The sequence below is a fragment of the Diceros bicornis genome, chromosome 25, assembly GCF_020826845.1.
Source record: "Diceros bicornis minor isolate mBicDic1 chromosome 25, mDicBic1.mat.cur, whole genome shotgun sequence".
NCBI classification, from domain to species: Eukaryota; Metazoa; Chordata; class Mammalia; order Perissodactyla; family Rhinocerotidae; genus Diceros; species Diceros bicornis.
Window position 1 is genome coordinate 42,549,921 of NC_080764.1, and position 72,089 is coordinate 42,622,009.

General features: G+C 42.1%; 1 protein-coding gene across 3 annotated transcripts; it reads left to right on the top strand.

Moving 5' to 3' along the window:
• The first annotated feature begins 12,750 nt into the window (after nt 1-12,750).
• On the top strand, nt 12,751-52,354 carry E2F7 (E2F transcription factor 7). Of its 3 annotated transcripts, none has more exons than XM_058568739.1 (13): nt 12,751-12,817; nt 13,952-14,044; nt 21,251-21,526; nt 24,910-25,078; nt 29,242-29,532; nt 30,773-30,931; nt 32,385-32,519; nt 41,125-41,310; nt 41,779-41,851; nt 43,989-44,493; nt 45,909-46,164; nt 47,723-48,141; nt 49,479-52,354. In XM_058568739.1, exons 2-13 carry the CDS (start codon nt 13,952-13,954, stop codon nt 49,647-49,649), a joined length of 2,733 nt encoding a protein of 910 aa, XP_058424722.1. In that variant the 5' UTR covers nt 12,751-12,817; the 3' UTR covers nt 49,650-52,354. The 3 variants fall into 3 exon arrangements, with proteins under 3 accessions (XP_058424722.1, XP_058424724.1, XP_058424723.1); XM_058568740.1 differs by lacking the exon at nt 12,751-12,817 and adding an exon at nt 13,065-13,247; XM_058568741.1 differs by lacking the exon at nt 32,385-32,519.
• The last annotated feature ends 19,735 nt before the right edge of the window (nt 52,355-72,089 follow it).

Here is a 72,089-nt window from a genome sequence, read left to right on the forward strand (position 1 = left end):
TGAATATACAGACAAAAATGAAGGCCTTCAGACTTCAATAGACATTTCTCCAAAGACGTGCAAATGACCAAGAAGCACATGATAAAATGCTCAATATCACTAATCATTAAGGAAACGCAAATCAAAACCACAATGAGATACCACCTCATCCATTAGGATGGCTACTATAAAAAAAAAAACAAAGAAAATAACAAATGTTGGCAAGGAGGTGGAGAAATTGGCACCTTGTGCATTGTTGGTGGGCATGTAAAATGACGCAGCTGCTGTGGAAAACAGATTAGGGATTCCCCCCAAAATTAAAAATAGAATTAACATATGATTCAGCAATTCCATTTTTGGGTACATACTCAAAAGAATTGAAATCAGTGTCTCAAGGGGATATTTGTATACCCATGTTCATAGCAGCATTATTCACAATAGCTAAGCTGTGGAAGCAACTCAAGCGTCTAGACAGATGAATGGAAAAGCAAAATGTGATATATATGTAACGGAATATTATTCAGCCTTAAAAAGGAAGGAAATGCTGACAAACAGTACTACATGGATGAAGCTTGAGGACATTACGTTAAGTAAAATAAGCCAGTCACAAAAAGACCAATATTGTATGATTCCCCTTACATGAGGTACTTTGAGTAGTCAAAATCATAGAGACAAAAAGTAGAACAGTAATTGCCAGGGACTGGGGGGAGAAGGGGGAGGGGGAATTATTGTTTAATGGGTATAGAGTTTCAGTTTTCAAGATGAAAAGAGTTCTGGAGATGGATGTTGTCAATGGTTGCACAATACGAATGTTCTTAATACCACTGAACGGTACACTTAAAAATGGTTAAGATAGTAAATTTTATGTGTATTTTACCACAGCAAAAAAATTGGAAAAAAAAAATGCCTTCAAAGAGTTTATGTATTATGAGAAAGAAAGAAAATGAACAAACAAACAAAACATATGATATGCCAAATGGTGGAAGTGTTCTAGAGAAAAACAAAACAGGGAAGGACAAGAGGGAACGCTGGCGCTGGGGCTGGGGTGCCACGGTGGTCAGGGAAGACTTCCCAAGGAGGTGTTGTTTGAGCGAAGACCTCGTGCACAGAAGGCTAGCTGTCCACAAACATTCATGCTCCCTTCTTAGAGGAGAACCGTTGCTAAGAGGCGGCCTCCGAGCCAGGACTACATTTCCCAGCCCCTCTTGCACGTAGATAACTAATTCTCACAACGGAATTTGAGTAAATGTGCTTTATCTTGCTTCTAAGCCGGCGTTGTTATGAACCTGATATGGCTCCTCCACTGCCTCTTTCCCTTCTGCCAACCGAAGCAGAAGACTCTGAGGCTTTAGAACAGTGCTGTCCAAGAGAAACATAACGTGAGCCATATATGTCATTTCAAATTTTCTAGTAGCCACATTAACAGAAGCAAAAAGAAATTGGTAAAATTCATTTTAATAATGCATTTTTGAACCCAATATTTCCAAAAAGTATTTCAAAGTGTATTCAACATAAAAAATATTAATGAGATACTTTATATTCTTTTTTTCAAAATCCAGTATGTATTTTCCACTTACAGCAGATTTCTACTACCTCTTTTCAAGTACTCAATAGCCACGTGTCACCACATCAGACAGCACAGGTCTCGAATACAGTGGACCCATGAGACGAAATGAGGTGGGTCCCTGAACCTCCATACGGGGGACAGCCACCATTAGCCAGGAACACCCACATTTTATTACTATGTGAGAGATGAATAAACGTCTTTTGTATTAATCTTCCAAAGTTTTGAGATCCATTTGTTACAGAAATTGATTCCTTGAAGTGGTGCATTAAAAACAAAAATATAGAGGGGCCGGCCCGGTGGCGCAAGCGGTTGGGTGCGCGCGATCCGCTGCGGCGGCCCGGGGTTCGCTGGTTCGGATCCCGGGCGCGCACCGACGCACTGCTTTGGTAAGCCATGCTGTGGCGGCGTCCCATATAAAGTGGAGGAGGATGGGCACGGATGTTAGCCCAGGGCCGTCTTCCTCGGCAAAAAAAGAGGAGGATTGGCGGATGTTAGCACAGGGCTGATCTCCTCACAAAAAAAAAAAAAAACAACAAAAAACAAAAATATAGAGTATTGGCTTAGCGATCAGATAACAGGTAGCACAAAATAGACATCAGAAGCTGGAAATCAGAGACCCATGTTATGTAGTGGTAAAACTATTACCTGTGCATTCTTGTAAGACAGAACAAGTACCCTAGTAGTGATCCTGTAGCATGAAAGTAGTTTGAAAGATCCAGAATGCCAATAGATGCTGTATTAGTCCACTAGGGCTGCCATAACAAAATACCACAGACTGGGGGGATTACACAACAGAAATTTATTTTCTCACAGTTCTGAAGGCTGGAATTCCAAGATTAAGGTGTCAGCAAGGTTGGTTTCTGGGGAGACCTCTCTCCTTGGCTTTCAGATGGCCTTTTCTCTGTGCACACGTCCTCCTGGTATCTCTTCCTCTTCTTACAAGGACTCCAGTCCTTTTGGATTAAGGTCCCACCATTACTGCCTTGTTTAATCTTAATTACCTCCTTAAAAGCCCTATCTCCAAATACAGTCACATTGTGGGTTAGGCCTTCCACATATGAATTTAGGGGGACATAATTCAGTCCATAAAAGATACTGAATGCTCCTCTCAGCACTGAACAAAGATTGCAAGCAAGCAATGTGTTCAGGGAAGAACTGGCTGGTTTGCAAGCAGAAATGAGAGAGAATAAAGAGAATCTAGAAATCAAGGTGAGTGTGCGGCCTTGCAGGTTTGGAAAGCTAGCTGCTTCTAGACACCAAGCAGTAAGAGAGGAGACCTGAAATTCTTTGAGCAAAAGCACCCATTAAATTGTTTTGGTTAAGCAGAGATTTGCAAGGCTGAAACACAGACTGTGGTAACTTATTCTCTTCCCATCAAGCCTATTGCTTCAAGGGGGGTCAAGTTAGCCCCATTAAATCAAGAGAGAGAAGTATAGGGGCAAGGAGAGAAAGAAATAGAGCAGGCTTAAGAATCATTTCTAAGAAAGAACTTTGGATATGGTGACTGGCACATGGAACTGACTAGAAATCAAGGAATAATGTTTCCAAAGAAATCAAGGGAATACTGTTTCTGAAGAATAGTGATCTGGGCCTGTAAAATATCCTCCCAGGGACCTCAAATATCCAGCAGAAAGCAGGTTATGAAAGCCGTGCATGCTCCAAGGAGGTCATATTCCTTAATGCTGATCTCAGATATCGCCAGAAAGGGTAATGGACAGGAAGGAACAACCCAGAGGGCAGAGCCAAGGACCACAGAGAACACTGAACAAGCAAGTTCCAACCATCAAGCAAGACCACAGTCTAATGAAGGAATCTCCTCCACCTCCAGGGTAGGGAGCTTTCATAATGCCTGCCCAGTCAGATTCCTCATTGCTGTGGACCAGTTAATATGAGCGATCTTCCAGCCTGCCCCTTTCCAAATAGGAGTTTCTATTGTGGTTAACCTGTTCCTGGTCTATATTTTTTATATGAGGTTTACTGGGGGGAGGTGGGCAGACAGTTTGTCTTTGAATTCATAGGTCTCCAAACCAAAGGAATGCCTTACCCAGAGTGCCTGGACTTTGTCATGGATGAGGCACCTGGGTGGAAGTTTGGGTTGTCTCCTTTAGGGAGGAGGCCACCCAGATATTTGGTGGCCAGAGGGCAGTCTATGGCAGAAATGGTTAGCTGTCCCATGAGTTCTTACTCCCTGTCCAGAGTGTTAGGTTCTTGCTGGGATGTGCTACGGAGCCAGTGACTATGATCAGAGCTCCCCTTGATTCAAGTGTGGCCCTGTGACTAGTTGTTCTCTCAAGAGAATGTGGGTAGCAGTGATGTGTGCCATGTCCACTGTCTGTTTCCCCTTCCACTAGCTAGAAACAGGGGACTCAAGGGCCTGCCCAAAGAGATTGCAGAGCCACAAAAGGAAGAAGCCTGGGTCCCAGAGTTGCATATACAGGAAAGCCACCTGCCATCCAGAAGCACCGTTATCAGACTGCTACATGAATGAGAGGTAAACTTGTTTTGTTCAAGCCCTGAAAATTTGAGGTTTCTTTGCTATAGAAGCTAACATTACCCTGTTTAATATGCTCCCTGAAAGAAGTGAAGGAGAGAGCTATGCAGCTCTCTGAATGAAAAGCATTCCAGGCAGAGGGAACAGTAAATGCATGGCCTTCGGGCAGGAGACTGAGTATGTCCAAGGATTAGCATGAAGCCTAGCATGGCTGAAGCAAAGCCAACAAGGGGAAAATTTGAAGGCGATAAGATCAGAGATGTAAAGAGGCCAGATCCTTAAGAGCTTGAAGGCCGTTATAAGGACTCCAGCTTTTACTCTGAATGAGTTGGGGAGCCACTGGAGTGTCTGTAGAAGGAGGGCATGATCAGACATTTTAAATTGGATCACTGTAGCTAGTGCTTAGGAACAAAGTACAGATGGACAACAAATAGAGAGATTGGTTTATTAAAACAATCCAGGGGAGAGATGAAGGTGGCTTGGAATTGGGTGGTTGTGGTGGAGGTGGTAAGCAATGTGTGGATTCTACATATATCTTTAAGGTAGTGCCAAAGGCTCCTTGTCTAAAATTCAGACATATGTGAAATTTATGCTTCTGGCCGGGTCAAGTCAGAGAACTATATATGCAGAAATTGGCTCCCAGCAGCTCATAAAGTGCTTGGTGTCTTCTGCAGCAAAAAGGGCTCTGCCAATGCATAAGAGAATTATTGTTTCATTACAGGTATTAATAATTAATGTGTAAAGAGTAAATGAAACTAACCGAAGGTCTTATGAATGCTTTCTGAGTTACCCGACCCATAAAAACTTTTCATTGAGATTTAATGCCATTAAAATACATTCATCTTCAGTGTCACCTTAAATATTAACTACGAGACTGCCACTGACCTGAGAGACAAGATTGCTCTGTGTTCTTTTAAACAGCCAACTGTGGTTGTTCCAAAACAAACAAAAACATTAGCCTGCCACTTTAAACAGGAAAACTATCAAGATGTCAGTTTTACGGCCATGAAATTCAGGGACGCTTGCCTCCCAGACTATACAGATTTTCCTTCTCTTACTTGCTAATTGCATATTTAACAAGAGAATCGTTAGACAATGGTGAAAGCAAAATGATTTTCCTACTATTGTGCAAATTTTAATTCATCTCTTGCTTTTACTTCTTAAATTTTAGTCCTATAGTCACAACATGTGGTCTATCCCACGGGCAGTGCTGTCTGCTTTCCTCTCTTTATAATATATTCTCAGTTACGCTTTAGGAGAGTTTAGGAAAAGAGTAGACACAAATTACCCTAAGTGGGTACTTTAGCATCATGTCACTGTAATTGCAAACATCAATAAAATATTTAACAACCGTGAGAAAAGTAATCAGTAAAATGGAAAAACAAATTTCCAGAGTAAATTTCAGCAAGGTTAGGAAAATAGTAGAAGTGGCCACATGGGAACATAATTAAACAATAAGAGATCCAGTAAAATTGGGCATTGAAAACAGAAAGAAATCCTCCTGGAGTGAAAAGGATAGGCAGAGTTTAACCTTCATCAGCTAAAAGTTGAATAGCGGAAATAAAGAGGAATTAGACAAACACACACACACATAGGATATTAGGCCAGTTTAACTAAATAGGTGTAGGCCTAGGAGGGGAGAAATAAATGTGACAAAATATTAGATATTATTTGCAAAAAAACCCAAAAAAACAAACATATAAGGAATAGGAAAGTATTCTTACTTTACTTAAACTACATAAAGTATAAGATAAAATAAAGGAAACTATGCTTTCTTATGGATAAGGACCTATAACTTTTAAAAATAATATTCAACAGAAGAAACATAATTTTTTGGTACTCCTTTGGCCAAAATCCAATCACTTTTGATGGGATTTTTATATTTTATAACAGACAACATCTGGAGAAGAGAGAAGGAAAACTTAAAGTAAGTATGTCATTAAAATGCAGACCAGGGGCCGGCCCTGTGGTGTAGTAGTTAGGCGCATGCGCTGCGCTGCTCGCAGCCCGGGTTTGGATCCTGGGCACACACCGAAGCCCCGCTTGTCAAGCCATGCCGTGGCAGCGTCCCATTTAAAGTAGAGGAAGATGGGCACAGATGTTAGGCCAGGGCCAGTCTTCCTCAGCAAAAAGAGGAAGATGGGCATGGATGTTAGCTTAGGGCTGATCTTCCTCACACACACACACAAAATGCAGACCAAAAGAATACGTCCTAATTTGTAGGGTCCTGTAGGTCCCTGTACTAGATAGTATTGTTCTTTATATATGTGTGCAGCTGAACATAGGAACAAAACAAAGGTCTCTGTCCTACTCTCATGGAAGTGGCAGTTTATTTGATAGGCATGCTCCATCTAGAGATTTTATCCACTGCAGATTTTATTCATATCTTCTAAATCTTTGACAAGAATAATAATCCAGGGATCCCAAACAATTCTGTTAAGTTGGTCATGCAAGCCTCCATTTTCCACACTCCTTTCTGAATCTTCCTCCTTTTATCAGGAGATCATTCTCATCCTACCCCTTCAGGAACGTAGAGTCACTCCATTCAAGCCTTCCTCCTGGAGGAAGGAACAACTCTTGCCCCCAGTCTTACCTGATTCCACTCCCATCTGCCCCACTCAACTAAGCCTGCCCTGAGCTCTCTCTTCTCGAGGCCTTGTTCCTTTGGGGTCCTGTTCTCTACAGCCACACTGATAAACCTATCTGAGTGTAGTGAGGCCATTAGTGAATGCCCAAGAAATGGCCATCTTAGTTTGCAACTAGAGGAATAGAGAGGAGCATTTTGGGAAATAATTCATCCAAAGAGACCAAAATTTGGTCCAATGACAATGTCTCAGCCACTGCGGGAGGAGAGCAATTATAAGCACAACTTAGTGTCTACTACCCAGATTTGGTCCCAGTCCAGGCCCCATGATGAACGCTTAGGAAAAGGTATAAGTGAAAAATAACCACCAACAGCAAGAGACTGTTCTCTGACTCCCTATTTCAGCACAGAGATGCACTGGCCTGACAAGACTTTTGTTGGGGGGTGGGAGGAGGGCGTGAGATGGGGGCCAGGCCATCTCCCACACTCTGTGGCAGCAGCACCTCACAGAACCAGCAGCCACAGCAACATCAGTCCTACATGCAGCAAAGACCCAGGTCTGGCTTCGCGTGATGGCAGCAGCAACTGGCAGCCTTGATGGAGAGCACGATGGGCTCCCAGAGCACCCCTGACCTCTGAGTGCCGACGGCTTTGCTGGCAGGAGGGAGCCATGCTATGTGGAGATACCTGATGTCACGCATCACGGGGCGGGGGTGGGGCACAGAAAGAAACCAACATATGGCGGTGGAGGCCTCAGCTGCCAGGGAAGGTTGAAGGGACTTGTTTGAGAGTAAGTGCGACTGGCGACACCCCGAATTCACTGGGGAAGTGGGGGGAGTCTGTGAACAACGCTAGAAAGTCCAGTATTTATAGAAGGTACTTTAAGGTTAACCCCATTTTCAGCCCCGGGAGGCAAGATGTCTTAATGGGTGATGTTGGTTAAATGATTACTCTTTCCAGGAACAGTCTGCATTTTAACAGGAACTTCTTGTAGACAATACCTCACCCTTCGTACACGAACATTTCCCCAATTGTTTAGTGAAGGTCTGGGCTAGTGTAGGGTCTCCATTTGGGCTCAATGCTCTACTGCTCGTTTTTCCAAGGTGGGAGGCCCTGCATATGATGAGGTGGCTCTGGGTTAGGAAAAGGTAATATTTGCAGTATGTAAACTTAGGTTTCCAGCCCCTGAGCTGCTAACCCCAAACTCTCCTTTCCACTGACAATGAAAGAATGTAAGAAGTTACACTCAGCCATTTAATTCTAAGCTTAGAAAAATGAAGGTGACAGAGGTCAGTCTTTTGCCTGATATTTTCTTCACATTCTCATTATTAATGTCTGTATGCACAGACATGCATCTACATAACATAATGTAACCAGTAGAGATGTATTCAGTTTCATCAAATATGGAAATAAAAAAGTGATTTCAGCAATTTTCTTACATATCTACACTAACTTATTAGGAGTCAATAGCAAATAGTTTTAAGAGGATTTCTTAGGCGTCCAATAAATATTTAGAAAGACAGAATTGGCGGGTTCTTATGGAGTCTTCCAAATCAGCACCACCACTTTCAAGAGAAAACTGAGGTCTTGGTAGGTCACCCAGCAAGTTCATGGCCAACCTTGATCTAGAGACTATGTCTCTCTACTCCTCAAAGTGAATTCCTTCCCTTCTGGATAAGGCTCTGGAGATTAAGGGGAAGCTTGTCCCCATTTTCTCCAGAATCTCAGTTCCAGGTCAGTTCCTATTTTTACTTTCTCACCCATTGTGGGCCTTCCAAACAACCTCACCCAAACCTGCAGCATAAATGTGGCTCCACGTAAATAATGGGTGCCCCATTATACACTCTCCACTATCATCATTCCCAGAAACTCCCAGCCCAGCTCAAAATCCATCCTAGCTGTTGTGGTCTGGAATGTTTGTTACAGCACAAGTCCCTCCCTGCATCTTCACCTTCAACATGTACACACAAGTACACACATGCACATATACACACATATGCACACAAAATACGCTATCTTTTCATTTAGTAAGAATGCAAATCACATGATCATTAAGGAAACTGATCTTGCGCCATAGAGCTAATGATGACTAGGAGTGTGTAAAGATAAAGAATGAATTCCCTCTGCTCCCTAAGGGACATGTAATCACAGCTTAGGCACCTCCCTCCTCCCTTTGAACAGCTGGACATCTGGATGTCATTTGATATGGGAGCCATAACTGCCCTTTGGTATTAATATGATTTTTTTTTATTGTTGCTAAGGCCATGAGCAGGGACCAATCATGGACTCATTCTCCTTCTGACATCGCTAGCGGTCAGCCAGGAATAAATTTTCTGTCTTCTCTGAACTTGCTAGCAGTTAGAGAAGCAAATGTACCACATTCCCAGACCAGTGAACCTCTGAAGACATAGGCCATTTTAATTGGTAGCCTTCAGTTTAAGAAGAACTGTGAAACTGATCCACTCAGAGAGACCTAAGAATTGCCAGTCTGTGAAGCCAAGGTTCCTCTGTTACCCATGTGGTGAAAAATCAGTTTCTAATTTCCTTCTGTGACTGCACTTTTGAGAACAGATGCTACACCAAGATGACTGTGCTTACAGTGGTGGAAGAAAATGAAAATACCAGAGGAAGCTGAAACATGAACTGGACAACTAGACTGCCTGACTGACATGAATTACATTTCACTACGGTGCATTCTTTCTGTAAAGTGTGATAAATCTTGGGATTTGGAGCCCCAGAATAGTAAAAGACTATTTGCAAGTCTGAGAAGCTGTGGAATAAGTCTTTTGCACAGAGGAATGTCAGACATCATCTGTGTATATTCTCCTGATCATAGCCTAGCTCCTCATTCTTCTGTTACAGCTCCACCCCACCCATCAGATTTCTCATTTACAACCCAAACTCCTTCCAAAAACCAGTGACATAGCAATAAACTAGTAAGACCCAGCTCTTGGAACCTCTGCTCCTACTCCAGAGGATAACACATCTGTCCAACTCTTCCTGTCTTCATTGATGGGACCTGAGGATCCACTTCTGAAACCACTGAGTCAGAAGTAGCCAAAGGAATCAACGAATAAGCATACAACTAGCATGATGCTAAGAATAAGATAGTAAGCATTGAAAAAATATGTAATACCCAAATCCAATTCCAGATTAAGTAAACTAGAAATCTCTGGATTGGGGTTCAGGTATTGGTATTTTAAAAAATCTCCCCCGGTGATTCTAAAGCATAGACAGAGTTGAAAACCACAGGCCTAGCACAATACAGATCCCTAGGAACTGTTACCATATAGGTAATACTATACTACTGCAAAGTCAATGATCCTTCAGGCAGAGATTATTGAGGCAGAACTGTGGAATACTTCAATTAGCACGAAGCCCAGCGTGGCAGTTTTAAAACATAGCCCCAGGGCTGGCCCTGTGGCTTAGCGGTTAAGTGCGCGCGCTCCGCTGCTGGTGGCCCAGGTTCAGATCCCGGGCGCGCACCCACGCACCGCTTCTCCGGCCTCGCCGCGTCCCACATACAGCAACTAGAAGGATGTGCAACTATGACATACAACTATCTACTGGGGCTTTGGGGGAAAAAATAAATAAAAAAATAAAATTAAAAAAAAAAAAAACATAGCCCCAAATTCTTGGACACTTCTCTCATTGAGAGGTAGGACGTACGTCCTCCCCTCTTGAATGGGGGTGGGTCTTTGACTGCTTCATCCAAAAATATAGCAGAACTGATGTTATCGTAGTTCTGAGGCTACATCACACACAGCAATGCAATTTCCACTCGGTGGTCTGGGACACTCACTCTGGAGCCCCAAGCCGTCGTGTAAGCCCAACCACCTTAGCAATCCGGCTGTAAGGAAGATCAGGCCACATGGAGAAGCCACATGCAGGGACTCTTCTTGATGCCCCACCTGAGTTCCCAGCCACAATCAGTGTCCACTGAATAACTGAGAGATTGACAAGATTATTTACAAATTCTGGAACTTGAAAGCATCAATATAAATAAGTGTGTTGGAGTAATGTCTCTGAACTTGCCCCAAACATTCATTTTCCAGTGTTCCTCCAAATCTAAGATCACTCTTACTTTAAACAATCAATGAAATTACAAGCGTCTACAGCTACATATTGAGTTTTTCTTGTTTTGAATAGTGGCTACAATTGATTTGAAACAGATAGAAAAAATACTCTGAAAATGCCAGGAAAAGGTCTGTAACATAAAACTACCTAACCTCAATGAAACAACCACTATTATTTATTACATATCAGAGAAATGAATGGACTATAATAATTTGAATGTGGGTCTAGAGGGCTGAATGGAGGTCCCAAAAAAGGTATATGCACATCCTAATCCCTGGAACCCATGTGACCTTATGTGGAAAAAGGGTCTTTGCAGAGGTAATTAAGTTAAGGATCTTGAGATGAAATCATCCTGGATTATACAGGTGGGACCTAAATTCAATGATGTGTCCTTATAAGAGACACACAGGAGAGATTTAACAGGCAGAATCGGAGGAGGCAATGTGACCCTCAAGGCAGAGGTCTGAATGAGCTAGCCACGTCAAGGATTGCTTACAGCCACCAGAAGCTGGAAGAGGCAAAGAACAGATTCTCCTCTAGAGGATGGCCTTATCAACACCTTGATTTTGGACTTCTGGCCTCCAGAACTGTGAAAGAATAAATCTCTGTTGTTCTAAACCAACCCGTTTGTGGTAATTTGTTACAGTAGCCACAGGAAATTAATACAGTTGGGAAAAAAAATTACCTCATCAAAATTTTCTGCTTCCATGTAAGTGCAAAATTTAATAAATTGCAATTTTATTCTCTATTCTTGTCTCCTTATGCTTCTACTTGTAAGATAGATTTCAGTTCAAAATATCATTTCTAATATAAAAATGTCAAATTTCTATTGCTATTGTTATTTTTCATGTTAAATGTTTCCATGCTTTTATGTCTTTTTAACATATGACCATAGTGGTGATTTTTAGGTTGTATTTATCAGTAATCTACACAGAGCACAAAGTGAAGGACTTGACTGAGCATTCTGAATTCTGCAGACAGTTCGTATAAAAATATATATATTTGGGAGATGAGGGGTGAAGAGTGGAGCACCTGGTACAGAAAGGATAATAAGGAGAGTGGTATCCTTGCTATAAAGGATATGGCTTGTAGGGAAACGTCTCCAATTCCAATAGCTGGACATCCTACAAAATGACTTCCCAGTCAAAACTGTCAAGGTCATCAAAAAATGAGGAAAAGGTGAGAAATTGTCGCAGCCAAGAGGAGCCTAAGGAGACAAGAAGACAAAATGTAATGTGGTATCCTGGAACAGAAAAAGGACATTAAGGAAATTAAAGAAATCTGAATGACTTTAGCTAAGAATAATGTATCAACACTGGTTCATTAATTTTAACAAAAGTACTATACAAATGTAAGATGTTAATAAACTGGTGAAACTGGGTGCCAGATATACAGGAACCCTCCGTCCTATCTTCTCAATTTTTCTGTAAATTTCAAAGTGTTCTAAACAATAATGTCTATTAAAACACACACACACAGACTCGGCTGTCTCTATCAATATTCATATTTTAAATAAGAAACTAAAGTTGAAGGAAATGAAACATTTAATACAAATCAGTAATGTTGAGGAAATTTTCTCGACTGTTTCTCAAAATGCTAGTCCATATTGCAAATAATTATTTAATAAAGCTTTTTTCCCTCAATTATTGGCGATGTTCTGAAAAGGGAACAACACCCGGAAACTTTTCCGGACTTGAAAAAAACAGGTGGCTCTGCTCGCAGTCTAGTTTCCAGGTCTAACCGGCGTGCCATCTGCTCGCAGAGTGGTAACCACGGTTCACGTGTCACCCCAGCGCTCGGTGTTAGGAAGTCTGCCCCGACAAGCCTGGACAACTTCGCTTCCGCGCAGGTTGCTGGGGCAGTGGGGGCCGGCAGCAGCATCCAGAGTGTGTATATCGTTTTTCCAAAGTCCATCTGCTTTCCCCTCCCCTGGCTGTGCCCGCGGTCTCCGGGCGCGGCAAGCCGAGGGGACGGGAGCGGCTCTTGCATGCATAACAAAAGAGCCCCCCCCCGCCCGCTCCCGCCGCCCGCGCCGCCCGCGCGCCCCCACCTTGGCTTCCCGCGGCCGCCCGAGCCCGCGTCCCCGGCAGGAATTGGCTCCCGGGCCCGAGGTTTCCAGGTACCCGGAAGGGGGAGGGGGCGAGGCGGCAACAATTGGGCGGGTGAGGGCGAAACGCGCGGCCAGGAGCGCCAAGACTCCGAGGGGCGGCGAGCCCGGGCCGTGCCGCCGCGCGATTGGCCGGGGCCGCCCCGCCGGCCGCCGCTGATTGGTGGATTCTCAAATTCGGTCTCAAGGCGCCAGAGGAGGTGTTTTAGCGGGGTCTGCGAGCCGGGGCTGCAGTCGCGCTCGGCGGGTCGGAGCGCTGGCGCTGTCCGGACGCCGCGCGGGCCCCGCCAGCGCAGGGCACTCGGAGCGGGGGCCTGCGCGCCTCGCTGTCCCCGCCCGATGTCGCCGCCCGGCTGCTGATCGCGTCGCCCCGCTGATCCCGCGCGGGTGTGGGACAGTGGTGGTCCCGGCAGAGGCAGGAAGCCTCCTTCGCAAAGCGGGAGTAAGTAGCATGCGGCCCCACCGCCGGCGAGGAGGCGGGAACTGGGGGGAAAGGGACCCTTCCGCCCCTGCTGCCAGCTTGCCACCCCTCCCCTCCCGGGCTGGCGGGGAGTCGAGGCATTTCTGCCGCCGGACCTGGCGCGCGTGGGGTGTCCTGGCTCCAGCTCTCCCTCCGGCCAGGCAGTAGAGGGGACTTGCCCTTCCTCACGATTTGGGGTCTCGTTGGAGAAGCTTATCCTTGGGGTCTGCTTGGAGGCCGGGGAGGGGGCTGCGCTAAGCGTTCAGTGGGTTTGGTCTAGCGATCAGGTTTCCTTCTCCCCTGATTCAAAACCCCCTCAAAGCCGAATTCCTCCCGGTTCTTTGCGCCAAAATTAACTGACCTGGGAGACCCTGTACTTTCTGACAGATTTGCCCTACACTCTCCTGACTTGGTAACTTTATTTTGTCCTGTTGCTTTTCATTAAAAAATTACTATTTTTGTCGATTGTGTTTCTTCCTAGGTTTTCAGTCATTACTAAGCACACTTGAAGCGTTTGCGTTCGTTCATGTGCTTTTTAGAGAGTTGGGTGGCTACACTCCTGGAAATTCCCAGAACGAATTTAGGGAGGGGAAGTTCATGTTCACAAGCAAGTAATAAATAGATATTTTTGTTGGAGGAGAACACATCCGATTGTAAAATCATTTTCTAATGTAATTGTGTTACAGATGGAGGTAAATTGTTTAACACTAAAAGACTTGATCAACCCCAGGCAGCCTGGACTAGATTTTGCAATTGAAGATGGGGAAAATGCACAGAAGGTAAGCCCACTGAAACTCCTTAAGCTCCAACAGATATGTGATGTCTAATTCAATTAAGTATTCAACGTACCACTTGTATTTGTCTTAAGAAACATAACAGTTAATTTTGATGAACGTTATAGAAATATACGTTTTTTTAATGGAGGCATCCCAACCATTATTGTTGAGTTTCTCAGTCATTGTGCAGTGGAAAGAGGCTAAATTAGATGTAATGTTGGAACAATTTATATGAATCAAAGATATGCTGGACACTGCAATCAAAAGTTTGTAATACTTGTAGTTGTTCAAGAGTGGAATTAGTTAATGCTGTGCAGGAATGCTAAGCCTCACTTCCCAAGAAAATAGACTCTTTTTGCTATAAATGCTGGATTATTAAAGTGTTGTGAAACGTTCGTCATACCAATGAACCAGCTCGTAGAGACTGTTCCGTTCACCTGAGTGTGACTGTTGCCTCCCGTATAGGGAGATAAAAAGTGACTGAACCACTAACATACTCTTTGAATATTTTACAATGCTACTGCTAGTTTTGCACATTCCCTCCCTTTTTGCACCCCTTGTGATTTGTAAGAGCGTAGTGTCTTTAAGAAACATAACGAAGTACACTGGCCATCACAATGTCTAAACTATCACCGTACCCACATCAGCGCAGCTGCCCGCACCAGCCAGTGCCCTACCGAAATGGTGTAATAGCTTGTCAGTTGTGAATGTCTAAGAGTTTTTGGGCAGAGGCAAATAGATAGAACAAACCCAGATTTAGAAACTTTGACTATAAATCTGAGCATAGCAGCTTCCTTGGGCATTGCACTTCACCAGGTTCCTGGTCCGGTTTTTAGGCTTAGTGTCAGCAGTGAAACTGCCTGGTGGCAAAACACGTATTATGTGGGCCTTTGAGGAATACTTGACAACTGTTAGTTTTGTATAAGTGTGAAATTGCATGCTTTTCCATGTCCGTTTTTTTTTCCCTAGCATTCAAAATTTTTTTTTGTTAGGGAAAGAAGTATGCCAAATCATTATTGTTTTAAAGAGGACTTTTTAAAAATTTACCTAAGCCATATGAGAATGGAAATGCCCAGACTTTAAAATGTATATTCAGAGTTTTGGCTTTGAGAGTTTCAGAGCAAAACTTTTTGTTTTCCTTCATAATTTGGATGAGACAGCCTTGACAGAACGTGTACACTTTCATATAAAGCCTAAGTCAACGTCCATTTCTTTCCTCCTGGGTCAGTGACTTTTTATCAGATGCCATCAGCAAGGGCGCTTTTACTCTAGTTGGCAGCCATAAGTGCTATGTCCAGTTGGGCTTTCATATTTTAGTGGGTGTGGAGAAAAATTCAAACTACTCAAAAGAGATTGGGAAAGTGGTTAACATATTTGAAATAGAATGTATGAGCAGGGATTGTTTCATCCCTCAAAGAGAAGGCAAGGGATGAGAACAGAGTGCTTCTGCCCAGGTCCTAGGAGGGGCTTTTGTCTCTCTTTTTCCCGTTGCTCTGAAGTGAAAGAAAGATTTCTAGGGATGGTAAGAACATGGGATGTGGAGTCAGAGAGATCTGGGTGTGATTTCCTGCTCTGACATTTATTAGCTATGTAACCTTGAACTAATAATATCTGTATTCAGTCTTTCAACAAATATTTATGTCCCAGGTGCTAGGGATAAAGTGGTTTAATAAGTCTCCTAACCTCTCTAAGCCTGTTTTTTTTCTTCCATAAATTGGAGCTAATAAATAGCACCTCCCTCTCTGGGTGTTGGTGAAACAACATATACTGTTCACACTGTGCTCAGCTGACCTGACAGTCCACAGATGAACATGATGCAGGCCCTGCCCTCGGCTGCCCCAGAGACTTTCAGGGACTCAGATATAAAAGTAACTAACTATACCATGATTTGGTAAGTGCCTTAATAGTAGTGGGAACAAAATGCCCGGCAGAATAGAGAAAGAAATAAATTCAAGGGGAGTCTGGGGAGAGTTGGAGGTAACAGAGGAGGTAACATCTGGGCTAAACCTCAGTGGCTGAGGTTCAACCTTCAAGAAAACAAGAGCAAGGAAGATGGACGTGGTAGGCAGAAGAATCAACATGAGATGTGGGCGTTCAGGAATGTTCAGGATACCCAGAGTGGCCAGAAGCTAGGGGTGCTGAGTTGTTGCTTCTCGAAACCCTCTGAGTGATGCCTGGTACAGTGTCCTGTGGACCAGTTGGCATTTAGAGGATTTATCTTTTTGGCTGTCTGCACATTGGTCAAGAACTATAAGTATTGTATTATGCATGCATCTTCTTACTACTCATGGAGAAAGTTTCTTTAAAGAAACAAAAGAGTTTTCAACTTTATTACCCAAATTTACTGTGCCCAGCTGTAGGATTATAAGCGAGACTCTCCTATTAAGTTGTTTACAGTGCATTTGGGGACAACAAAAGTAGAAAATGAATGGTTTGGGACAAAGAGGTGAACAGTAAGGATTGAGCTGTTGGGAGGGCTTTGTGAAGGAGATAACACTTGAGCTAGGGCTTCAAGGAAGGAATGCTAAGACTTAGGCAAGTAGAGGAGCAGGGAGCTAGTAAAGAAGTAGAAATGAACATGGTATACTTGGGGACAATGCCTAGACTTAGTGGACACAGGTTTTCTTTGAAAGTCACTCATCTCTTTTGGGAGTGGTTAAGAAAGAAGTGAGTTCAATTTGAAATATGTATTGTACCTGTGTGATTACAGATAAATAAATATATCCAGGAGGCAGCTGGTTGCCTGATTTTGGAGTTTATGGAAGGTCTTTGCCAGGTACAAACTTGGGAATGATCAACGTAGATGTTGGTTTTAAAGCCATGTACATGAGAGTGGGTGAACTGCCCCAGAGAGAGCAAACAGAGAGGGGTGCAGGGCTGCAGTTTGTAAGAGTGGAAAGAGGAACCAATGAAGGAGACTGAGAAGGAACAGTCAAGAGAAGTGGAAAGAGACCCAAGAGAGAACGAGTGATATCTCAGAAGGACTGAGAGTTTTATAGAGCAAAGAAGAGTCAACAGTCTTAACCGTTGCCGTGAGGTCAAGTGAGAAATTTTGCCATTGATTTGACAACTGAGAGGTGACCTAAGTGAGAACAGTGGGTCTGAACAGACTGTGGTGGTTTGAGGAACCCCTGCGACATGGGCAGGGGGAGCCCTCAGTGTGGATTACTCATTCTAGAAAGTGTGCCCTGAAGGGAAGGAGAGTTGTTAGTCAATAACTAGAAGGGGATACTTCCTAACAGGTCATCTTTGCAATGATCCTTAACCACTAGGTGGGCTTTCAGTGGGCAGAGCTTAGCTGATGACATTAAAGGCAGAGGGATGGCAGGAACAACAGCTCAGATGTGATAAAGTGCCAGGCAAAAAGCAGGTGGACTTTTTGGGCTGAATGTGGAATGTGCACGAGACGGAACTGGAAAAGCGGTTGGCAGAATATCGCCAAGGGCCTTGACAAGGCTGATGACTGTCTACATTATTTGAGGTAAGATGATCACAGCTGCATCTGAGACAGAAGCAAGACTAGAACCAAGATCTTTTAACTATGAAGCTCTGTCTGTGGCAGCATGTAACGTAGTCGTAATGCTGGTGTAATTAATAATGATGAACATTTGCATAGCATTCACAGACTAGACCTTCACCGTCATTAGCTGATCTGATCCTCATAGCAGCTCCATGGCAGGTAAGCCGAGGTGTATTACCACCTTTTACAAGAACTGGAGAACCTGTCTCATAGGTTACTTTCCCCAGGCTCTCTCTAATCGAGGAAGTGATTTCCAGGGTGTTGCAGCTTAGATTTCGTGCCCAGCAGGTCTGACACAGAGTTTAGTGTATAGGAGATTGATAGGGAGTGCTCTGGGGATCAGTGCCTGTGGAAGGGAAGGGAGGCCACAGACATGGACAGAGGGAGAAGCTGATTTGCAGTATGGTCTCGGTGGAAGTCCAAGTTTCCACTACAGAAAGTTCTAGGATGACCCCTCGGAGCAGTCCTGAGTCAGGGCAAGGGGGCCAGGCTTTCACATGTCTGTGCCACTCCTACCAGCCGTTGAGGACAGTCAGGCCTCCCAGGAAGGGGCGTGGTTCTGGACGACTCAGCCTTCTTCAGCCAAGGCAAGATGAGGCTTCCTGTTGGCATTACTTCCAGCAGATGGGGGAATGAGTCATTCATTCCTAAAGAGATCTGGGTGCAGCCCAGTGTCTACCTCACAGCCGGGCAGCCTTGCTGGAAAGCCTTGGAGATAGACTTTAGTCTGAACCCCTTGTTTTATGGATTGAGAAACTTGGGCCCAGACAGAATGAACAATTCGTCCAGTATCAAAAAGATACAGAGCTGAGACAAACGCCAGGTTCCTGGATTCTGGTTCCAGTCCTCTTTCCACTGCCTTATACAATGTCAGGATCGCAGGCTAGACAGACGGATGCAGCAGAGCATGATTACATTGCGGTTGACTTTCTGCCCGAGGTCTTTCTGAGACCTTGGAAAATGATTTGCTTGACATTTTTTCTTTTGATATAGAGGTGTGATACAGTCATAACCTACCAGGTAAGCTAACTCCCCTCCTACTTTAAGTATGACTTAAAGCGTAGTGAAAGTATATCAAAGTGTTGGAGGAAATAATCCATCTGAATTGCTCCTCAGCAGGGAAAAGGTAGGAGCTCATCCTTCCTATGAGTACGGGTACCATGGAGGCAGAAGAGCAGGAGAGTGAATCTCTGTCCACCTCAGCAAGCCTGGGCCACACCCTCCACCATGGGGACACCTTTGGAATAACTAGATCAAGGCACAGTGTTTTTTGAGCACCCGTGAGGGGCAAGCCATTGTGCCAAAAATTGTGAGGAATGAGACATGTGGAACTTGCTCCCTGACCTCCAGAGGTGCAGAGGCTGGTTAATGAGGAAAGACACACACCCAGGAAATTCAGTAGCAATACCCTGTGCTATATCATATTAGCTCTAAGTGCCAGAATGAATGGTAATGAAGAATGGGGCAGAGGGGAAAAGATAATAGCTGAGTTTTATTGAGTGCTCACTATATGGCAGGAACTATTCTTGTAACCCTTAAGGTTGGTATTTTTAAGAACTTCATTTTCAGTTGAGGGAATTAAAGGCTAATGAGAAGGAACGTGCCCACACTCACCCTGCTGATAAGTTATCAGTTTACCCCTAGAGCCTACGTGTAGAACGACCCCCCATACCACCTCTCCACAGGTGCTAGTGGGGATCAGTAGCCTGCTGGGTACCTTTTGCTGGAGCTGTGAAAAATATAACTTCCTCCCAGTTGGTACCCAGGACAAGCTCATTTCTAGATGCAAATTTCAGAAACTTCTGCTTTTAGCTATCTTTTGCACACCAATGACTTTTGTACTGAATGATGTTGTGTGTGACCTCGGGCAAGTTATTTAACCTCTCTGTACCTCAGTTTCTTCATTTGTAGACTGGAAAAATAGTAGTACCCAGGTCATAGGATTGAATGAGGAGTTGATACAGTTACGTGTTGCTTAACGACAGGGATACATTCTTAGAAATGCATCATTAAGCGATTTTGTTGGTGTGCGAACATCATAGAGTGTACTTATACAAAGCTAGATGGTATAGTCTGCTACACACCTAGGCTATATGGTACTAATCTCATGGGACCACCATCGCATATGCGGTCCATCATTGATTGAAACATCGTTATGCGGCTCATGACTATATATAAGTGGGTGAAACAAGGTGTGGCCCGCAGTAAACAGTCGGTACTTTCCCTCGAGTTCCCTTGGAGAAGACTTCATCAGCACTGCACTCTGGCAGGGACTTGTTAAGAGATGTGGGTAGAGGCGGTGCTCCAGGCTGGATGCTGACTGCTGCTGTGGCGTGAGAAGTCGCCCCCCCTGTCCTCACCGCCTTTCTTCCCGTTCCGCTCTGATGGAACCTCGCCATGGCCAGCCGCAGCTTCTGCTGATCCAGGGATCAAGAGGAGGCCTGCTAACACAAATTCCACTTTCTCCCAGTCTTTTCCCTCTTCACATGTTGCTCATTTATAGGAAAATGAATTATTTTTAAACCACTGCTCAGCCAAAATCCAAGCAGACAGTAGCTATAGAGTGATACGTGTGCAGGAAAGGAAGGGACAAATATTTAAGTCAGCCACCTTCGTAGTTCTGGAAGACACTGATTGCCTGGAGGGGACTTCTGCTGCAGGAAGAGCAGAAGCCTCCTGGTTTGAATGGCAAAACTGTAGAGGAAAGAAATTACTTGGTAATTTCTTGGTACTTAATCTGGTAATTACTTGGTACTTCCAAATGTAGGTTCTATGGACTCAGTCCTTTTTCATAATGGTCACACTGGAGCCATCGTTAATCTTTTCCTGTGATTATCTAAGACATTCTACACAAAGTGTGGTCTGTGGGCAGGTGCTAGTCCACAGACTATTACCAAGCTGCAAACATTTAAGAAGAGAACTCGCGAGTTAAGCACTTAGAAACCTCTATAGCAGTTTGATGTTGTCCCCACAACGTCTAAGCCTGTGATCAGTGGTCTCCTCCTGTTGAACAAGCTGTAGATCAGCTTGAGTGGCGGACTCAAGTGAGAGTCACGTGTGGTGGGAGCTGTGTATGAGTCCTATAAAGTAAGATCACATATCAGTGTGCGGGAGTTTGGAAGTAAAAATACCCTAGTCCTTAGCCATGGCTAGTTTGAGAAGCCCTGATCTGGGAGAATAGCATTAGACAGCTCTCCAGCTGGGCTTGAAAGGTGGCATTTTGTTGGACGCTCTTCCGTTAATTGCTCCTGCGACTCGTTGCTATATTAGCACTGGTGAACACTGAACTACGAGAGCATAATTGCTCTCCACTAGTTAGTACAAACTTGCAAATGGTGGTTAAAAAAATCTGCCACTTAGAAGCGATAGGGACTCAACCCACATTTACCCTTATTATCATCCCCAACAGTACCAGCATCCACCAGAGACAGATACACTCATGACTTCTTTCACTGAGGCCATGAAAAATATGTTTTCAAAGAGTAGAAAAATTAAAATCAGTTTCTCATTGGAGCCACTCTTCAATTCCCATGAATCCTTCAGTCTTTTTCATTAGTCCCTTCTTGATATTTCTGAACATATGGTCTGTTTGTATTTTCATGTCTTAATGAATGGTGGGAACAAAGTGTACTCTTAGCTGATACTTGCCCTTTCTCATTCTTGCTAAAAGGTCTCTGTTTTTTAAATAGGAAAATATATTTGTTGATCGGTCAAGAATGGCCCCGAAGACTCCAATAAAAAGTGAACCAATTGATTTATCAAAGCAAAAAATCTTCACTCCAGAAAGAAATCCCATAACTCCAGTGAAGCTTGTCGACAGACAGCAGGCAGAACCATGGACACCCACAGCTAACCTGAAGATACTCATTAGTGCTGCCAGCCCCGACATAAGAGACCGGGAGAAGAAAAAGGGACTGTTCAGACCCATTGAGAACAAGGACGATGCATTTACAGACTCTCTGCAGGTAAACAGGCTGTGCTGCTAAGGGCTTTTGTAGAAATTTAAAATTTTTACTTGTATTAAAAAGTCACCGAATTCTCAGTTTTTCAGTTACTATTGAGACGACAAAAGCAGTATTAAACTTAGTATCTTTACTTATAGCTGAGGTGGCATTCTCACTCTATCTCATTTTTCATAATGAGTATCATACAGCTTTCTTCTCTTTTGTATGACACTCGCTTGACCAGTGCACATTTTAAAATGATAAATTTGTTTAAGCAATGATGTTTAATAATTTTTGTTTAATGAAGGAATTTAGATTTTTTTTAACGATGCTGTGAATTGTAATTTTGCGCCAATTAAGGGTAATATTAATCTAAATATTTTTGACTTGGGAAATTTCATTCGTCTCATGTATGGTCAGTTCATTGGTTTTGGGCTTTAAAGTTATCTTGAAGTTACTTGTCCTGTGAGGAACCAGAGCTATTGAATAAGCAGCATATCTATACTTTTTTAAAAAAAATCAATGGTCAATAGCTTTCACTCTCCCATCAAACTTTTCCCCAGACTTGCTAAGAAAAGTTACTTACAGATTTGAGTGTTATTTCTCTGTCGTTTTTCCTCTTTTTGGTGGACTTTTTAAGCTATAAAAATTACCAAAATGAAGAAATTGGGAAGAGAGAAGAAAAAAAGATGTCCCAAATTACAATGTGAAATTAATAGAACAAAACGAATTGAATCTGCTGTACACTTCATTGCAGTGATAGAACTAACAGATTCTTTCATGTAACTAAATCAAAATCAGATCACACTTTGAGAACCACTGCCCTAGAGAAACTCCTGTATATGTACACCAGGAGACATAAATAAGAATGTCGTAGCAGTATAGTTCCTGGTAGCCTAAACTGGAAACAACCTAAATGGTTATAAACAGGAATATGGATAAATAAATTGTGGTATATTTATTCAATGGAATATCATACAGCAATGAAAATGAGAGAACTACAGCTATATGCAAGAACATGGATGAATCTTAAGAATGTATGTTGATTGAAAAAAGCAAGTTCCAGAAGACTAAAAACAAAACAAAAAAACCCTAAGCAATATATTATATGGGAATATACACATATGTGATAGAGTGCTTTAAAAGTGGCAAGGAAATAATAAATACAAATTTAGGAGAGAGGTTACCCTGTGGAGTAGGCAAATGTAAATTAATAGTATTGTTCTGGTTTTTGGATTGGGAGGTAGATTCATGGGTATTAAAGATATTACATACATGATAAGTGTATTTGATATGACCAAATATCTATCAAAAGGTAATAAAGAACCAGTTTTTAAAAAGTGTATTACTCAGTGATTTTCAAGAATATAAAGGGATCCTGTGACCAAAAATTTTGAGAACTACTGTTCTAGGGTCTACACCAAGTAGTGGAATTGCTAGGTTGTTGAATGTGCAGATATTCACAAGATAATGCCAAATTGTTTTCCTAAGTGCTCTTTGCTTTCATCAGTAATGTGTAAACATTTATTGATCCAGAGATCCTCTCTGACACTTGAAATTTTCAAATTTATTAATTTCTGCCAATCTAGTGGGTGTACAGTTGTGTAGTATTGTGGTATTCGTTTGCTTTTCCTTGCTTACTACTGAGGTTAAGCTTCTTACCACATATTTACTGGCCACTGTGTTGTTTCCTCTTCCGTGAAATGGCTCTTCCCTGATTTTTATTGGGTTGTTTTTCTTTTTCATACTGATTTGTAAGAGCTCTTTATCAGTCATACGTGTTACATTTCAGTTTGGTGCTTGCCCCTTCCCTTTATGTTGCTTCTCACGGTCAGTTGTCCCTGTTCTGTTTATTCAGTCCTTCCCCTTCCCCCAAGTTGACAGTGCTACCTCTGCCATGTGTCAGAGTTCCATTTGTGTATGCATCTGTTTCTGGGCTCTTTTCTGTTCCATTGGCCAATTTTTCTATCCCTGCACCAAAACCATATTGTAATAAGCCTTGATATCAGGTAAAGCAAGAACCTCAACTTATTTTCCTTCACAGTGTGTGGCTCTTCTTCACCCTTTGTTCTTCCATATACACATTAGATTGGATTTTAATTGAAATTGCATTGCATGTAGATTAATTTGAGAAGAATTAACCTCTTTATGATACTGAGTCCTTCTATCCATGAATATAGTATATTTGTCTAAGTTTTAAGTATATTTCTCTAAGATCTATGCTTTAGTATTTTATGCAATTAGATTTTTGCTAGATTTCTTCCTAAAAACTTTATCCTTCTTGTTGCTATTGTAAATAATGATTTTTGACTTCATTTTTGTTGCTATTGTATAGCAATGCAGCTGATTTTTTTAACATATTGTCTCTTCAGCTACCTTGCTAAATTAAATTCTCTTATTTTTAATAATTTATCTGAGATTTTTTTTGTTTTTTATGTAAACAATCATGTCTTCTGTAGAATGAAAGTTTTACTTATTCCTTCCAATTCCTGTGCCTCAGTTTCTTTTTCTTCTCCCTATCCACTGGTTAGGATTTCCAATATGGTGTAGAAGAGCAATGATAGTGGGCATCCTTATCATTTTCCTGATTTTAAGGGAATGCTTCCAAGGTTTTCCCATTAAGACAGATGTTTGCTGTTGAGTTTTTATGCATACATTTCATTAAAGAAGTTCTCCATTTCTGTTTTTCTAAGGACATTTTTGAAATCATGAATGGGTGTTAAATTTATCAAATGCTTTTTCTGAAGCTATTGAGATAATCATATCACTTTTCTCCTTGAATATGATCATTGAAAAGCCTTTTACTTTCTCGGGGCTTGAATTGAGCCCTTTCCAAATGTGGGTTGATGAGACAAGGATATATTAGTTTAGTGTACTGACAATAAGAAAGAATATGAAAGAATAAAATTTAGCTGCCCTTGTTTAGTTCCATCAACCCTTGGTCAATTGTAAAAAATAAAACAGATTGATGACACAGTGCAGGCCAGTGCATCTCAAACTTTCCTGTCAATAGGAATCACCCCAGATCTTATGCAAAGACAGATTCTGATGCATCAGGTCTGGGATGAAGCCTGAGATTCTATATCTCCAATGAGCTCTTGGTGATGCTGATCTACAGTCAAATGAGCACACGAGTAGCAAGGGTATAGCAATCTATAGATGACTACATTTTTTAAGCTTTTAACCAGTAGACTCAGCCTCAAATTGCAAAAGAGAAAAAGTTCAGTCGAGTGAAAGCAATAGGTAAAACATTAAGAGAATTAGGTTAGGAAATGTATTTTAATCAGATTCTAGGATGGTATGGATTGGGATGTCCCCCCAACTTGCCAATACCACCCATTGCAATTTCTCCTTTAGAATGTTAACCTGACATCTCCACCCTCCCTTCTGTCTGCCCTCTGTAGCTTGATGTTGTTGGGGACAGTGCTGTGGACGAATTTGAAAAGCAAAGGCCAAGCAGAAAACAGAAAAGTTTAGGACTCCTGTGCCAGAAGTTTCTAGCTCGCTATCCAAGTTATCCCTTGTCAACTGAGAAAACTACCATCTCCCTAGATGAAGTTGCTGTCAGTCTTGGTATGTATCATCAGGTTACCTGGAGGCCTGTCTCCAGTTACAGTGGGAAACTGGTTTCCTTGGGCAGGCTGAAGGCTTCAGATAGCCTCTTGTATTAAGTAAAGAGTGGGCCCTCCCGAAGAGTGAGGACAGAGGAGCCGGTAGAGCTTCCTTCTGTCATCAAGTTTCTCGTCATTATGCATAGAATTCCAGGGAGCCTTCTAGGCCTGAGGGGCAAACAAAAATTTGGCTTTCTTAACCTTAAAAAATATTTTTACAAAAGACTCACATTACAAATTAATATCTAATATTTTAATTCCATATTATTTCAGACAGACTCAAAAGATATTTAGAAATATCCTGCTGTTCATTTTTAATAATGCTTCTAAGAGTTCAGAGCTGGTGTTATTTCTGTTATAAAGCAAGATTTGAAAGCAAGAGCATTAGGTTTGAAGCCCTATACTGTGATATTCACAGCAAGCCTGCCAAACTAGAAAAAAGCACATCTGGACATAACTCACACAGCTAAACCTTGTAGCAAAGAGGAACGCATGTGTTCTCATGGCGTGGGCGTGTATAATGTCCTGGGGTGTGTGGGCTATAAATACGTATACAGCTGCTTCAGAATAGAGACCCCTAGTGGACATGGATTGCAGTTGGTTTCAGGATGAACATATTGTTGACAATCAATAAATAAGCAGAAATCCCAATGATTTGAAGACAGTTGTCCCCTTAAAAAATTAAGAGTGGGGAGCCAGCCCCGCGGCTGAGTGGTTCAAGTTCCGCAGGCTCCGCTTCGGCAGCCAGGGGTTTGTGGGTTCCGATCCCGGGGGTGGACCTGCTCCACTTGTCAGCCATGCTGTGGAGGCATCCCACATACAAAATAGAGGAAGATTGGCAGAGGTGTTAGCTCAGGGTGAATCTTCCTCAGGAAAAAAAAATTAAGAGATTTACATACAGAAAAAAAAAAAGTCCCAAAGAAATCAGCTAAATAGGCTTTATGGTGGGCTGTATTTTCAGTTGGTTAGTTCTGTCTCTTCCCGTAGCCCAGAGAAATGTGACCCAGTAGATAGCTGTCAATCTGAGTTATTCAAACTGACAGCTAAAAAGATTTTATTTGCTGGAAACGGAGATAACGAGGAGGCAATGGGTTGTGATGGGAAGACCATTCTGGGCTTTGGGTCAGATAGGGCTGGATTTGAAGCCCAGCTCTCCAGTTTACAGGCTGTGAGAGCTTTAAAAAGTTAATTAACCTTTTTTCGTCTCTGACATAGGGACCATAGTACCTACCTTGCAGAAACTTAGCAAAGTTGGGGATAATGTCAGCAACATGCCTAACTCCGGGCCTGGCATGCATAACTCTTAATGTTACGTGGAACAAATTCTACTCAGCTCTTACTCCAGGAACCCCCCCTTCCCCAAGCTGTCCTGTCAACCTCTACAGCTAGGAAGAGGAAGTGGAGTGCTTTGATTAGGGAGCCATTTTGGAACTCAGAAGCAGAATGCAGTATTCTGGCATTGGTGGCAATGAAACAGGAAGGAGAAAGTAACCTAGCTGGACAAAAGCTTAGTGTGGACCTAGTTGAGGCCCAGGGTCCTGGAAACTAGTCCTCCGAAGGATGAGGGTAAAACGATAGATCATGCAGTGTCTTCTCATTGGGTTCAGGAAGAGTTTCCATCAAGGGGCCTTGCACTGATGTCAATGAGGAAGACATAAAATTAGATATTGGAAGGCTATGTTACAGGTCCCGGGAAGGACAAAAAAGTGGACTCATACTTTGATGTGGGCTGCAGATCGTTCTGCAGCTCTCCGTGTTATGACTGCCTGGAGCAGAACTCCACAGATTTCTGCAACAGCTTCCTAATGCCTCGTGATCACCCAGACCTGCCAAATGAACTTGCCATCTCTCTTCATGTGAGATCAAGAAATGGGATCACTTCCTAGAAGCTATTTCAGTGGTGACCATCCCTTGGGATTGAGTCTAAACTCCCTGCCACATCCCATGTCACAAGCTGTAAGACCATATTTTAACCATGGATGTGCAGAGCATTCAAATGACATTGTGTCCCAGATTCTGGTCCCATGTAGATGTGATATTAATATTATAGGTAAGAAGTTAAAGAACTGGGAGTGGCTTTAGTAAATGGAAAATCTTTGGCACAGCCTAGGAAACTATCTTACTTGGCTGAGATGTTCTTGATAAGTTCCACTGGGGACCAAGGGAAGCATGGTAACAATTGATGACTCCTTGAGGGCATAACTAATGCCATGACTAAGATTAATGGGATTGCCTAGATACAAAGAAAAAGAAGGCTGAGTGCCAGGGAAAAACCTTCCTGACAAAGCAAGCGCCAGAGTACCCTGCACATCTTGAAACCTGTGAAGTGGAACTGTTTAAGGCACCAGCATAAACTCGGTGCAGATTGAGAAGGGGGGTGATTATCCAGCCAAGCAGCAGCTCGTGGGCTTTGGCTCGCCCAACTGCTAAACACCCGTTGTTCATATTAAGCATCATCTTACTCTCCAAGTGGTCAGAATCTTCCTGTATTTTCCCTTCTTGGGAAGTCTAGCCACTAGATGGAGACTTAACAGCTTGTATCTAATACAAAACAACAAAACAGCCGGGCATATGGCTGGCCCTGGGGTGTCTCAGCTGCATTCACATGACGTTTCTAATGGGAAGGTTTATAGAATGTTACACGCTAAAACAAGATGTGTTAATGTATGAAAACAGTCTGGAATGAGGCCCCAGGCAGATCTGGACGTGGCTGCTGACTGCTGCCAGCACCTTCCAGCAGGCATCTGGCACCGGCGCCTCTGCTTCTGAGGGTGAAGAGCCTTTCAGGGTCATGAAATGTTCTGATTGACTATAAAATGCCTCTTCGTGCATGTGATAGAACTTCCTCTCAGCTCCAAATTTGTCATTGTAATTTGGTCTATTTCTCATCTTAAATCTTTGAGGGGCCAAAAGCTACATTCACTGAGTCTGCCTTGATTATATAACAGCTCCTAGCAAGTGAACAGAAAGAGGGCATTTTTGTAGCTGGGCCGGTTTTCTGGGAGCTGCCTGGAGGCTTTTGTTACAGATACTCAAATGAGAGCAAAGTGGGCTAGGGGGTTCCAAAGCCAGAAGGCCTGTTGCACAACAGGATGAGTCATAGACAGGAGACTGTTTAAATCTGTTTCTGCTGTGACCTCTTATGCTCGCTGAGACTTTAGGTATCTCCAGTGCCATGTGGGAAGTATTTACAAAATAGGATACAAACAGTAGATAAAATTAACACCTATGGGAGACCCCTTATGTTCACGGTCGCATTTAACCCTCATCATCTTATGAGATAAATACTAAGACACAGAAAGGTTAAGTAACTTCCCGGGATCACCCAACCAGTAAGGGACAGTGCAGGGATTCAAATCCAGGCAGTCTGAGCCCAAAGCCCCCAGTTGGGAGAGTGGGTAGGGAATTGATGAACTTGATGGTCTGTGCTTTCCTGTTGGGCTGTTTGGCAGGATATGGTGAATGGGAGCACAGGGAGAATTGTCAATAGCTATTGCAGGCCTGGCAATAGCTTCCTCCAGCAACTTGAGAAGGGTACCCAAGCTCTTGAGTCCTAAGGTTGCAGTGCAAAATAGGAAACAAAATATTTACCATCTCTTTTCCTTACTGGGCCATTAAGAGAGCCAACAAGGTAATTTTTTCACATTATTCAAACTCCAGAAAAGGATAGTATTGTCCAATAACAAGGTATCAGTTACTAGACACAGTTTATTTTATAGTCTGTATAGTTAGGAATACAAGTCAAAATCAACCACCCAGCATTCATCAAATGTCCATTACTACAACGTGTGTTGCTCAATCCCACCAGCTGAAATCTGTGGTTTGCCTATCAGGTCTAAAGAAAAGTGGCTCTACTGTTTGTGTAATACGGGGTGGAACTCTCATCCGTGTCTAGCTGGATGTTTATCCTAGATCTTATTGAGGGTTGGATCTCAAGAAGAAGAAAGAAAAATAATTTCTGTTGCTTACATCCTTACAGGCTGAATTTGTTGAGCATCCACACTTGCTGGGCATTACACTGGGCATCGTATAAAGTAGTTAACAGACATGGCCGAGGCCCTCAAGAAATTTATACCAAAAAATGTTCATCTGCATGATGATGGTTGTCTTCTGTTTTTCAAACAGGAGTTGAAAGGAGACGCATCTATGACATCGTAAACGTGCTGGAGTCTCTGCATCTGGTCAGTCGGGTGGCCAAAAATCAATATGGCTGGCATGGACGGCACAGCCTGCCCAAAACCTTGAGGAACCTCCAGAGACTAGGAGAGGAGCAGAAATATGAAGAGCAGATGGCACACTTCCAACAGAAAGAGCTCGACCTGATGGATTATAAATTTGGAGAACGTAAAAAAGATGGCTATTCAGATTCCCAAGATCAACAGTTATTGGATTTCTCTGAACCCGACTATCCCTCTTGTGAGTCCACTGTAACCCCTTGAGTAATGGCGGAGAGAAAGTGATGGTCCCTTCTGAAGAGATTCACTGCTGAGATGGGAAGTGCCAGATTGACACCCTGGAGGGAGGTGTCCTCTTATTCTCTCTACTGAAGAAAGGGAGGCAGATGGCTCCCCAACTGGGCTGCCCACTCGGCCTCACTGAAAGCCTGTCTGGTGGCAGTCCACTTGGAGTTTGGTGTGTGTGGACTGTAAATCACTAACTGCTCCTGTTGCAGATTGACAGCCCCATGCTGATTTCTATTTGTGAGCCTTTAAGGAAAATTTACTTGAAAGAAGTTATCTTTTCAAAGAATTCAATTTTTTAAATTATATGTTGGAGTAGATTACTTAGAAAAGAACCCCATTAGCAGAAAATGTTGATTAGGAAGGTAGACAACCCTGCTTTCATTTGATGCAGGATTTTTTTACTTATATCCACAGTGTTCTTCCCTCCCAAGAATATTTTCCTCTTCCTGTTTTAATCATTGATCTTCATCCTTCTTACCCTATTCCTAGTTGCTAAGACAATCAAGTGCAAGTTTCATTCCCATTTCGCTTGCAAATATAGGAAATAGAAAGGGAAAGGTGGGCCTGGTTTTCATTCTGTTTACTGCCCCATGCCTTTCAGTTTCACCCCATGAGCCAGTTTTTCACCCCATGAACCAGAGGAGACAGCCACCTGTCAGGGGTGGTTTGCCTGCCATCTATGGAAACACACATCTAATCAGTGTCTCCTGTTTATTTATAGTTTATTTCTTCATCTATTTCTCAAAAGAAATGGAAGAGGTGGGCGCCTACTATGTTTAGGGTATATTCTAGATAGCGTGGGCGCAGGGAAATAAAAATGGAGTCCTTGCCTTTGAGGAGAGAGTTGATGTTCTGAAAATGACCCCTGATCCCTACCCTAGCTTTTTATCCTTCTAAGTCAATCTTTCCAAAAAGTTGCTTCAGAAGGAAAACCACCTCATGATTCTGTTCTATGAAGTATGATGTAAAGCATTAAGAGAAGTTTAAAATGCGCATTTCAGAGTTTATGCCTACTGTAGAGTAATTTTATGAGCCAAAAGAAAATCCATCTTATTTCTTTATGAGCCAGCCAAAGATCACAAGAGTGATCTTTCCATCTGCTGGTAGACTGGGATACTTCTGGCAAACTATAAGTACAATCTTTTTTGTGGTAAATTACATGTTTTGATATGTTTGTTTCATTCCCTTCGTAGCATCTGCAAACAGTAGAAAAGACAAGTCTCTGAGAATTATGAGCCAGAAGTTTGTCATGCTGTTCCTCGTCTCCAAAACTAAGATTGTTACTCTTGATGTGGCTGCCAAAATACTGATAGAAGAAAGCCAAGACACCCCGGACCATAGTAAATTTAAAAGTAAGCATCTTCACCTACATCTTGCACAAAAAGGGTGAGATTTCATATGTTGATATTTCTGTCTCTGAGATTAAAAGAAGGATGTTTTTTGAGAAGTGCATTCTTTCCTGCACTCATAAAGGTCCTTGGTGCCATGAGAACTAAGTTAGTCACATACTAGAATTCCCATGAAAGTTCTGTTGGATGCCTTTTCTTTGTCAGTAAGAGTGGACGGTGGAAGCAGAATGCCGTCCTGCGTATTCAGGTCAGGGAGGGTGTGAATACTTTGCGTTGCTCTTTAGTATCACTGCTTCCAAGACGGAATGTCTGAGTGTTCTTTCCCCTTCTTTCCTCACCCCTGTGTACTCTTCTGATGGGTGGAGATGAAAGTTGCCTGCAGGTAAGAACCAGAGGATGAGCAGGGCAGGGTAGGGGTGGTGGGACACGGCTGCCAGGCAAGGACTGGGTTTCTGAGTTTCACACCCAGCGCATCTTCCTTTTCTGTTAAGCACGGGTCCTGAGCCAAATGCCCTATGCTGCCCATAGACCTTTCAAGCCCTGGGAAGCCAAGAGCTCAACATTCTAGCCTTTTTTGTTTCCAGCTGGAATGATAGCCACCCTGTGGGAGAAATGACTAGATAAAATCCAGCTCTATCAGGATTGGGAAGAAAATTGCACCTGGGGTGAATAGTTGATGTTTCTGGATGAGAAATAAAGTTCCTTTGCTTGATCTTAGGCCTGAGGTCAAGTGGATTTCCTACCTGTAAAACGATTTCTTGAATAGAAAGTACTTTGTGGGCGTTGACCTGCCTGTTTAATGTGTTACCACCCCCTCTGAATTTCTCCTCCAGTACATGCATTTTCAAACATCTCTCCCAAAACCTTTTAAGACTCAGGTAATGCCCATCCCAGCCCTCCCCTACTGGGTGGCAGGAACACCAGGATGTCAGGTGAGGAGCTGCCTGTCTTGAGCACAGCCTCATCACCTGGAGCCTGGACTCCCTGCGCCCAGGAGTGCAGCCTTGCAGGAAGCTCTGGGGAATCCCTGTCATTTTCACTGCCCAGCTGCCTGGTGGAGCTAGTGCCACCACCTCCTGCTGGGAGAAACTCAGGGCAAGCTTTTGACATGCCACAGATCACAATTGCATTTCCTAAGCCCTTAATTACAGCTCCTTTCTTTCCCTTGGTGTTTTTGCCATCATGGTGCTCCCTGCTTGTCTCCAGGTGCCTCTTGTAAGAGGTGTGAATTTGGGGACATGGAAGGAGACACTGACCTTCCCTCAGTGTGTGTCTTCAGATACATGAGACACATAAGTCCTGGGTGACTTCATGACAGAGCCGCTGGCTCTTCATCCCACTGCACTGCTATCCCTGTGAGGTTTATATGTTGGCTGAGGAAAGGGACCTGTCACAGAAGCTACCATGTAATGGTGTCACAGATGGCGTAACTGTAATTATGTTTTATATCTTTAAGCAAAGGTACGCCGCCTCTATGACATAGCCAATGTTCTGACCAGCTTGGCTCTGATAAAGAAAGTGCATGTAACAGAAGAGCGGGGCCGTAAGCCAGCCTTCAAATGGATTGGGCCTGTGGACTTCAGTTCTGGTGGTAAGGCAGCATGATTGTGCTGGGGCCCTGTTCTATTTATAACCCTGATACCTTTTCCACATCACACATCTACTGAGTAGTGAGACTGATCTTCATTTCCCGTAACCATAACCCGTGTCACATCCATAATTAGACTAGTGACGTCACTCTTGGAACAAGGAGTGTTAGTCTACAAATGCTGTGTGCTGGTCGGCTCACATAGTAGGAAGGGAAGTCCTGAGAGCTTATAACCCAGGAGTTTCCATAATATTAAATTACAGCTCTGTAGCATTTTTTCTTTTATTCCAAAGTTCCCGGAAGTTTAGGACTGAGAATTAAAAATGACACTTCATATGAACTCTGGTTGTTTCTTCATTAGCAGAATAAAACATTGTTTTTCTTTGAAATTCCAGATAATGTAAAAATTATATCAATTACTATCACAAAACTAATATGTGGTAAGATGGCTTCTAAATATAGTGTGGATGTAATGAACACCTTTTTTGTAATTTATTTAAAAGGTTACAGACGTCATAATTTTACTAAACTACAACAAAAGAGGGTATTATCCTCTACTTTTTCACAGGTAATATCTGAGCAATCAGGCACTGGATCCTCCTGCACCAGCTACTTTACATGTAGCTCTGCTGCCTGGAAAAAAGCCATTAAAGTTATTTTTAAATTACCCTTCCAATTTTGGCATTAGTGGTATAAATTCCTGCCACTTAACCCAGGCGTATAAAAGATGTAGCTCTCTGCCTCACTTGTAACACATTATTCGCTTAGGATCTAGATGAAACCACTTAAAATCGAGTATAACTAATTCAACCAGCATGTGGACTGTGCGCGATTACTGTGCTAAACGCCATGGGATATTGAAAACATATATGACGCAGCCACTTCTGCAGGAAATATACAGCTTTGCCATTTTCTACTCTTCTGCCTTGGCTTCTAGTCTTGTCACCTGTGAGGGCCTCTTCTTTTACTACATAAAAATGTTCTACTCAGTCTTCAAGATCTGGCTCAAATGTCAACTCCTCCATAAAGTGTTCCCTGAGTACCCAGAGCAGAGTGTCTCATCTGAACTACTGCAATTTTGTATTGTGCTATCGTCCTTGCTGATGTGGAGGTTATGCCATAGTCCCTGCTCTACGCCTTGGAGGCCAGACATGGTCTTTATTCATCTTTGATTTCCCCCCAGCACCCAGATCAGTGCCTTACTCACTTTAGTTGGTTAATGAGCTTCTGTTGAAGGTGTCTAATTAGCACACACTTGAAAATTAGAGAATAATTACACACTACAGGTGGTGGAACTGGCTCTGTAGGAGTTCAGAGAGGATATGGGTTAAGTGCTGACGGACCCCGTTAGGTTAGGTTTTGGAGAGAGGGAGAGCTTTGTAGCTGAAGGAACAGATACCTAAGAACGTAGCTGGTTTGTGTTGGAGAGATCAGCACCCTGATTTATTTGGAGGGTAGAAATAAGGAGAAATAAAATGTGCTCAGTTGGGACCGAATTTTGCAAGGCCTCAAAAGTTAAGCCAAGAAATTTGTACTAGATGTAACTGACAGAAGTGACAGCGGTCTTTAGATAAAGAGATTGAAAGAGAGGACGGACTCAAAGGTGGGGGTGTCATTGAGGAAAATAAGGTAGTTGGAGAAATGAGCGGGTGTTGGGAAGTCGAGGAGTTCGTGGATTTGCATAACCAGTGGAAAGCTCTGATCTGATGAAGGAAAGAGGGCTGAGAACCAGATCAGGAACCTCAAAATGAGTTTATTTTCTCTGCCCTTCAGAAACCTGATCCTCTTTCTGTATTCCCTGGTTCCCTTACTGACAACACCATCATCCTCAACCCAGCGGTCATATTTGGAACAAGTTACCTTTGATTCTTTAATTCACTTTCCTTCACTCTGATTAGCAATTCCTCACAGTTCAACTTCATAAATGTCTCTTTCCTCTCCTCCTTTCCCACAATCATGGCCTTTTCTTCCCTTTAACAGCTTTTTTGAGGTATCATGACATAAAATAAATGGAACGTGGTTCAAGTTACAATTTGATAAGTTTTTGCATTGTATGCTCCTGTGAAATAAACGCCACACTCAAGATAATGACCCATCACCCTCCAAAGTCTCCTCCTGTCCCTTCGTGATTCCTTCCTCCTTTCCCCCACCCCCATCCCTGGGGCAACCACGGATCTGCTTTCTTTCACTCTAGATTCATTTGTGTTTCCTAAAATTTTTTATAAGCGAATCATACACAGTCAATGCTCATTATTCACAGATTCCATATTTGCAAATTTACTTGTAACTCCAAAATCAATACTCAAGGCGTTTTCTCAGTCATTCACAGACATGCAAAGAGTGGTGAAAAATTTGAGTTGCCAACACACATGTTCCCAGCTGGGGTCGAACAGGCAATGCTCTGCCTTCTTGTTTCAGCTCTTATACTACAAGCAAGCATCCTTCTCGTGGTCTTTTTAATGCCATGCTTTCGTGTTTTTGTGCTTTGTGTTGGTGATTTTGCTGTTTAAAATGGTTCCCAAGTGTCGTACTGAAGGGCCGTTTAGTGTTTTCTAAGTACAAGAAGGCTGCGATGTGCCTTACAGTAGTCCCCCCTTATCCGCGGGGGAATCGTTCCAAGACCCCCAGTGGATGCCTGAAACCTCAGATAGTACTGAGCCCTATGTATACTATGTATTTTCCTATATGTACAGACCTATGATAAAGTCTAATTTATAAACTAGGCACAGTAAGAGATTAACAACAATAACTAATAATAAAATAAAACAATTATAACAATATACTATTATAAAAGCTACTATAGATCTTAGCAACCACAGCATACAGTTTTTTTTCTTTCCTTATTAAGTTGAGAACTTTCACCTTTTCACTTAAAGGAAGCACTTTACGGCTTCTCTTTGGCAAATCTGAATTGCCAGCATCACTGATCTTGGCCTTTGGGGCCATTATTAAGTAAAATAAGGGCTACTTGAACACAAGCACTGTGATACTGCAACAGTTGATCTGTTAACTGAGATGGCTACTAAGTGACTAATGGGTGGGTGGGTGTCTACAGTGGGGATGTGCTGGACAAAGGGATGATTCACATCCCAGGCACGACAGCATGAGATTTCATACTGCTACTCAGAAGGGCATGCAGTTTAAAACTTATGAGTTGTTTATTTCTGGAGTTCTCCATTTACTATTTTCAGACTGTGGTTGACTTTGGGTAACAAACTGTAGAGGGTGAATCTCTGGGTAAGGGGGGGACTACTGCACAGAGAAAATACATGGGTTAAAGGAGCTTCGTTCAGGCATGAGTTCTAGTGCTGTTGGCTATGAGTTCAATGCTAATGGGTCTGTATGTAGTAAATAAGGTGTCTTTAAACAGAAACACATGTAAAACAAGGTTATGTATTGATCAGAGGCCTGCAGGATCCTAACCCTGTATTTCCTCAGGGAGCAGTGTTTGGCAATTCAGTGTTCATAGTGACTTTATAGAGCATAACTACCATGAATAACAAGAATCGACCGTAGTGTGTATGCTCTTTTTATCAGGCTTCTTTCACTCAGCATAACTATTTTGAGATTAATCGTGTTGTAGTATGTATGTATCAATAGTTTTTTCCTTTTTATTGCTGAGGAGTATTCCATTGTATGGATATATCATTCTTTATTCATTCACTTGATGGACATTAGCATTATTTCCAATTTTTGACTATTACAAATAAAGCTACACTGAATATTCACATACACGTCTTTATACAGTAGAATTCACCAGTGAAGCCATGTGGGCCTGCAATTTTCTGTGTGAGAAGGCTTTTAACAACAGATTCAATTTCTTTAATAGCTTAGGGCTATTATTCAGTTTATTTCTGTTAGTTCCTTTCTTCTACTTTGAGTTCAATTTGCTCTTTTTCTAGTTTCTTATGGTAGAAGTGGAGGTCATTAATTTGAGACCTTTCTTTTTTTCTAATAGACATCTAGTGCTATAAATTTCCCTCAGAGTACTGCTTTATCTCTGTCCCACAAATTTTGATATGTGTGTTTTCATTGTCTTCCAATTTAAAATATTTTGCAATTTCCCTTTAGATTTCTTTGATTGACAAGTTATTTAGATGTGTGTTATATAGTTTCCAAATATCCTGGGATTTTCCAGATATCTTTTTCCTATTGATTCTAATTTCATTCCTTGTGGCCAGAGAACATACTTTATATAACTTGAAACTTTTAAACTTATTGAGGCTTGTTTTATGGTTTATCTCGGTAAATATTCCATGTGCACTTAAAAAGAATGTATATTCTGCTTTGTTGGGTGGAATGTTCTATAAATGACAACTAGGTCAAGTTGGTTGATAGTGTTATCTAATTATTCTATATCTGTATTGATTTTATGTTTACTTGTTCTATCAGTTATTGATAGAGGAATGTTGAAATCTCTGATTATAATTGCAGGTTTGTCTATTTCTTGCAGTTCTGTCAAGTTTTGCTTCATGTATTTGAAGCTGTCATTAGGTGCATAAACATTTAGGATTGATTGCTTTGTCTTCTTAATGAATTGACCCATTTATCATTATGAATGACCCTCTTTATGCCTGACGATATTCTTTGCTCTAAAATTTACTTTATCTGATAGTAATATAGTCACTTCAGCTTTCTTTTGATTAGTTAGCATAGTGTATATTGTTCATCCTTTTGCTTTTAAACTATTGGCCTCTATATTTGAAATGAGTTTCTGATAGGCAGTGTATAGTTAGTTGAGGATTTTTTTTTTTTTTTTCCTAAGGAAGATTTGCCCCGAGCTAACATCCATTGCCAATCTTGCTGTTTGTTTTTTTTTCACTTGAGGAAGATTGTCCCTGAGCTAACATCTGTGCCAATCTTCCTCTATTTTGGAAGATTGTCGCTACCACAGCATCGCTTGACCGGTGGTATAGGTCTGCGCCCAGAATCTGAACCCGTGAACCTGGGCTGCCGAAGTGGAGCATGCAGAACTTTAACCAGTAGGCCATGGGCCGGCCCCTAGTTGAGGCTTTTTTAAATCTAATCTGACAATTTCTGCTTTTTAATTGGGTGTTTAGACCATTTACATTTAATGTGATTATTGATATATTTGGATTTTAGTCTGTCATCTTGCTGTTTGTTTTCAATTTGTCCCATCTGCTCATTGTTACTTTTTACTCTTTTTCTCCCCTCTTTTGGATTTATTAAGTTTTTTTATGCTTCCGTTTTACCTTTATTGGCTTATTAGCTATAACTCTTTGTTATGTTATTTTAATGGCTGCTTTAGAGTTTAAGTATGCACATTTAACTTATCACAGGCTACCTTCAAGTAATATCATACTACTTATATTGTATAAGAACCTTACAATAGCATACTTTCATTTCTCCCTGCCTGATCTTTGTACTATTGTTGCCAAACATGTTTCTGCTCTGTATATTATAAACCCCACAATGCACTGTTATTTTTGCTTTAAGCTTCTGATTGTCCTTTTTTTGTGTGTGTGTGAGGAAGATTAGCCCTGAGCTAACACCTGCTGCCAATCCTCCTCTTTTTGCCGAGGAAGATTGGCCCTGGTCTAACATCTGTGCCCATCTTCCTCTACTTTATATGGGACGCTGCCACAGCATGGCTTGACAAGCAGTGCGTCGGTCCAAGCCTGGGATCCCAACCTGGGAACCCCGGGCCGCTGAAGCGGAATGTGCAAACTTAACCGCTATGCCATCAGGCTGGCCTCTGATTGTCTTTTAAAGGGATTTTAATAAGGGGGAAAAATTGATATTTACCCATGTAGTTACCATTTCCAGTGCTTGTCGTTCCTCTTTGTAGATGCAGGTTTCCATCTGTTATCATTTTTCTTGGCTTAATGGACTTTTTTTAACATTTCTTGTAATGTTGTAACAGGTCTGCCAGTGATGAATTCTTCTAGCTGTTGTATGTCTGAAAATGTCTTTATTTCGCCTTTGTTTTTGAAAGATATTTCTGCTGGGTAAAGGATTCTAGGTTGACGGTTTTTTCTTTCACTACTTTAAAGTTTCTCTGCTGTCTTCTAGCTTGCATTGTTTCTGACAAGAAATCTACCATCATACTGTTCTTCTGTGTGTAATGTGTCTTTATGACCGTTTTTAGGCAATTTGATTATGTGTGCCTTGGTGTACTTTCTTCATGTCTCTTGTACTTGGGTTTGTTGAGCTTCTTGGATCTATGTTAAACTTTTAATCAAATTTGGTAAATTTTCAGCCATTATTTCTTCTGTCCCCACCTCTCCTGACCCTAGTTACACTTATATTTGGCTGCTTGAAGTTGTCCCACAGTTCACTGATGTTTTGTTCATTTCTTTCTGTTTCATTTTGGATAGTATCTATTGCTGTGTCTTAAAGTTTACAGTTTTTTTCTGCAGCATCTAATCTGTCATTAATCTCATCCACATTGTTGTATCTTCATCTCCAACACTGTAGTTTTTATTGCTGGAAGTTTGACTTGGGCTTTTATATTTTCAATGTCTCTACTTGGTCAGTCTTTGCTCTAGTTTCTTGAATTTATGGAATACAATTATAATATTTATTTTAATGTGCTTGTCTACTAATTCTATAATCTATGTCACTTTGGGGACCGTTTCAATTGATTTTTCTCCTTAATGTGTGTTATATTTCCCTGCTTCTTTGTGTACCTGGTAATTTTTTTTTTTTTTGTGAGGAAGATCAGCCCTGAGCTAACATCCATGCTAATCCTCCTCTTTTTTTTTGCTGAGGAAGACCGGCTCTGAGCTAACATCTATTGCCAATCCTCCTCCATTTTTTTCCCCAAAGCCCCATTGGATAGTTGTATGTCATAGTTGCACATCTTTCTAGTTGCTGTATATGGGACGCAGCCTCAGCATGGCCGGAGAAGCGGTGCGTTGGTGCGCGCCTGGGATCCCAACCCGGGCTGCCAGTAGCGGAGTGCGCGCACTTAACCACTAAGCCATGGGAACGGCCTGACCTGGTAATTTTTAATCATATACCAGACACTGAGAATTACATATTGTTAGATGGTAGATATTTCTGTCTTCCTAAGAATGTTCTTGAGCTTTGTTCTGGGATGCAGTGAAGTTATTTGGGAATAGTGATCCTTTCAGGTCTTGCTTTTAAGCTTTTAAGCAGGACCCTATCAGCATTTGGTCTTGAATACATTGCCCCACTACTGAGGCAACACCTTTTTAGTGTTCTAACCAATGACCATGAATTATGAGATTTTTCCCCTCTGGCTGTTGGCCACAGACTATTCCCAGCCATGTAGAAGCTGTAGACACTATTCCTCCTTCTCCTTTGGAGGGGTTTTTCCTCTGGCTTGGGTAGTTTTCTCACATGATGAGTACTCCACGCAATCCTTGAGGGGACGCTCTGCAGATCTCCAGCATTCTCTTTCTGTTCGGCTTCTCTCTCCAGTGCCCTGCAAACTCCAGCTGCCTTGGCTCTCCTGGACTCCCAACTCCATCCTCAACTTGGGGAGACTTCAAGGCTCTGTCTAGGTCCCCTTCTCTGCACCCACGCTGGAAACATTCTCCAGGCAGTAAGCTGAGCATCACAGAGGTCACCTCATGGGAGTCCTGTCTTTAGGGATCACTGTCCTTCATGTCCTGATGTCCGATGTCTTGAGAGCCATTGTTCTATGTGTTTTGTCCAATGTTTTGTTTCAGGAAGGAGGGTAAATATGATCCCTGTTACTGTGTTGACCCGTTTTCTTCATTTTGATTCTGTAATTTCTGGTTTTCTAAAAAGAACATTTGTTGGGTTTTTGTTATAAGAAAATGAAAGCCATAAAGGTGATTTTCTTTTTCAATTTTTGTATGTTTTAGAAAATGTAAATCTAGCTGGGCCTTTCAGTCAGTCTTGTAATTAAAATGTGCATGCTTTAAACTTAGAAAAAGATAGCACAACAGAAAACAGTAGGAATGACTATCTGAGCAACAGAGACTATTTCTATATAGAAATGTAGGCCTGGTTCTATATGGAAAGTTCTGTCCTGACTTCACACAGGCTCTTTAAGCATAAAATGGGCCTCCAGAGCCCAGGCTTCTGTTATCCTCACTGTTCTGTGGTATTTCAGCCATGAGGTTTCTGCTGACCTTCTCCCTTTGGTCACTTAGTAACTCAGCCTCCTACTGCATAAGAAAGAAATAATAAAAAATGATAGAAAATAGAGACTCTTATACTCATTGCCCTAGAGCTATGGCATAGGAGACTGATCTCAATTAATGTTAAAAATCTCAAAATATGCATGTTGGGCTGAGCATGGTTGGGTTTTCCTTTGATATCTCTGCCCAAAGAAAGCATCTGAAATGTCAGGTCTATTCTAATTTGGGTTGAAGAACATCTTGCTCTACTTTTGTTGTAGTTTGGATAATTTTAGAATATATATGGATTCAGTCTCACTTTATAGTTACTCAGTAACTTTAAAAAAAATTGATACATCGAAAGAAATTGGAGTTTGAGACAAAGCTCATAAAATTCCTTTGATTGTCTTAGTTTTTAATTTGTAGTGTAGCTCCATTACAATTATAGGCTCTCAAAGCCATATCTTAAAAAGGCTAAAATTATCCTGAATTATAGCTGTATAATAACACTACCAATTCTCTCATTTATTTAGATGAAGAACGAGTGGATGTTTCTGCATCTGTCTTACCAGAATTGAAAAGAGAAACATATGGCCAGATTCAAGTCTGTGCAAAACAGAGGCTGGCTCGACATGGTTCCTTTAACACAGTTGAGGCTTCTGAGAGGATCCAGAGGAAGGTGAACTCGGAACCCAGCAGCCCTTACAGAGAAGAACCAGGTAACAGCCTTTACTTAATCCACGGAATCTGTCAGTCACCATGTAATTGTAGCCCTGCCCTTGCAGTGACCTTACTCTCTAGGCCATGTCTGTTTTTTCACTTGACTGAAGTGAAATGATTATTGCGGGTGAAAGAGTTGGTGACTTCACATGAACCTGGCCACATGCCTGAAATTGATCCTAGTCAGCCTTGAAGATCAATGGGTCTGCCATGGTTGGCCTGTTGGATGCATCTCAGAAATTCATCAGACTTACAAGCAACACTGGTTTTGTTTTCTTACTAATTCTTGATGAGACCTGAATTCACTGTTAACAGCTAGCTTCTGGAAATTTCTCTCTTTGAATCAAAACCAGAACGGGTTTAAGATAGTCTTATAATCCTGGAGCTGTGAATAAGGCATCCTGCTGTATATCATAGGTGTGTATACATCTTTGCTATATTTGTTAGACCTTCATTATTCTTTTCAGGATCAGGTGGCTACTCCTTAGAAATTGGAAGTCTGGCAGCAGTTTACCGACAGAAAATAGAAGACAATTCACAGTGAGTGGTCTTTAAAAACTCCAAGTGTATTCTTTTCTATTTCCTAGGGTTAACTTTGACTAAATTGAAATGCCACCCATCAAAAGGTAAATTTTGGCAATCTTGCTCATAAGTCAGCCATTTGTTTATTAAGAATGTTATAAGTTTCCCTTTTGTGCCCAACACTGTGCAGGATATAGCATCAGGGACACAAAAGTATGAAAAATTTATCCCCTAAGCTATGAGAGTTTATAGGAAAAAAAATAAAAAGACAAAATACACTGAAAAAAGACAATTCACTGCTAATGTGACCGTGAGAAATGATGCATCAGTCCCATGAATCACTTTGACATTGTCATAGCTAACTTTGTTTATGAACTACCAGGTACTGTTACAAAAGTTTTATTATAGTGACTCATCTAATCATAACAATAGTCTTTTGAGGTTGGTACTGTTATCCTCAGTTTACAGAGAGGAAACTGAAACTCAGAGAGGTTAACTTACTTACCCAAGGTCACAATGCTAATGAGTGACATGGGGAATTCAAACCCAGGCCATCTGACTCAAATTTTGGGTCTGATTTTGAAGGAAATCACATGTCATCAGAGGAAGTGCTGAAGAGGGAACAGGAGAGGTTTTAATGACAGACGTGGGAAGAACCAGATTGAGACGCAGGGTCAGGGAGCGGGGGGACAATACGCTGATGAGTTTAGCGCTGATGATTTGTCCAAAGAGGGTGGTAAAAGGAGATATCATTCATAAGAAGAGCTTGGGGTGTTGGAGGTAAGTAGGTCAAGTTGGCAAAAAGCTTTGAAAGCCAGGTCGAAGAGTTTGGATTTATCAGCCAGACAGGAGAGAACTATTGTAGAGTTACGGGAGACAACCTGCTGGCTGCGTGAAGCAGGTGGGGTTGGGAGTGGAGAGGGCTCCTGATGAGCAGGTCTCAGAGCTGGGTGCTGGCAGTCTTTCTGGTCCACTGTGGTGCAGATCTGAGCCGTGTCAGCTGAAGATGGAAAGAAGTGGAAATCACTGTAAGACAGTGAGGCAGCAAACTCACCAGAGTAGAAAGAGGCATCACAGAGGACACCTGGGTTCAGGCGATGGCGATGTTACTGGTGGAGGTGGGGAGCTTGAAGGTGGAGGCCAGAGGTAGGGTGGTGGGCAGTCTGCTCAGTGCGGGCATGCTGAGTGTCACAGAGCTGAGTCACAGCCGTTCCCCATTCAGAGGGGCCTGGCTGAGAGATTCACTCATCTCTGCAGCCCAGTGGACAACAAGACTGTGGGCAAAATAGGTCTCAGAGATTCCGTCAGAAAGGTGGAGAGAAATCCCTGACCTCTGTTTACTGGTTCTTAAAGGAGTCATAAAAGGATTCTCTTCAATTACTTCCAGAACTATACTAAAAATATGGACATGTTTTTAAACAATATTTGGAAATTTTTCTGTATAGAAGGTCCAGACATTGTTTATAACTCACATATTGATGAGTTATAATTTATTTATACACTTAATTTTGAATGTGTGCTGCCCAGAAATTCTGCAGTAATACTGAGCAGAATGGGACAAGAATGACAGAAAATAATAATTTTGCAGATAAGTTTATTTCCTCACTCACTGCCCACTTCATTTATCTCACCGTGGAGACCAACTAGATGTGTCCTTTAAAGCAAAGTCGGTCCAGTCTCTGTCATCCACCCAGGACCTCCCACGGTGACTGAGTGTGAGGCCCAGCTCAGTGACCTTCAGCAGTGCGCTTAGCCTCTGAGCTTCGGTTTTCCTCCCTAGTAAACTGGGGGGGAGGGATGAGAGTATCTGTAATTATTATGGTATTATGCTAATTATTAGCATCTATATGCCTGGTAATGGGTATGTGCTGGGTAACTGGTAACAGGTGTGGAAAGGCAGGGAGGAGCCAGTATTGGCTCCTCCCCAAGAGCACACCCCACATGGCTCCCCCACCCCTCCCTAACCATCCGTCAGGTTAGACCTGGTCATCTGCCTCTGGGGTCAGCTAATGTGTGCTAGGGGGTGCCCTTTCCTATCAGCCTGAGCAGTATTATCTCACTCGTACTGTGGTCTGTCTCCCTTCAGGAAAGCAGAGTCAGGAGTTGGTAGGATGTGGTAACTTGATGGTGCCCATTATGTTTCTTTTTATTCCAGGGGGAAATCCTTTGCCAGTAAGAAAGTGACACCTCCATCTAGCAGCCTGGACCCTGCTGCTCCTTTCCCTGTCCTCTCTGTTGACTCAGAATATTGTGTGAGTCCTTTGGCCCACCAAGTATTCTCTGTGGCTCAAAGGGACTTGCAGGCCTTCTCCGTGCAGAATGGTCTGAATGGACCAGCAGGCGTTGTCTCACGGGCTTCTGCAGCCTCGGATGTGGAGAGCCTGAAGCCAGCCCTGCTGGCCGGCCAGCCCATGGTGTACGTGCCCTCCACCTCACTGTTCATGCTGTATGGGAGCCTACAGGAGGGACTGTCCTCAGAGTCTGCATCAGAGAGGGACAGCAGAAGCTCGGAAGTCACAGCAGCAGCAGAGCAGTCATCAACACCCTCAGTTCAGAAGCGCCTCAGTGAGGAGAGGAAGCCCCAGGAGGAGGAGGAGCCAGCCACTAAAAGACAAAGTAGGGACTGTGAAGACGGCCCTCTGTCCCTTGTCATGCCCAAGGTAAGGGAGTTTAGGTGGTCATGCTTGGTGACGCTGTTAACCCAGAGCTTCTCCCTAATAAAGACACACAGATATTAATAAGCTACTAGGGCTGGAATATTTCATGTGTCACTTGTATAATTAAGCCCAGGACTGGCTCTCCCAAAAAACTTTGCCATAAAGTAGTACTGTAAAAAAGATAAGTGATTTTTATAAAAGTCACATTTTGCGTAAAATGCTAAAAAGTATAAAGAAAAAAAAACTTACCCATAATCCCACCACACAGAGATAATCACTGTAAACGTGTTTGTGTCAGCCCTCCGTATCCGCAGGGTTGAAGGCCTGTGATGGTTGTGTCTGTATTGAACATGTACAGACTTTTTTCTTGTCATTATTCCCTGAACAATACAGTATAACAATTATTTCCATAGCATTTACATTGCATTAGGTATTATAAGTAATCTAGAGATGATTTAAAGTGGACAGGAGGATGTGCGTCGGTTATATGCAAATACTACACTTTTTTATGGAAGGGCCTTGAGCATCCCCAGATTTTGGTATCTGCAGGGGTCCTGGAACCAATCCCCTGTGGACACCGAGGGACAACTTTCCTTTTTTTTCTTTAACAAGTCGAGATCACTGAAATCATCTTCTTAATCCAGGAGGCACCTAAGTTCCAGAGGCGGGGATGTGGGTGCTGTCTGGCTCTCAGGGTTTCTGTCAGTTCTTGTGGCTGACAGAGATCGCGTTTCTCTAGCTACAAAATGAAAAGAACAAAATTATATGAGCTGTCCACCTCTCCTGCTTAGTGGCCATTCAGAGGTTAATAAGATATGGCCAGTAAAACTCAGAGAAGCACTGTCGTGACAGCAGTTTGTGGTGGGTCAGCTGTGCATAATTCACAGAAATCAGTCCCTTCAGTAAGACCCTTTCTCCTCTATGCCTTTCTCCTGCCAGACTGAATTTTTCTAATTTTGTATATGGCCTGGTATATACAGTACATACAAACTATATACTTTGTATATAATTCTTGCAGAACAGCAGTGAAGGACTGACCAGTATATGTCTTAGATGACCAGGACGGCTTTGGGCCAGCCCCACAATTCTTATCAGGCCCCTAAAAGGCTGCGCCATCAACCCCCTTTGTGTGTTAGCAGCTCAGATATTTCACAGTCTCAACACCATGGCCAGTTTCCCATTGTTAAAATCTCCGTCATCTCTATGCTTGAGAATCACAAGCCTGCAGAAGCACGTGACATGACGCTGAATTTAGACCATTCCTATGAACATGACTGAACACTGATGCACAGTTGGTGTAGCACATGGCCGGGTCTGCCCTTTCTGTTTGTTTGTTAGCTGTGTTGAAGAAGCTGTTATTAAGATTTACTGCTGGGATTTTGACTCACTTTCCTGGTTCCTGGTTTGGTTGTGCTTAGAAACCCTCAGATTCCACAGACATGGCCTCTCCCAAGACCGTGGGTAACGGGGGGTCTGTGCCCCTTGAAGACATTCAGAGAAATGGCCAACTCCCTGCTGGAAAGGAGGTTTTGGGAAAGGCTACAGCAAACTGCTTCGTTTCTTCTGAGTGGGGAAATCCTTCCAGAAATTCAGAGATTGAAAAGCCTTCAAAAGAAAATGAAAGCACCAAAGAGCCCTCTCTGCTGCAGTATCTATATGTGCAGTCGCCGGCCGGTAAGGGTGTCCTCACGTCGTAGAGTCCCTTGGGGGAGTCGGATCGTAAATTGGATTTTTAAATTTCTGTCTACGTCACCTGACACAAGTAGTTCATTGATGAGCTGCTGTGAGTCATTTTACCCTTTGCCCCGAGTTTTCTCCATCTGTGAAATGAAGGTCGAGGCTGCTTTCAGTTTCACCAACCTCAAGGATATTGGGAAAATAATTAAGGAAGGTGATTTTTAGAAAAAATGTGTTAAAGTTTACTTGGTAAAAAAGCACATCAAATTCAAACGATGATTCAACTTTTATAATTCAGCTGAATCTGGCATTGGTTCAGTTGAACAATAGGAACCTATAGGCCACTCGGTGCAGCTGGCCTGCTGATCTCATGAATACCCAGAGTACGGAGCCTGTGCTTGTGGTCGAGTGCCGCCTCTGGAGTGAGAGGGCTGGACTAAAACTACTTAATATCTTCATGAACTTAAGATGAGTGTTCAGCCGTCCTCACTGATAAAACAGCAATAATAATAGCACCTGCCTCATGGGGGTACTGTGAAAATTGAATTAAATTTAATAAGATAATCTAGAGCAATTAGAATGATAGTGCCTGACACTTATAAGACTCAAATGCTGTTACTACTGTGAAATAAAGCTGAAATATAACAGAGACCTAATTTTTAAGATCCACACTGTGTGCATGAAGCTGCTCTTGATGCAAAGAGACTCAAACTGGTTTTCCTCAATTCCTTGTTCGCTTCACAGATTAAGTAGGTGTTTGTTGTTATTCACTTATCTAGAAAACACTCTTTATGCCTTCAAATATTTTTGAGGGTTTATCTAAGCGTAATACTCAGTGTGGTGGATTCACCGAGGAATAAAAGCAGACTCAGGCCTGCTGAAGGAAGACGGCAGCCCGGCACTGGGAATGTTAGCTCTCCTGGGCCCTGGACCCTCTAACACTATGGTGAAGCCCATGGATTCCTCCTCTGGATGTTTGCAAATGCATAGAATTAAATACATAGGATTGAAGCCAATTATATTGAAAAACAGTTAGAAAAATAATTTTCTAAATTATAGTAATAAAAAGATCTGACAGCAAGGCCTCTCGTAATTTCAAAGTTGTGCTGAGCTTAACAGTCTTAAGAAATCTGCCCTAGCCGTCATGTTCTATGAATATATCTGTGCTTTTTATTAGGGACAGAGTCAAGGCACTGTTAATACTGGTGTGACTTGTTGCCTGTGATCTTAACTGAGAGAAATATAAATTTCAGTTAGAAGTTCGTAAAAATAAAGATATAATTTTTCCCATCCAAGTTCACTTTCCTCCTCGATTTGGGTTTAGTGAACTCACGTTCATAAACCCTCTCAGGAGACAGGGCATCCACCAAGTGACCACACAGTAGACGTGGGGTTTCAGTCGTGGGCACTGCTGGGAAGAAGCGGCGTGGGGCTGGGAGAGCACAGAGGGCGTGACCTGGCCAGGCGGGGCTCCCATATGAAGGGCTATGAAGGATGTGAGCGTGAACGGTATGGTCATGTTGTGTTGACTCCCGTTGCTCTGCTTCTGTTTCAGGATTCAATGGTTTCAATGTGCTCTTATCTGGCAGTCAGCACCCCCATGCCGTGGGACCCTCTTCAGGTCAGCTGCCGTCCCTCAGTGTTCCTTGCATGGTCTTACCACCTCCGACGCTGGGCCCTTTTCCTGTTCTCTGTTCTCCCACAATGCCTGGACCAGTGTCCTCTGCCCTTGGCGCTCTCCCAAACTCGGGACCTATGAATTTTGGCCTGCCTGGCCTCGGATCAACAGCTCACCTTCTCATCAGCCCTGCAGCCATGGTTAATCCAAACTCCTCAACACTCCCCTCCACAGACCCTCAGCTTCAGGGTCCACACTCACTTAACCTGAGTCCAGTGATGTCAAGATCACACATCATCCAGCCTGAATCCCCCGTTTACGGGGGACATCCGGTCTCTGCAGTAAAATTACAACAGGTAAGTCCTGAAGTTTCATTCCAATTCGGTACAGGAAGGCTCCTCACTCTGTGATGGGGTGTGCCTGTATTTGATGAGCTTCGATTTTAGTGACATGGCTGTAGGGCAGGGGCCCTCGGTCAAGTTCTCCCCGGCTTCCGCTGTAGACCCAGAGTTATCTGCTTACTTAGAAAGCATGGAGACTTAAGGCAGGAGATCCTCTGCTTTAAAGACAAAAACATTTTTTAGTTGTCAATTTGTTTCTTAAAATTAGAGCAACATATTTTAGGCAAAATCCAGGGGGATTTTTGATGAATGCTGAATATTTGGATGATTTCTCCAAGCTTTCATTTCATTAGGTCAATAAAGGAGACCACCCTGAATTTTAATTGTACAGCTATTGAAACAGTCAAGGGAAATGGAAGTCTTGATACTAACACAAAGATTTTTAGCATTTGTCATTTCTTAAAACGCTGTGTTTAGAAGAGAATGGATATATATATTCAGATAAAATATATACAAATGTACATATATGAATGTATATAATCAATATAAATTAATCAGTACTGTATTTTCCCCCCCAAAATCCATTTATAGTTGAGTCAGTCAGTATTTGTTGAATTCCTATTAGGCATTAGGCATTGTTCAGAGTAATTACTTTCTCTCCCAGAGAAAGAGTTATGTTGTGGCCAAAAATATTTTAGACAAGTTATTCAGAGGCTCAAAAGTTTGCTAGACACTGAAATAAACATGTTAGTTTTTAAACAAGGTGATTGTAACATGACATATGCTTTTTGATCACCAGTTACAGGCCAGGCACTGATCTAGGCAGTGAGGAGGTAACAGTAAACAGGATAATGGCCCCTGCCCTTTTTGGGCACACTGAGGGGATAAATACTTAACATTTAAGGTGAGAGGATAAGTATCAGCAAGTAAACAAAAGAAGCCAAGACACATGCACTTCCTATTTGCCTAGCATGGTCTGAAGTGCTTTATAAATATTATCTCATTTCATTCTTACAGCCCTGTGAGGTTGGTCTTTATCATCCCCTTATATGGATGTCCCCCAGCTGAGGGACACACTGGTTAAGTAGTTTGCCCTCGGTCACACAGCTAGCTATGGCAGGTGCCAGTGCTGTGCTTGTAACCTGTGTGCTAGGCTGCCTTTTTGCACACAAAATAAATCAGTTAATTTCCAGCTGGGATAAGGGTTGTGCAGGAGATAAATCGGGTGAGTGTGAGGAGGGACCGCCTGCGTCACGATCTCAATGACACAGTCGAGAGATGGCTTCCAGGTCAGAGACTGAGAGCAATTTCACTTCACTTCTGTTTTTACTTACGCTTTCTCTCTTTTTTAGTCACCAGCTCCAGTGACCCCCAAGAGCATCCGACGCACACATCGTGAGACATTTTTCAAGACCCCTGGCAGCCTTGGAGACCCTGTCCTTAGGAGAAGAGAAAGAAACCAGTCACGAAACACCAGCTCGGCACAGAGGAGACTCGAAATACCCAGCGGCGGGGCTGACTAACCTGACACTGCCAGGCGGGCTGGGAACAAACCACCCGAATCTCCCCGTGCACGGGTCACGTCCTAGGCGGAATGGAAACCATCGGCGTTCACACGCACCCTTCCTCCCTTTCACCCACTGGTTCTAATGCCAACTTCCCATCATGATGAGTCATCTATTTTCCTGAAAGTAATTATTATTAATTGTGCATTTAATACTAGTTAGAGTCCAGACTGTGCGTGGTGTCACAGTGAAAGCGCTGACTGACTTTTGTGGTTTGATTCAAGAATCCTCTTATTGCTGGAAGTAGATCTGAACAGGCTGTGGGACCCGTGATTTCTCTAAAGGGGGGGCCTGTCTAGCACTTAACCTGGGTGAGCATTCTTGACATGTATTTCTCCTCGCCCTGAGTAGATCTGTGGCGAGAGAAACTTCCTCTCTGCAGTTTAAAAAAGCTACTGCTTCCTTAGGCTTCACCAGGAAGCCAGCTTCAGTTGTGAATCCTATGGTATTATTTATTTTGTTCCTGAAATGGGATTTAGTGCAAAAAGTTTACAACTACAGCAAAACACGTGTTTTTCAGGGTATGACGACTTGAATGTTTATACTTTTTTCCTATAATTTGCCCTGCGCTTACTTTACAACCTAGTAAAAATGTGGATAAATGTATTCGCATGACAGAATGTCAAGACCAAAATAACTGTGAAAGACACACCTGCTCTGATGGACTGTGCTGACCTCTCTAGGCACGAGAACCAAGATGGACTCAGCAGCTGAGCGGCTGCCTCTCTGGTAGCTGTGTGAGCGATGAGGTTTCAGTGTTCATGTGCAGTCTCCTTCACTACATGGCCCTGTGGTGTTTTATTTAAATGTTGACTGGAGAGTATCAGGTATGGGTGCCTTCTAACAATTGCTGTTTATTGAATAAATCAGGATGGTAGAAAGTAATTATATGGAAAACCAGAACCTGGATGGGACTTTTCAGTGGAATTCTGAAGAGTAACGGTGTAGAAATTGATATAGGACAATAGGTGATTCTTTTATTTTTTCCTTTACTTTTTTTCTTCATGTTCAGAAGGGTAAGAGGGAAAATGGACACATTATGTTCAGTATCCAAGAGTATTCAAACCAGAGTTACTTTTCAGACTACTTCTGAAAAATAAGAATGGTGAGTGCAGGGGTTCATTGTTCTAGCATGAACGCAGTATCCCTTAGTTAAATCGTATTACTTTAGGGTTTCCTGAAGTAGCAGACAGATCTTTGTATTCCTAGATTTATTGATATTTACCTCATTCTCTTCTCTTCGTAATTAATGGCTTCCTCCCTCCCTTCCTTTCTTTATTCCTTTCTCTTTTTTTAAACTTCTATCTTAGATTTGGAATCTTGGTGTAGGGTTTTATTTTATTTTTATTTTTGGACCCAATAAAATGTTTTATGAAAGAATAAAAATATTAATTTAAGAGACTCTGGGAGTCTGAGTAAGGTAGCTTTATATTAACTACAGGAAAATCTTAGCCTTATTACCCCCACAAGATTTTTGAAAACTTGAGGTAGGTAGCCAGATTAAATAAATTTGCTATTATATAAAATTTTTATCAACACTAAACTTTTAAAGTTTAGAATATGGTATTTTTTCCCTTTTTCACAATCTCTAGAGTTAGATAAAAATATGATTCTAATCGTCAACAGTTGCATGGTAATGATTACCCTGAAGTAATATGATAGGTTCCCTATCAAAACAAATAAAAATATGCCTTTTTCGGGTAGATTACAGGACACACAGCATATAGATCTGCACAGGGTATGTGGATTTTAAATACACCATGCTTAAGACCTTCCACAAAATAATTCCACTTGAGAGGTCTACATTTAGATGTACACACAAACTGATTTCCCCTCCTCGTTCTTGGATGCTCGCCACTTATTACTTTAACTTCTTTGCTATCTTTTTTAAATTCTGTCCATGATATGACTACATAAACCTCAGAGAATTCCCAGTTCTTGAGGAGTGTTAAATAAAGCAACCCCATAGAGGAGACTGCTATGACTGTGACCATACTTAGCAATAGAAAACGGAGAACAAACTCCTGTGTTCAGAACCCACTTCTTAACGTGGCTGTGTGATCCGTAAAGGTGGAAGAGGGAAGCAGCGGTCGCTTCAGGCAGGAAGTGAACCCGCTGCCCATAGAGCAGCTGACCGTGGGGAAGCCGCTGAGCGGGGTGTGGGTGCTCGTGCGGGAAGACGTGGTGGCGTTGTGAGTTGATCACTGTGTAATTTAGTAGAAGAAAACAATTGCTGCTGATCCTGCTAAGGAACTGCAGCTGTGAGTTGGCACTGAGGGAGGCGTGTGCCCTACACTGTCCAGGGTTTGTGAAACCCTTTCATGCTGGTACAAGAGTTGGGGGTATAACTTTTATACTTGAATCTACCTACCAAGTTTACATTTCTCAATTCCTTTTTATAAGGTGCTATTTCTGTATTTAAATAACTTTTTTTTTTCAATGTAAAGCTGCTTTCTGCTTCTCCTATTGCACTGCTAGTTTTATGTAGGTTGTAATTTTATTGCTGCATACTGCTTTTTTCCTATTATTTAGTTCTGCTCTTTTTTTCTAATGGCTATATTATCTATAGCTGTCTACTTGTAACTTTACTGTGTGTAAACTGATTTTTTTCTTTTAGAAAAATATTAAGCTTTATAAAATAGCAATAAAAACTAATTCATTTAATAAGACAGTTGTGTTTGTTGGTGGACTATCTGTGTTTCAATAAAACTGTTAAGAGTTGCAGCGCAGCCAACCAGACCCTCAAGCCCAAGTCAGGTCTTTTTGCCGAGACCTTCCAGTGGTTCCTAACATTTACTGTTATCAGGAGTCCATGAGGGCTTGGGAGGGTTGAGAGACTATGCTATTGAGCTTCTGATTTCTGAGTGAGAATCTCTGGAGGTTTGGAGCTTCCAGATGATTCTGATACTTATCCAATATAAGAATCACAGGTGAATGCAGACCACCTCCCCGACTTCTCTTGATGTCTGCAAGGTGAAATGCTTCTCAGTCTAGCCGATGCCCACCTTTAGTCCAAAGCCAAATTCTATTGTTAACCCTCACCTTTAAATGAACCTCCAAGCAGACTGGATCTGATTTACTTGGCTCATTGTATCTCCAGGTCAATTATGTTGCACTGTTGTCAAGTCTCCCCTGCTAACTTGTGAGGTGCTAGGGAAAACCTTGAAACCTCAATATCAAGCCCTGTGCTTGGTACCCAGTAGAAGCCCCCAAAATGGTGAAGGGAGGAACTGTAGGACCCCCACAGCAGGGCTGCCTCTTTGCCGGCATTCAGTTAAATTCAGCTTTGCCTCCCTTGTTTTATTGTGACCTCTTCTTTCCTACACATCTCTTCTTGTCCCAGTCTCTAGCCTTCCTTCTCAGAAGACATATATAAAACCATATATAAACTAACCCAGGGTAAATTTGCTTCTACACACACCAGGATTAGGATTTTACTAGCATATATTTAGGGGCATGTTACATTATAACAGGGTTGTGCTGTATTGCAGGCATCTACCAATGTCTTCTCACATGTGTCCCATCTTTGTTCTCTCTAGTGGTGTAAACCATGCTCTGGACAAGCAGACTCATGGGATAATCATGAAAGCAACTTGGTTTTGCCTCCCTGTGTCTCTTTAAGCCTGGTCAATGGGGGTAACACACTGGCTCTTGGATGAACATTAGATTAGGTGCTGTGACTTATCTGGTGACTGTAAGTAATAGAAGTTCTATAGTCATTTTAAGTTACAAAGAAGTCTCAATTCATTTTGTGGAATGAGCATTTAAAACTTCACCACCTGGGGCTCACTTAAGATGAGAAAGGAGGGCGTGCTCCTTTGCCTCTGCTGAGCATTTCTCCCTCCTCAGTGTGCTTGCCTAGATTTCCAACCCCAGCAAGGTCAAAGCAGGGCGGTGGGAAAGGCAGCAGGATATCCACGGTTTAACAGGCACCGCCATAAGCAGGCTTCTCATACCGTGGGACTGGCCGTTGTTTGAGCTGTGTCTATGGACAGTCCTTCAGAGGCCTCGGGTGGAAACATTTGCCTGAACTTCCTGTGATGCAAGCAGTGCATTTTCCTCCAGCTGCTATTCACCCTCAGTTTCTGGTTCTCCTGCAGTCCACTCCACACAGACCCTTGGGCGGGATTTAGAACAAGTCCAGGCTGGCTCTCTCTGCCACAAGCCCAAATCCAGTGCCCTTTGCCCTGATTCTTGGAAAGAAGGCCCAGCCAAACTCCCAGAAGCCTCTCCCTCCCTCCTATGCCAAAGCTGCTAGCCCACCCACAACCCCAGGTCCCCCAGGCCAGAGTCATGCACAGGAACACTCTCCAACTGCAGGCAAGAGGTGAGGCAAGCAACACCCCCCTCACCTCCCCTTAGTGGCTCTAGGGAGGCAGAGGAGGGGAACCACAGCATAACTGTCCAAAGAAATCTCCACAAAATCCATTTCTATTTCCATTCACTCAACCCTTTCAAGGCTCTTTCAAGGCTTTGTGGGTGAAGGGATTCCATGGCTGTGCGACTGCTGAGCAAACCTCCTGTATCCATTCTTTGGAATGCAGCATTTACTATAATTTAGCGTTGCAGCCAAGCTCACCATTTAACATACAGTTAAAACAGTTATAAATTTCTGTTGTCCAAGATTTGCGTTTTCCTAGGTGATTGTTATGGCACTTAATATCTCACCCTTATAAAAGTAATTTTTGATAGCTATTAATTTGTTTTTAGTGTTAAGATCGGTTTGATTAGTTTGATGTCTTTCTATCTTGAAAATGCTTCTGAAATTAAGAAATCATACTTAAAGCTAAATTTTCTAAAGTTTTCTTCTTTTCATTCTCTCATATCTAAATTCTTTTTTGTAAATAGCCCATCGGCAGTCTTCAGTTTGATTGGCTCTTCTATACAAGCATCCAGTCTTTCCCCAACTGGGCCCTGAAGAACTCAATTGTTAATAGATATTCAGAGTCAAATAAAAGTGGGTAATCCTGGTAAAAGAAAATTAAACAGCTATTTTTTTTTTTACTACAGGATTTATTAGAGAGTTAAATTTGCAAGAGGAAATATAGTATACATACAAATTTTTTTAAACCGATTTGATAGCAGGACCATTTTTTTCTTAAAGCATCTTACAAGAATAGGGTTCGGCAGAAGGTCCTTTGAGAAGCAATGAATTAATCCACCAAACAACCCTCCAAAACTTTCTTAGTCTTCACTGATAAGAAAAATGATATTAGCTTCTTAAGGTCAAAAACCATAGATGATTTCTAACTGTATTTACAATGCCTGCCACAAAATGTGCACCCAATAAAAAATTGGGAAGATCAATGGGTAGATGAGTTACCACAAATAATTAAAAAAAAAAAAAAAAAACTTACAGGATTTTTTCACTGAATGGTTCTAGATACATACTAGTTATTAGTTATTTAATAAATAATTGTGGTATAGCTTGTTTTTTTGGTTTTTGTTTTTTTTAGTTTAGAAGAATGGCCTCGACCATACCACCAAAGCTTATAAAATAAATTGAATTGTATCAATCCTGCTTTTACCCCTTCAGTGGCATCCCATGCAGCATTTTCCTGACTCTGTTAGCATGCCTTTCCAGTCCCTCCACTGTCTGGCCCTGACTTGCCTTCCCAGCTCTGCTAGTTACTGTGTGTTGCCCCTCAGCATTCATTTCCGCTCCCCATCTAAGTTCTTTATCACAGGGTCTGGAAGCCTGGAAACTACATTTCCCAGGTCCCTTTACTACCAGCTTCTAGAGTGATTCTGTCAATTAAATGCACTGATGCAGGATTTGGTAGAGAGGAAGAAAGCTGAGGCTTTCTTACACTAGGAGCAACCAATGCACAGATTGCAGCGGACTGAGTTTTTGCAGCAGTCATTCTTTATTCTACTGTCTAGTCCAAGACCATGTACCAGCTGTGATGTTGGCAGTGGTTTCATACTGTTCCCAACCACCTTGAGGAAACAGCATCTCCAAACCTCTGGATAGCAGCCATGGTGACATGATCTAAACACTTCACAACAATCCCCTGACTTCTACTTTCCCTTCCTTCCAGCGATTTTGTAAGCACCTAATTCCCTCTATTAAAGCTTTCCTGCTAGAAATACCTAGAGTGTTTTCCAATTTCCACACAGAAGCCAGCAGTCTTATCTCCACCACTCCTCCTCCCTCCTTCTCCTGCACCCATCCTCTGTCAATCACTCCATTCTCAGTGCTCACATTCTTCATATTCTTTTATGTATCCTTGCCTTTGCACAGCCATCCTCTTCCTAAAATGCCCTCCTCCCACTCCCATTTCTCTTTCTCTGTTAGGCTATCTCATATGCATCTTCCAAAATCCAGCTCAAATGTCCCTCCCTCAGGTAGAATGAGTTGGTTTCCCCACCACATTGTGAGATCCTCCAAGGCAGGAATTAAGTTTTTCCCATCTAGGGCCTAGCACTGTGCTCAACAAGTGTATGGATAAATGGTCCACCAAGCTGAAGAAGGATACACAGTATAACTGTGTATCTCAAGGGGCACCTTGAGTTATCAGGGCAGCTGTGGCTTAGTATGCAATGGCAAGATGAAAATAGTGAGTATGATAAACAGCAGTTCCTCACCAGAATCAAACATTCATTGATTCTTACCAGAATCAAATCATGCATAGCCCCACCCCACAAAAGTCGTGCTGATCTTTTACTCATTCAGTAAACATTTATTGTTGCTATGCAAATGGAAGTAGTCTTGGGGGAGGGGTACTCCATCATTTTTCTCTCTTTAATAAGGTAGAGAATTATGGAAATGTAGAGCCCAAAGGAATCTTGAAAATTATGTTATCCACTCCCGCATTCTACAGAAGGGAAATAGAGGCAAGGGGTTTAAGTGACTTGGCTTGGATTACACAGCTACCTAACCACAAAGCTGGACTAGAACACAGGGCTGCCAACAACCCAGTCCAGCACACTTGTCCCTGTGCCGTGCCACTTGTCAAGCTAAGGCAAAATCCATTAACAAAATGTTAAAGGAGTTGTCCGTACATATCTATCCAATTTTCAGGATGTATGAATTTTATACACCACAAACTTGGATGTGCAGAAAGTTGTGACTTTATTATACTTTATTACAGACAGTCCTCCTCTCTTTGCACAGCAAACTGAGACTGTGCAAAGCAATCTTAACATTGGACCTGGGTTTTGGGAAATGCTTATGAGATCGCCAGGTAGAGAATAAGAAATAGGGGTGGGAGGAGGGCATTTGAGGCAAAGAGAATGGCTGGTGCAAAGGCAAGGATGCATAACTGCAATCATTCTGTGACCTTTAAAATTTTTATTAAAACATTAAAAACCCTCTTACTATTGACTATAAGTATTTACGGAAATGAAAAATAGTAAAACTAATATTTATTTATTATGTAATTTAAAACGTTATAAATATTGGGAATGAAAGTGTTTTATTCCTTTGTAAAAAACTTGAAAGTCTGAACAGCGCTTACCTCTTCATTGTATAAATGACAATGAGTACAAGACGTCTTTTCTATGTCTTAATGGATGATTATACTCCTTTCTAAGTTTGGGTCAGCTTCCAAATTTGACCCTTGGTACATTCAATTCCATGAAATAGCTCCAAGAGTTCATTTAGTGTGAAGTTTTGCAGGCATCGCTTTCTCTGGGGCATCTTCACGCTTTCATCACCACCACTTTCCTCGCCCACCGCGATAAGCTCACCTCCATGAAGTGCCTCTGACTGCATATCTAGAGGCTCTCACGTGGTGACAGTGTCAACATCCCCACTATCTACTCTTTCTTTCTAACTACATTTGTGTTTGATTCAAATTCAAACTTGTTGTTTCTTTGCTTCATTTTGTCTTTGTTGGCCAATTCTGTCTTTCGAGTATTCATTTTAATAAAATGCCATGTGTGTTTATTATCGGGAAATGCAGAGGTAACACACCTACATGCTTTGCTGTCTGCATGGGCAGAAAGACTTTGTACACGAACAAGGGACCATGAAAGAAGTGATGTGATTCGTCATTGGTCATGATGGGCATTTGTTATTTATGTAGTGATTTGTGGACTAAAGCAGTGAAGTTTGTATTTTTATTCAATTACTCACAGTTAATATATCACATCATAGTAACTAAAATTTGAGCCATATGATTGGGGGACTGGTGTTATTTAACTAAACTTGGTAACTGACATGTGTGCGTATCAGAACTGTGCACAGCAAGGACTTCTTGTATATATTCTGTGATTGAAATTAATTTCTATTTTAAGCCCTCATTCTACCTTGTGGCTGAAATTAATCTCAGTTAATTCAGAATAATATCAGTGAATTTGACCTCCCCCCCACCACACAGACAATTCCTGCCACTCTCTAGAAGCAGCACTTTTAGTGGCAAGTATTAAAAACATAATTCAAACAGGTTGAAACAATAAGGGGACTTGATAGTTCACATCACTAGAAGCACAGATTAGGACAATGACTCCAGCTCATTTTCACTCCAATCCCTTTGGTTCTGCCCTACTCCACGTGTCACTTTTATCCACAGGCTGCAGTAATTACAGTTCCACACTAGCCAACCTCAAAGGAAGAGAAAAAACAACTCTTGGGAAGTTCTTCCAGAGGACTAAGAGAGAAGTTTCTCAGAGTTCCCTGGAAAAATTTTTCCTCAGTTCTTATTGGCCCAAATGGCATTACATGTCCATTTCTAGACCAATTACTGGCAAGGGATATAGGATTACCTTTATTCCATTTAGACCTATCCCTGACACTGAAGCACATGAACTCTGTAGGGGAGGGGTTGACACCTGAACAAAATTTGCGTTCTGCTAGAATGGAAAAAGCAGGAAACAGATGCTGGCTAGCAATAGCAATTTCACTACAGCCCCCCCCCCCCCTGCAGTCGCTTGGTGTCAGAGCATGGGGAAGGACAAATTGGTCCTCAGTCCTTATGTGTTCATTGACATCAGCTGAGACGTACATTTTCCTTTCTGCTGTTCAGTCCCTATTATTCCTTTTGACATCTACTGTGACTTCCTTGGACACCAAGTCCACCCCCTTGGCATCCCCTGCTGGGCCTTCCTCATCCAACCACAAGGCGTCTCCGAGTCTGCTTGTTCTCAGTCCCATGTTTACCACACTACTCACAGCCCCTAGGAAAACCGCTCCTTTTTTAGGATGATGATTTTCCCACTGCTTTACGCACAACTCAGTCACGCAGGAAAGTCTTGTGAGGCTGCCTCTGGTTCTCTCTGTCAAGAGGGTTTCAGGTAAGACTGGTCCACAGTCTCATGTCCTGTTAAGTCTACCCCTTTGAAGCCGCCATTTGTAAAGCTTCAACTTGATGTGCAAAGCAATTAGCTTTTTCAACTCTGCAAGGTCACTCTGGAAAAGTGTTTCAATCGTTTAGAGGGCATAAATCTTAGAAAACCTCTTGTCTTATACACATATAAAGGTGTTTATCATTCCATTGTTTGTAACAACAAAAAGCTATAAACAAACTAAAGTTCCAACAACATGGATGAATTGTGATCTAGTCACATCACATACTGCTATCGAATATTTTAGATGAAATAACCTGATCGGTATGCCTCAACATGGATACATTTAAAATATATAATGTTGAGTGGAAAAAGTAATTTGTAAAAAGATATGTACGTTTTACATTATGTATATTTTTAAAGCACTTTTGTAATACAAATATGAAAGAATAGACATAAAATTCTTTATTGTAGCATCAGAATAGAGTTACTTCTAGAAGGGTGGGGTTTAAAAAGAGAATGAGAAGGGATTGGCGGGATGCCTCAACTGCATCTACAATGTTTCATTTCTTCTCTAGCAAAGGGATCTGAAGTCAATATGGCAAATGGTATCAGTTGGTAATTCTGGGAGGTAAGTACTGGCATCTTTGCTGTATTAATCCCTGTACTCTTCTGTATGTTAGAAATACTTTGTAATTTTAAAATTAAAATAAATATTTTTATTATAATAACTTTAGAAAATGATTACCACCTGTTTACTAACAATCGATGGTTCCTAGATTTGGGGTTTTCATGGGTGCAGAATATCTGCTGCCTCTTCCTAGAGGAAGGTTGTACATCCTCACTGTGTTGAACTCAGCAGAGGCCATGAACTTACTTTTTCCAAAGAAATGGAGACGGAAGTGATGTGTGTCCCTTTGGAGCAGAAGATTTAAGACACTGCTCATGGTTTTCTATGTCTACTTTTCCCTCTGCCAGGAAACTAGATATCCCAGAGATAGGCTGCTCTGTCACTGTCTTCAGCAAGGAGCAGAGACGTAGCCAATCTGCAGTGAACGTGTCATGTGAGCAGAAATAAAAGTTGTTCTCAAATCACTGAGATCTGGGGCTGTTTACTACTTCAGCCTAATTTAGGCTCTCCTAACCAGCACAATTTCAAAAGCATAATAAATGAGGGACCAACATAGCACGGGCTGTCAAAATCACTATCAACATCTCCTAGCACCATCTTTTTTTTGTTTCCAGTGCAGAAGACATTATAGCAAAATAAGGAAGAGTTATTTAAACTCAATCAATTCAACACCTTAAAACTTAACTATGCCCCTCTCAGCCCCTACTGCCACAGCCCAATTTGGCATCATGCTTATGGAAAGCTTCATCATCAACTGGCTTTTGGGATAAACCAGTGATTTCAACCTGGGGTGTGCTAAGAGTTTTCAAGGGATACGTATGTATTAGAATAATTTTAAGGGAATCAACTTTCCTTGTATCTTCAAATTCCACTTGTACTCATTTCTAAAACTGATAATCTTGGTAATTTCTAAAACTGATAAACTTGATAGCCTTGGAAATCTCTGGGCAACTGTTATGCTGGTATATTATGTTACTTTATTTCTGTTGTGTTGTGATGTGCTTGTTGTGCTGTGCTGTGTTATGCTGTGTTGTGCTGTGTTGTGTTACGCTGTTATGCTGTGTTCTGCTGTGCTGTGTTGTGCTGTGCTGTGTTCTGTTGTGCCGTGCTGTGTTGTGCCGTGCTGTGTTGTGCTGTGCTGTGTTGTGCTGTGCTGTGTTATGCTATGTTGTGCTGTGCTGTGTTGTACTGTGTTATGTTGTGTTGTGCTGTGCTGTGTTGTGTTGCGTTGTGTTGTGCTGCACTGTGTTACGTTGTTACAGTACTCTGTCCCCATCTCCCCTGTCTCTAAGCCCTTCTTCTCCGATTAAAAAAGAAGAGTTCAGGGGCCGGCCCGGTGGCGTAGTGGTTAAGTGTGCACACTCCGCAGAGGTGGCCTGGGGTTCGGATCCCTGGCGCGCACCGACGCACCGCTTGTCAAGCCATGCTGTGGCAGCTTCCTACATAAAGTGGAGGAAGATGGGCATGGATGTTAGCCCAGGGCCAGTCTTCCTCAGCAAAAAGAGGAAGATTGGCAACAGATGTCAGCTCAGGGCTGATCTTCCTCACACACAAAAAAAGAAGAGTTCACCTCCCACACAATTGAATGTTAGAGAGGTACACTGTTTGGGGTATAGAAATCTATGGGCTGTCCATCATAGGGACGATTTTAAATACTGGTATCTGTGCTGAGAAAGTAAAAGATTCTAACGACTGATGAAATCCTTTTGCAGATCAGGTAGCTTTCTTTTGCTGTCAACACCACTGAAGCAAAACTAAGCCAGTGGTCCATTGATCATTAAAAAAAAAAATTGAAAGAGTACTAGGTCATTCTTGGCAAGTAACTCAAATCACTCAAAGAATTGAGTTACATTGCCTAATATAATTTCTTCCCGTCCCATTACTTATTTCTGTGAATGAAGTTTCCTGAGGCTTTCAACTAGAAAAAAATGATAAATACAGATAATATTGATGCTAACTCTTCTCTCATTCTAGCAATAATGAACATTCATCATAGATAAATGAACTAATTTTTTTAAAAGCCCCATCTACCTCACTGAGAGGTAGATTTCGAAATAAAGCACTATTTTTTAACGTTTAATAATTATCAACATTTGTAATATATTTGTGTTTTTAATCAATTGCATACTAAAAAATATAAACAACTAAAGGTTATAGCCACAGAAAAATTTTGTAATTTAAATTCTAATTTATATACTTATTTTTGTTACAGAGAAATATATATGTAAAATGTAATATATATAACATTATATACTCATATATAAGATATGTATGTATAAAACATTAGGATGTAGGTCAGTTGGGGGAGTGGAGTTCAAATATAAGTTTAAGGAGGAAAAGGAATTATGTAAGAATTAGTCATTTAACAGAGCTTGCTGACATAATTTTAAAATGGCTGATGGTGTATATCAAATCCCTTTGGTATTTAGATTCCGTTGTATACATTTAAAGGGGTGATATAGTAGCAGTTTTATTTTAAAATGTTGATATTCACAACCACAGAAGATTATATTTCCTACAACCATTTAAACTGATAATTAAAATGTTTACCTACCAACTTAAAAATGTACTAGTATTTTTCAAAATTATTTTAAGGGCTACATGAGCAAAACCATCTGCAGACCACCACCGTATTCCCAGAGCTGGACCCTCTTATACTCATCCCTCATCCTGCAGCTCCCTGTAGGCTCCCAGCATTGCCCACAAGGTGGCAGTAGTGCCTGTGCAGAAGGACCAATTTCCAAATGGAAAATTTGGATACTTCTGAATCATTCCCATATTTCATTTGCAATCAACACGCTAAATAAACAGTTTACATATTGCATTAGAACAATAAATGTCCACTGTGACTTACCACTGCTGAATTTCAAAATATTTTATTAAATTTTCCAGTCGTGTAGCAAATAAACTATAGCTATAAATACCAGAGCTATCTAAATCTCTTTGCACCCACCTGGGAATGACCTGGACATTAAATTCATTTTTACGCTCCTCTCTGCTTTGCTCTACCCCACTGCTTACGCAGTCGCTGCCCACCCCCAGCTTTAGTTGCTAAGCAACTAAAAGAGCTTTGCTGTTCTTGAAGACTAACCATTAACTGCCCTCATTTTCTCTAATGAGACCATGGCTGCAGCCCAAATCACCTCCTTTTCCTGAAAAACAGAGCAGATGCTTATGACTTATGCTAATAGTGAGGCAAATCACATCCCAATAGATAAATGCAGGAAAAGGAAACCCAGACTCCTTGAGCAGCTCTGAACACAATACCGGAACACTGGACTAACACGGGCTGTGTGGCCTCACTAAGAAGGTCATGCTATCACTGAGCACCTACCACTCACTAGGCACTGTGCTAAGTGCTGCACACTTATTATTTTTTAACTTTCAAAATATTATTTCTTTTAATACCCAACCCTATTTTTTGAAGGTTTTTACACCCCAGGTCAGAGCAACTTTCTAAGATTTGGTTGGGTGCAAGATATGCTGTTTTTTTGAGAAAGGGCTATTGACAAAAGGGACGTGGGAACAGAAAACTTTAACAGATAACCATTCACCAGTCATTCTTAGCCAAATCTGTTTTGTTTTTTTTTTAATTTTAATTTTTACTTTAATTTTCCAGATCGGAAAGCTGAGACCCTTAGAAGTTAAACCATTTGTCTAAGTCATAGAGCCAGCAAACGGCAGATTACTTTCTGTCAGACTCTAACACCATCATGGCACACTGCCTCTTGTTCATATCGAGTTCAGAATATTGTAACAATTACTATCTAAGCTCATTAATTCATAAAAAGGTGTCCTTTGTCCAACATGAACAAGTACGATGAAAATTTTTACAGTAAAACTCTGGCAGGCTCTTCTCTGTGCATGAACGGCACATTTGCAGTCTCTGTGTAAGCAGCATTGGACTGACTTGAGTTTAAACCTTGCTTTGCCACTTGTATAACCTGAGAAAGTCGCCTCCTCACTTTGGGCCTCAGTTTCTCCTCTGTAAAAATAAAAATAAATAGTGTCTACCTCATAGAGATGATTTGAAAATCAATGTTGCGTATTAGTCAGGATGTATTAGATGCTGCAGAGAAGGGACTCCCAAACGTGTAATGGCTCAGGCATCAGACGAGTTGTCTCCTCGCTCACATGTGGCTCAAGGCGAGCTCGCCTCACTGGCAGCACACCTCTCCTTCAGGGTCACAGGTGAGAGCAGCACCTCCATCTCCAACAATCGACTTTCAAGTCCACCCCAGGTGTCATCTCCATCCAGGTAAGCTAGAAGTGGGAAACAGTTGGAGAAGCATGTCTGGGAAGCTTTTCAAAGTCAGCCCTGGAGGCGGGACATGTCACTTCCACTCACACTCTATTGGCTGGAGCGCAGGCGCATGGATACAGCCATCTGCAAGAGGCTGGGAGATATAACCCGGCTGAGGGCCCAAGAAGAAAAGGACCTGGAATTTGGAGAACACCGAGCAATCTCTGCCAGGATCATGTTTCTGTAATAATTTCTTACCATACACATAGTAAGAGTTCAACAAGTGTTATTTTCTCCCTTTCCTCCCTCCCTCCCTTCTTTCTTGTTTTTTTTCTTTCTATCATTCATTCCTCTCTATAAGGAGATATTTCTCATATCAGATATAACCACTGATTGCAGTTTGACAACTCTTCAATTGACATTAAAACTGTAAAATAGAGATGAAATTTTTATAGCAAACAACTTCTTTTCAAGCAGGAATCTAATCCTACTCAATAAATATTAGCTATTTTAATTATGATTATAATTTCCTTTTTTCTAAGTTGTCATTGGCTACAGAATACTTAACTTACTAAATAAAGAAATTTTCAAAACAACACTGGATTCCCCATGTTTCACTTTGTAAATATTCTAGAATATCATAAGTTCTTAGAATTGGAAGGGTCAGTCAAGGCCAATTTGTCAAATTTCCTCAATTTAGAAGTGAGAAAATAAAGTGTGAAGTGAAGTGACGTACCCAGAGCTAGTCAACAGCAGGGCTGGGCCCTTGACATCTAGTCAGGATGACGAAGAAAAATGTATCCAAAGCCCTCATCAGTGCTTAAGAAATGGTTGTAGTTATTAGAAAAGCGCATGCAAGGTGCTTTGAGAACCCAGAGGAGCTTAACCCAAGTGTGGAAACGGTCCTGATGTCCTCAGAAGGATGATGTTAAAATGGCAATTTTATTTAGAATCAATATCATTTTTGGCTCAAGTTGTTTATCAAATTCACTAAACAATTTCAAGGCAAGAAAAAGAAATTAGGATAGTTAACTTTTGATGAGGGAATAGAGTGAGAATTGGGGAAGGTCCAGACCAGCGTGGGAGGCGGGGTTTGGAAAGTCAAACAAGTGGAGCAAAGATATTTGCATGGGGCAGGGACGGGGTGGTGGTGGTGGAGGGGCTTCAGCAGCCGAGAACCAGCATACAGGCTTCCAACATCTCAGAGAGGGTCTTTCTAACCTTATTTATTAAACACATGAGAGTTTACATAGCAAAAAACTCAGAAGGCAGGTGGACAGATGATGTCACACCATTTTAAAGATGGGCAAGTTAATGCTCAGAAAGCAAAACGACTTTGCAAAAGAAATAGCAGAGCTGGGACTTGAACCTGGTCTTCTGACTTCAAATCCACTAGGCTTTCAGCTACCATGTGCTACAGGAGAGGAGCACTGAGTTACCAAAGACAAGCTTCGTTCGTTTTGTGATTTCACTGTTACAGCCCACGGTATCTTGATTGTAAATATGGCCCCAATTCTCCACCCACCCACATACCCACGCCCATTGCAATGTGACTTTACAGTTCCTGCTATCAGCTGGGGGAACCCATTTCCTCATCCCTTCAATCTGGCTGGCCTTGGGACTTGCTCCAGCTAATAGAATGAAGCAGAAATGATGATGTGCCAAGTTGAAGCCAGACCATGAGAGACCTCAAGTCCTTCAGCTTTCTCTACTCTGGACTCCTGCCTCCAAAATGAGAAAAAATTGGGGCTGCAGCTGGAAGATGAGAGATCGTTTAGTGTAGAGATAATTGATGCCAGCAGCGACCTTCCTAAACCAGCCAGCTCCCAGTCAACCCACCAGCTGACAGAAAACAGATGAACAAGCCCAGCCAAGATCAATCAAGCCTGGCCCAGGTCAGCAGACCTGCCCAGTAAACCCACAGGCTAGGAAAATAAATTGCCGTTGTTTTAAGCCATTACATTTTGGGATTATTTGTTACTCAACAATTGCTAACCAATACAAGAGAAATCTTGCATTCAGAGCCAGATTGAGGATCAGGGTAGCCCAACAATCCCCCAAGATTCACCCAAACATTACAGGAATATATTGGAAATGTGTGCCAACGACCTCTAGCTTCTGCAGCTTTCTTATGTGATAGTAAAATGTATATTGCTCCTGCTTCTGCCAAAGTAGAAAATGCCCATAAGTGAAAAAAACAAAAATTACTCCTCTCAGTCACAACCACACTTCCACTCAATGAACGCTGAACAAATATCTAAAAATAAAAGATTAATCCAAAAGGCATCAAATAATTAGATTGCCAAGAAGCCTCTGTGCTTTCCTTCAACCTTGCCCGCTTTGTGTATAGATTATGGCATAAAAATGCTCTATGGGCAGTGTACTAATTGTCCTCATTTCCTTAGAAACCATCAAAAGAGAAGGACAAGAGGAATACTTTTTTAGTCTAAAAATAGAAACGTCATTAGGGCTTTGAGAGGTAAGATCAGCCCAAAATTGGATGGCTGGGAAAGATGTCTCTTTCTTCTCAATCTGTAAGTCTCCGTTCTTCCCGAACAACATGTCCCGTGTAACAGGCTTTAGAATATCAGTTCCAGACACCAACTCATCCTTAGACTTTGCTGAGTTTGGAGGGTCAGGTTTCAAGAAAACGAGGCAAAGTCATTTATGAGCTACGTGAGACTGGAAATTCCATATGGTTTCTGACTCGTAAAAAGTAAAATAATATTTTTTAAAAAGTCTACTTTCCCCATCCAAACTTGTTTTCTTAAAGTATAACCTAGTCTTGTGGTTATTCCCTAAAATAAAGTATTTTAAAAGGTCTCCTTTGGAAATAAAAAGTTCTTCAAGTCCACTTGGGGTCTGCGTCAGCAAGCATTTCCACGTGCTGCTTGCTAGCAGGCTGCTGGTGCCACACGATTCCTCAAGGCAGCCCACCTTTCTTCAGGGCAGGGAAAAAGGAGCGATTTGACAGTTACATTTTAGATCTAGTTAATACTGAAAATATTTAAATAGAGCTTAAGGAACTCAGTTCTCTCATGCCAGAGGCCAATTATTCCCCCACTTAACCTCTGAGAAATTATTGTTCAGTGGTTTGGAGCATGGGTTTTAGATTCCCGTCCCAGGTCTGCCGTGGACTTGCTGTGTGACCTGTTTCCTCCTCTGTAAAATGGGGATGATACTCATGTCACATAGTGGTTTTTAGGAAAGTCTGCCAGGTACATAATAATAAGTAGCTGAAATTTATTGAGCTGAGCACTACACTAAACCTCTGACATCTCATTAAACCTCAGGAGGAACTGAGGCTCAGAGATTTCACCCTCAGGCTACAGCTTGCAAATGGCAGAGCTCGTGTTTGAGCTCAGGTGTGTCTGGTTTGAAACCATCTCCATGCTCTTCCTCTCCCCTTCTGCCAGCTTCTTACAGATGAAAAGAAGACTCCAGGGGATGGTAGAGACAAGAGGGAAGGAACTTGAGTTGTTGGCCCCTCACATGGAGGAGAGTCACTGGCCAACCTTGCTCTGGGTATTGACTGAGAGAGAAATAAATTTCTATTGTGTTCGAGCCATGGTACTTTGGGGTCTGCTTGTTTGTTATCGCAGTTTGGTCTGCCCCAACCAATACAGTTGACAAGTACAGAGTTAAAAACCAAATATGTTAGTTGAACGATGTTAAAGGCTAGTAGGATCAATCTGTGATGGCCTAATGTCCCCACCTCCATGAGGAAAACACACATCAGAGGCAGAAAAACAGGGAGTTAAGAGCACGGTCTTCTATTTCAAACAGGTGGGCTCGATCCCCTACTCTGCCACTAACTAGCTGCGACATAGCGGGTAAACCTCTTAACTCCTCTGAGCCTTAGTGAACCCAGGTGTAAAGCAAGGATGATAATAATTACCTAAGGTTTTGTTAGGATTGAATGATATTATGACATAGAGTGCTCAGCACAATTAATAGACTCTGTGACAATAATCATATCAATATACCAGCCAGTTGGGTGGGAAAGTTCCTACCAGCTGCTCAGAGCACCTTTGCTACAAGGCAGAGCTGGTGACACGTAGACAATCCTTACTCTTCAGGCTGTCCTTGTCTCAGGCTTACCCCCTTAATCCTCCTTGCTCCGAGAGTGGTCCTCAGGTATAACAGGACATTGATTGGGGTACCACTTTCTCTCACATCCCATCTGGATTTGTTTGATTTCCAGTCCTTGCCATTCTTCCTTATTACCTATGACATTTGCATTTTTTAAGGTATTCATCCATCATGTGTTATGTTATTTTACTAATTTAATTCTAAGAGAGCAACATTATTTCCCTGTTTCCAAGTTCCAATGCACACTTGACTGTCAGCCCCAGGCACTAACCATAGATATTAGATTCTAGCCTCCTATTGCCCATTCGTCAGTGGAAGGAGACCCAGATGAAGAACGAGTATCTCCACAGGCCAGCTTGGGTATTCCACAGAGTGAAAGGAACTCTCAGATCCACTTACAACTGACGAGTAGCACCCATCACTGGAGAATGGCCACATTGGAATCTTCTAAATCAGCCAAGGCACTGACGCCACCTGTGTGGCCCTGCGTCATGTGAGGAAGGATGTGAGGCTGCCATCCACCCTCATTTATCCAGATAGATGAGAGCCTCGGGATCAGCCCAGCGACAAGGGGCATGTCTCCCCTCATGGAGGCGGCTGCTGCCATGAAAGGAATGTTCCTGGATCTTGAAGACTTCCTTTTTCCTAAATTTCACTTTTTCTTGGACTCCTGGGGCACAGCAGTTGTCTGGCAATCTGCACAGTAGGCCAGGAGGCTTAAATCATTTATTTTTCTCCTTTCCATTGCCTTTTTCCCCTACACATATCCCACTCGTGCCACCCCTCTTCAGGGTGCTCGGTTGTATGTATGCTCCTGTCATTCTGCAGGAGTAAAATTCCCCTCCCTCTAGGTATCACCCTCCCTGCTTGATGTTGTTTAAGTATTTCTACTTTGCTTTGTCTTAATATTTCTTGTACTGGACTACACAGCACAATAAACAGGAGTGCTGATTACTCCTAAGGCAATCTTGATCTTATTCTGTGTTTTCAAGTATCCAGTAAAATCCCTTTGATTTCTCTTGGGTCTAGTCACCATGGTCATAACCAGACTTCCAAGTTCATGCAAATAACACATTATATTACACTCCAGCTCACCATTTTTTACTTGACTAAATTGGCACTACTTGGTTACAGCTGTTCGACAGTTACAGTATTTCCTGGATTAACTTCAACATTTACTTTGTTGCAAAATACTACAAACCACACTGTGTTCACAGTACTACTCACCTATTACTTCAATTCCAGTACGTCTGGCACACCTGAACTTTTTCCTCCTGTTCTAATGCTCTGAGATAGAAGGCAAAGTAGGAGTTGCTCAAAGATTAGTGGATATAATTCTTTGGAAAATGTTATTAATTTTATTTTTTTTTCTGAACCACAATTAAACCAAAGTTACTAGAATCTCTACCAAAGTTCACAGGAATTTAGGTAGCTGTGTATATTTTTCTCTTTCTTGGCAATTTCTCAATGCTATAGATCAGGAGCTGGCAAACTATAGCCCCAGCAAATTCAGCCTACAGCCTGTTTTTGTAAATAAAGTTTTACTAGAACACAGCCATGCTCATTTGTTTGTGTATTGTCTATGGCTACTTTCACACTACAACAGTAGAGTTGATGGTCCGCAAAGCTAAGATGTTTACTGTCTGGTCCTTCACAAAGTTTCCTGAGTCCTGCCGTAGATGAAAGATTTTAAGTGAATCAATTTGTGTTTGTGAGGTTGGGGATGGGAGAGAAGAGATGATTTCCACTTGATCGAAAGGCAGTTTATACATAGGATTTCTCCTCTGCCCTGGGCTGAATAGTGTCTCCCCAAAATTCATGTCTATCTGGAACCCGTATGGGATCTTATTTGGAAATAATGTCCTTGCAGATGTAATCAAGTGAAGATGAGGTCATACTGGATTAGGTCAGGCCCTAATCCAATGACTGGTGTCCTGATAAGGAGAGGGAGATCTGGACACACATAAAGGAAGGCTGTGTGACGATGGAGGCATAGATTGGGGTGGTGCCACCATAGCCAAGGAATGCCAAGGACTGCTGCAGCCACTAGAAGCTAGGAAGAGGCAAGGAGAGATTCTTTCCTAGAACCTTCGGAGGGAGAGTGGCCCTGCTGACATCTTGATTTAGGTTTTTGTCCTCTGGAAAAGTGAGAGAATAAATTCCTGTTGTTTTAAGCCACCTACCTGGCAGTAATCTGTTACAGCAGACTTAGGAAACCAATATACCCTCTATTCAAGTTTTAGCTATGGAGTCCTTCGACTGCTTTTCTGTTTACCACGAAAGGAAGACCAAGTAGCTAATGCAATTGCAGGTCACTTAGGCACAGAAAATTTTAAATACATGTAAAAATGAGATAAAATATTTATTCAACTTTGTAACCTCGGATTTGGTTGGATTAGAGATAAGAAAGCAAAGGGGAAAGAATTCTAAAATTAAGAGGGAAATCAGATAACTAAGAAAGTACATGCTCTTTTCATGCTTAGATTTTTTACCTTAGCAAGCAGAAAAAGATTTTTACTTTGTCAGCTCTCAGAAGCACATGTTGAGCACTCTTGTTCCAATAGCCACATGGCTCACTCCCTCACTGCCTTCAGGGCTCTGCTCAAGTGAAGCTTTATCAAAGAAGCCTTCTCCCGCCATCTCATATAAAACACACACACACATGCACACACGTGCTCGTGTGCACGCACATTCTTTGCTCAGTCCCTTCGTAGCTTCTTCGACTTTCCTTCCTAGCACTTATATTCCCCTGTTTATTGTCATCTCCCCCCACTAGAATGTAAGCTCTGTGAGGTCAAGAGTTTTGTTCTGCTTTGTTCACTTACGTATTTCCAATGTCTGTGTTTATGAAGCAGGAACATGGGGAGACAGGGTTAACGGCTTGAGTTCAAATTTTGGAACTGGCATCTACTAGCCTTATGAGCTTGGGTAAGTTATTTTTCTCTCTGAGCCTAATTGGCCTCAGCTATACAGCAGAAATCAGAAGATTGGTAACAATATATACCCATCACATTGTAGCTTCTGATACGATATTATTGTTGATGTGGAAACAGGAAATTTGAAAGTAGAGTAATTCCACTGTTCATTCTCCAGTTTCTGAAGTTTTTAGGGGCAGTAGTGGCTTCACAATTGAGATATATGAAACTGACCTTTAAAAACAACTTTTTACACCCAGAAATATGCAATATAACCAAAATGTCTACATCGGATTCATAGGAATTCTTAATATTCATAAGAATTGATTCACCATCTTATCTTTGAAAAAGATAAGAAAAAGAAAGAGAAAACTGTTCAATTAGCTTGAATTAAAAGGGATGTTTAAAAACTAGGTAATAACATGATATCTCAAGGTCAAGGAGTGTAGCCAGGACTCAGAAGGGTCCATCTGAGCACCAGAACTATCAAGAACCAAGGCGCTTTCTCTCTTCTCTTCCTCTCTGTCCGCCCTTTCCTTTCCCTCCTTCCCCCGCCTCTCTCTCTTTGCCTCTCCTCTCTTCTCCTTCACGCTAATGTGTCTAAGTTGTAGACTCACTTTTCTCTGCTTCCGCAGGCAGACAATGGTCACCATAATTCTGGCTCCACGTGACCTGTCAGGTGACCTGCCCAACAACCAGCTAGAGCCATGTCTCAAAGTGTGATCTGCATCAGAACCTCACGGAGGTGCTTGTCGAAAATGGACTTTCCTGGCACCTACCAGAAGAGGAGCACTGGATTCTTCCTTTTTTTCAAGCTCTTCATGATCCTTATGCACCTGAAATTTGAGGACCACAGAACTGGAATCTGTGTTCTACTTCTGAATCACAGGAGAGAGAGAGACTCAGATGGGCCTAGCTAAACATATGCACTGGTCTCTGATTATCTACGGCCAGAAGAGGGCAGAGGCACAGAACATGTGTGGCCACGGGGTCCCGTGTCTGGGATAAGACACCAACCTCACAAATAGGAACGACTTTTGCTCAAGTTACAACTGCCCCTAAAAATCCAGCGAGGCAGATAATGGACCTGGAGTGCTGGATGAGAAAGGTTCACGCCTCCAGAACCATACACGTCAGCAGAAATAGTCAAGAATGTGGAAGACGGTTTCTACCTTACTTCCAACTTTCAAATCTCTCTTGGGTGCATGAATTGGCAGAATTAAATTCACATCCAGAGCCCTAGTTTCAAAGGAGTCTAGGAAACGTGGTTTTAACTTTTCAACCTCTCC

What these genes read in the sequence shown, in the direction of transcription:
- E2F7 (XM_058568739.1), top strand. Translation starts at nt 13,952, where the DNA reads ATGGAGGTAAATTGTTTAACACTAAAAGACTTGATCAACCCCAGGCAG. An exon ending in TGAAGTTGCTGTCAGTCTTG is followed by an intron (nt 25,079 to 29,241) that starts GTATGTATCATC and finishes TTTTTCAAACAG; the next exon opens with GAGTTGAAAGGAGACGCATC. An exon ending in CTGCAGTAAAATTACAACAG is followed by an intron (nt 48,142 to 49,478) that starts GTAAGTCCTGAA and finishes TCTCTTTTTTAG; the next exon opens with TCACCAGCTCCAGTGACCCC.